The following is a 72,089-nucleotide window of genomic DNA, read 5'->3' on the forward strand; positions in this document are numbered from 1 at the left end:
AAAGTGGCTAATTTGTAGTAGGAGTAGTATTTGATATTAACAGACAAACAGCCCTTATTTGTTTTTTAAGTTATTTGCTTGAACATGCTAAAAACGCATCGGCGCGTCAGTCCGTGTCTCGCCGATTCGTATCTATGCCACTCAGCGGCCGACGTCCTTGCGAAGGTGTTCGGCAGTCTCCGTCAGACTTCGGCAGTGCTCGGATGCGGCGCCGACGCCTCTCGGCAGATTAGACGCCGACGCCATCTGTCCGCGCCAATTAACACGCCAACCGCTTCGGATGAAAGAGAGAGGTAGAATCTGATTGTTGTGATGCTGAAAACAGATTACTGCAACAATTCGTGATATTTAGAGATTGACAAGTGTGGCTGATGAGAAGATTAAAAAATATATATATTCATACGTTTTATGTGGATTGGAACATTTTCGTTTTTATTCGTATGTGAGGTCCGAATACTGGATTATATTGACATACTTGGGAAAGGCTTAAAAACATCATTTTTAAAATTTATTTCAGTTTATAATTTGACCAGTAAAATTATTTACAACAATTTTGTGTCTAAATACACAATTCTGGATTAGCTACAATTAGGACTTATTTTTTACATTATGTATTAAATGTTACATCAAACACTGATTTTTTAGTACTAAGTTGTATTTTGTTGTTGAAAAAACACATTAAAATAATTTTGTGACAATTGTTATGGCATTTTCAAACGAATGTGCTTTTTAACTTTTGTAACGAAGTTATTATTTACGTTATTTGTTGACATCTCAACATATATGAAAAAGAATTATTCATTCCTGTAAATGCCTAGACTTCGATATTCTACATATGTACTTCATCGATGTTGAGGTGTCTAAAATAATGTAGAAAATAACTCCTTATTGGAAATAATCCAGATTTGTGACTTACTCAAAATGTAAAAGTGGACGGATTTGTTTTAATTTTTTTCTTAATTGTGGTTGTCAACCATGGGTAGAATTGGTGAATGTAACACGTGAGTAAAGTGATCAATTTAACCAGCCTATAACGGTCGTAAGCCATTTAAATGCCCAGACTTCCAAATTCTTCTTCATCAATATTAAGATGTCAAAAAAATAATTTAATAATAACTCCTTATTGGAGATAATCCAGATTTATGAACAATTATTTGGACATACTTAAAATGTAAAGTACATACTATATTTATTTTCATTGATAAATAACGATTTTCGGTATTGAACTGAAATTAAATTATATGGCGACTTACATATGTGTAAAGGTAAGGTTCAACACTATATTTAAATATAAAATTATTAGATAAAACATATTTTGCTACTCAAATAGATTTGTAATAATCCAAAAAAATCAATTTCCATTAGTTTTATTATACCTTCCATTTTGCTTTGCTATGTATTTCCTCTCTTAAGAAGGAAATACATATCAAATAACATCGGTTAATTCAATCCTCGATTTCGGAAATTGATTTGAATGTTTTTAATAAATCTTGTATCGCTTTTAAAGAAAAGTGTCATAGTATTGTACAAGTATTAATGAGTATTTGGACATACTTGAAATGTTGTCAATAACTAGTTTAATAAAAAATTTAACCAAGTAATTGACAGACATGGAACGAAGACATCAAAATTATGTTTTTATAAGTTTTATTTATTTTTATGCTGCCTTGGTGTGAATTAAATATTTGAAAAAATAAATTTCTCTTTAAAAATAAACGATAAAAGAATTTACAACATTTTGAGTGTGTCCAAATACTTGTTCACAAAATCTGGATTATCTCCAATTACAGGAGTTATTTTCATATTATTTTTTGACATTTCATCAAAGATGAAGAAGAATATGGAAGTCTGGGCATTTACGGGGCTTACGACCGTCATAGGCTGGTTTGAGTGATCACTTTACACACGTGTAACATTCACCAATTCTACCCATTATTGACAACCACACTACTCAAATTCTTCGAAGTTCTATATATATGAACCAATTTAGAAACTTTGTTCTTGAATCACTAGAACTTCACTAGAGACATCTATTGGTGAGATGTAAAGAAGCTTTTTTATTAAGCAGAAACTCTTATATTAGTATGTGAGATCCGAATCCCGGATTATAATCACACACATGAGAAACGCCAGAAAATACCATTTTCATTTTTATTATTAAGCTTATAATTTGACCAGATAATTTATTATTAAATTGGTATTTTCTGGCGTTTCTCATGTGTGTGATTATAATCCGGGATTCGGATCTCACATACTAATATAAGAGTTTCTGCTTAGTAAAAAAGCTTCTTTACATCTCACCAATAGATGTCTCTAGTGAAGTTCTAGTGATTCAAGAACAAAGTTTCTAAATTGGTTCATATATATATGTAGAACTTCGAAGAATTTGAGTAGTGTGGTTGTCAATAATGGGTAGAATTGGTGAATGTTACACGTGTGTAAAGTGATCACTCAAACCAGCCTATGACGGTCGTAAGCCCCGTAAATGCCCAGACTTCCATATTCTTCTTCATCTTTGATGAAATGTCAAAAAATAAGATAAAAGAATTTATTAGATTTCAAAATCGAAACCAATAAATTGGTATTGTGATAATATGTCGCAGACAACAAATGTGCACCGATAAACGTTCAGCTAGGGACATTGCATTGTCATTGTAAGAGTCACCTTGGAATCACACTTGATTCAGAACAACTTTGAACTTATTCAGAACAACCCCTACACTAGTCCAGACAGTAGGGGTGGGTATGCAGGCGAAGCTAGTTTAAACTTAGCGTTTATATGAGACTAACGAAACCATTAATAGTATCATTTAATACGCAAAGACGCATTTCAATATTGAAAAACCCAATAAATAAACAATACAACATTTCGAGTACTTTATTATTATTGTTTTTAACATTTATTTGTTAACTATGTATATAAATATAAATATGTACAAATACTGTATACATTCATTTAATTTTTTTTAAAACGTAATTGACAATTTTTTTTTGCAGAAAAATAACTACGAAAAATTAAAATGATTAATTAATTACGAAACATTTTTATTGATTACGAAAATTCGCTAGATAATAATATATTTTTAACCAACAGATATAAATAAAGTGTGATAATAACTATGTTTTGATGAATTGAATTTAATAAAATTAATTAAAATTTCATAATTAATCATTATAATCTTTTACACTCCCCTTATCATTCATCGTTCACTTTGTGAACAGTTCAAAGTTAACAATATTTTTAAAATGCAACAACAACATTTTGAGTGTGTCCGAATATTTATTCACAAATCTGGATCATCTCCAATTAGGAATTTTTTTGACATCTCAAGAAGAATGTGGAAGTCTGGGCATTTACGGGGCTTACGATCGTTAATAGCTGGTTTAAGTTATCACTTTACACACGAAACATTGTACTTCAATCACTAGAATTTCACTAGAAACATCTATTGGTGAAATTCTTGTGATACAAGTACAAGTTTTGAAATTGGATCATGTATATAGAACTTCCAAGAATTTGAGTATTGTGGTTGTCAATCATGAATCAGGTAGAAATGGTGAATGTGTGAATGGTGAAGGTGAATGTGAATGAATGAACGTATGTAAAGTGGTCACTTAAACCACCCTATCAGGGTCGTAAGCTCCGTTAATGCTCAGTCTTCCATTTTCTCCTTCATCTTTGTTGAGATGTAAAAAAAATTATACACGTTTTATTTGATAAAAATACCATAAAGATTCTCTGTATTGCGTTCGGGTTATAGAGATCCTTATGTCTTTTTATTTATTTATTTAAACTTCATGTACAGAAAAAAGTACATTGGCGGGCTTATTGCTAAAAAGCAATTACTTCCAAAAACAGACTAGTGATATTGGTCAAAACGTTTGAGACCATAATTAGCTGTTTGCAATTAGAGGTAGATAGTACAAGAACTAGTTCAAGTACTGTTCAAGAACATAAAAAAAACATAAATTACAAATTGATGATTATAAGGAAGGCAAAGGAAAAAGGGAGATAAAGAATGGAGGAAGAGGGAAAGACTAAGGCTAACTTTTTCATGTTATTCACAGGAAGGATTGGATCCGGGTGATGTACATGGACACCTGGGTAAATATTGTGGGGAATCTGGCCATAGCGCAGCCCACCGCGAAGGACTTGATACCGACGACCGTCCCGTTGTGTACCAGAGGACCACCCGAGTCCCCGTAGCAGGTTCCGACTTCACCGTCTCCCGCGCAGATCACGCGATGAAGGGGACCGATGGGGTGATGGCTGCCAGAATATGCGTCCACGCAGTCCTGTAGGTTCCTTATGGGAAGTAACGCCTTGTGCAGTTCTGTAGTGACATCGCCATCTCCCTAAGAGCAAATTATTATTTATGTATCAAATGTTAAATCAAACACTGATTTTTTTGAGTCTACTAAGTTGTAATTTCTTGTTTTAAAAAATATGTAAATATAAATTTTATGAGAGTTGTTTCTCCTAGTTATGGCATTTTCAAACGAATGTCACATTACCGACATCATTAGACTGGTGATGGCGGTTACGACGCTACCCAGTTGCTGGTCAAATAAAATTAACGTGGAAAAAACTACATATTTGATATTTTATTTTAAAATCATGGGTAGAATTTGTAAATGTTACACGTATGTAAAAGTTATCATGCAAAATTAGCGTATTACGGTCGTTAACCCTGTAAATGACCAGACTTCAATGTTCTTTTCATCTACGTTGAGATGTCAAAAATAATGCTAAATACATATTGTATACCGATGTTAGAATAAAAAGCTAAAACTGAATGCTTACGGAAAGCATCCCCCATCCGCTAGCCATGGCGAAGTATCCATCTTCAATAGCCTGCCCCTGAGCTGGTAGGCTGATTGGAGCCACGCTGGGTGACAGGACCAGAAGGTTGCCGAGGATTAGGATGGCAATATCGTTTGCAAGATCGGAAGGATTAAAGTCGAAGTATTCGAAGCTTTCAACGAAGACGGTCTGTGAATCCGGATCAGATGGAAGAATGTCGGAAGACCCGGCAAGAATTAAATAATGAGACGGAGAATTTCTGCACCGAGAGAAACCAAACAAATAAAAATAAAATAGGTTATTAAAATTGTAAGTGTAATCAATAGTGCTGAATTTTTTACTGAATGTTATTTTAGACATTTATCAGAATTAAGAGATAACATATTAATTTTACAGTACTCAGACAGGCATGGCAGGTCATATTGCATTTTTTGACAATCGTAAGGACATTCAATATTCGAATATACCTTCATGTCATCAGCGTACATGATATATTTAGAACTGAAAAAGCATTTCCCAATGTCATAAACGTAGATATTGAATAAAAGAGGCCCTAGGTGACTGCCTTGAGGGACACCTAATGGTATACGACATATATACGAGTATTACAAAACAAGTACTAGTATTGTTTCAATTACAAAACACCGAGAAGACTGTAAAAATATCGGGAAGAGGGACAGCAGGGAGGAAAGGGTGAAAGCTCGTGTCAAAGACAAATTGTACTAAACAAGGGACACACCACGACATAAATGTCGACTGACAGTGTTCAATGATCTTGGCACTGACAATATTGAGTTGAAGCAATTTTGATGAACGTTAAATAAACGAATTTTATTAAGAGTTTGTTCTACCCGTGGGAGGCGCTTAGGTGTTAGTTGCCCTCGTGATTTGACAGAGATTTTTAAAATGTATACGTTTCAGCAATTTTAGTGAGTCAGCGTGCGAATCTGTAAAATAAGACATCTGAGTGTGGTCTCAAAAACCTTTTGCCAAGGTACTTGAATCTAATCACCTGCTCTACTCTCGGCAAAAAACACAGCATCTTCAGCATACAAATTGATAATTTCAACTCCAATATTTAAAACATTAAATTCTTTCATGCAATTCTTCATGTATAAATTAAACAACAATGTGATATTACTAATTCCTGTTAAACACTTGTAGAGATGCCAAAACAATATAAAAATGAGCCACTAACCCTTGTGCGTGCAGTGCCATCCTCGCACAAGGCTGCAATACCTTGGATAAGTTTACTGATTACTCCAAACTCAGATAATACCTTCCCAAGATTCATTCTATCAACTCGATCATACTACTTTTGTAGGTATATCCACCAATGCGAAGCAAAGTATTTTTTTGACAAAAACTATTCTGCGTAGCTAAAGTTTTATCAGTATACCCTTTTCACATTGTATTTTATGTATTATGTCTTTAATGGTTAAATATTATTATTGTTGTAATTTTTTTTACCCGTAAATGCAGTGAGCAGCTGTGAGAACTGTTTTTGCGTTTAATATAGAGCCTCCGCATGTGTGAATGTGTATTTCAGGTTCTAAGTTGATCATCAAAGAAACCTGGTATGGAACTTCGGTAATGTTTGCTACACTTCCTCCTACGATTCTCCCATCCTGCATGGGGATCGGCGGGAGGACGAAAGCTGTAATATGAAAGTTAGTGGAATAATATAAATTTACAATTCACCTAGGTAACAAATTTCAGTGTAAAACAAGGAATTAAGGTAATATTCATATAATTAAAAAAAATACCATTGACAGATACCAGGAGAGCATAAAGTACTAGCAGAAACATGGTGATATACTCGTATATACTAAAGAAACATAGCATTTTTTTTGTTTGCTTACAAAAAAGTGATAATATTGTTAATAGATAAATACGTTTAAACAATTGATAACATGTCATCCATTATAATGACAAAAATCTCAATTTTTTGTTAAAAAGATAACGAAAAATGACTATCAAATCATACATCGACCATTTCCCAACAGAACATCGTATCGTGAGTATAAATCGGAAATAATTTTTATAATGTAACAAAATTGAACCATTAAATGAAATAATGGCATAACCTAATTCTCACTTAAAGTGGGTGGCACTAAATGAATCACCTTGTCGGAAGATGTTATAATTTTTGCAAATAGCTTCGTACGTCAATCATCTTTGACATATGTGAACTAGACAGCTACAGTTTACAAAAAGATTGATAAAACGGGCACAAACATTTATCAATACTTGCGGCAGCCACTTGATGGATATTATCTTTTTTACTGTAAAAAATGTTAGGATCCAAATAAAGATTTCCATTACGCTTCATAATTTTATTACTATTTAATAAAAAAAGTCATTAAAAAACAAAATTGGAAGATTTATTTTGCGTCATCATGAATATGTTTGTAAACTATAGATATCTAGTTCACAAATGTCAAATATGATTGACGTACGACCCCATTTGCAAAAAATATAATATTTGCCGATGGGGTGATTAATTTTGTACCACCCTGTACAAGCCGGTACTTGTGTTTTATTGTTTAAAAAAAGTTTTAATGCTATTATAATAACACAAATGTGTGAATGGAATATACTGCTTATAATCTCAGTTACAAATGAGTAACGATTTTGGTACATACGATGTTTTACTGAGAAGGACTGGATGTATTTTGGAGAAAATTATAAACGAATCGATAAAAAAAACTTCTTATTAATCTTAGTCTCTTCAGAATATATTACACTATGTTTCTACTAGTACTTTCTGCTCTCCTAGTATCGGCTAATAGTATGGGGCTTAGTATTTATATTTAAGTTTAGTAGTTATAGTATTTATATTTCCGTATTGTATTTAAGAAAAGAAAAAAGTTAAAGCGCTTTAGAAAAAATAAAACTCCGTTAATGGTGAAGTGAAAATGTATTTATTGACATTAAAATAATAAAAAAATGTATGCCGTGGAAGTTTTATTTGGAAAATAATGTTCTGCGAGATGTTGACCGGCATTGTCGATGCACTTTTCAACTCTGTCTTTGTGAAGTTCTAGCATATTCTATCGAATGTTTGCTGATCAGTCAGTTAGATCTCACGATGAATTGTATCTCTTATATTAATACCTACATCTGATTATAGAGGGAACGATTGAGGGAATAAACTCCAAATGACACACCGCACCGCGAAAATCTTCACGAGGAAATGGGCTGTTCAAGGTATGAGATGCTGAAGAGGGTGTCGCATTATAAACCGGAAAGGGAAGGATATGTCATTAGTTGCTGCAATCACAGGATTGATACCACAGAAGAATGTGCGAGGTTTATTCACATACGCGCGAGATTCAAGTAACTCTAGAGACATAAATATTTTTGTAAATGAAAGAAGAGAAGAGAAGAGTGTGGAACTTCAAGGCAGAGTGGAAAAGTGCAACGATGAAGACAGTTAATATTTTTTCCAACATAACTCAAATGGCATACACTAAACTACATTTTTATGTCATTAATTTTTGTAGCGTTCTAGTTCTAGCCATAAAAGTAATGTAATTATTACCTATATGGCTAGTACTAGAATAGATGTGTAACCTCGAATCATTGCTTCTTAATCTTCATGTCAAATCTCATGGGTTACAGCTTTAGTCCTCCCACCGATCCCCAGGCAGGATGGGAAGATCATCGGAGGAAGTCCTGTAGACATCACCGACGTACCTTACCAGGTGCTTCTATTGCAGTATGATGGATCAGGGTTTAACCATCTTTTGTGTGGAGGATCTCTTATCAGATCAGATTATGTCATTACAGCAGCTCAGTGTCTTTACGGGTAAGAATAATGCTAGTTTCTGCTTAATACACGAGGGTCATTCGTAAAATAAGGTTCTCATATTGTTAAAAAATACATAAAAAATAAGCTTTATTGTTTTCTTTAGTATTATACATCATTTTTAAGCTTAAAACCTTCTCTATTTTCCTATATAATCGCCGTTTCTGACACATTTGCAGTTCATGCTCCAACTTTTGTATCTTTATATGTATAAGTCATATTATTCTGCCGCCATTCCAATTCAGAATTTTTTAACTGAAAAAATAGGGTTTCGAAAGGTGCGTAATGCTCACAGAAAACCACAAGCAGAAACATGTTGAGTGTGCCCAGCAGTTTCTTCAACAATGTGAAGACAGACAACAACACAGTGAAGCACCCTTGAGGTATTATTTTACGAAAACGGCGCTATATAAGTTATCCAAATTTCTTATTATTAACAAGGAAGAATTCTTGGATTCTTTCGTTACAGGCGACGAAACATGGGTGTTTCACTTCACCACTAAAACCAAGTAGCGTCACGTGAATGGCGTCATTCAATTTCACCGAAGCCGAAGAAGTTTAAACAAAAATGGAGTCTGTTGGGAAAACCATGGCAATCGTCTTTCCATACTGAAGTCAAGGAAGAGGTCATTCGACTTCTCAGAGGAATGGCGGCAGGATATTATGACTTAGAGATACAACAGTTGGAACATCGTCTGCAAAAGTGTTTGGAGAGCAACGGCAATGATGTAGAAAAATATGATTGGCTTTAAGCTTTAAAATGATGTATAATGCTAAACAAAACAATAAAGCTGTATATTAAAAAATATATATATGTGGGAACCTTATTTTACGAATGACCATAGTACATATAATACTCGATGTATACCACACGAGCCTTAATATCAGCCAAAAGTGATAAGGACACATGGTTTAATAACTCAGTGTAACACTCCCTTTATCATTTGTCGTTCACTTTGTGTAATACCACTTAAAAACTGTACTTCACGACTGCTGGTTCCGATTACCAATTCATCATCAGATCAACTGTAGTCCGCAGATGATGAAATGATTATTCTGAAGCTGGTAGTTGTGCAGTTTTTAAGTGGTTTTACACAATGTAAACGATGAATGGTAAAGAGTGCAATATTACCATACCACAATGATAACAATGCTTTTAAAAGCGTCTGGTGAGTAGACGCTAGACTGCGAAATTGGCGTCGCGGGTTCGATTCCCGCCAACTGAAAAATAGATTCAAGAAAGGTTTACTTTCAATTGGTTTGGGTGTTTGTGATGAATTTTTCACATTTACCTTCCCTATCCTTACTATCCTACCTGCAGAACACTAAGCATCTTGAATGGTCGGAAGAATATAATAAATTAAATATTTTTACTATTTAAAATTAATATAAAAAACGATACTATAATGAACTATCAATTTCACAACAAGATAGTATGAAAATAAAAATATTAAAAAGTATATGGATATAGGAGTTTCTGCTCAATACAAAAGCTTATTCATTTCACCAATATATGCCTCTAGTGAAAATTCTAGTAATACTTGTACAATGTTTCGAAATTGGATTATATTTATATATATATATATATATATATATATATATATATATATATATATATATATATATATACATATATATATATATATATATATATATATATATATATATATATAAATATACATATATATATATACATATATATATATATATATATATATATATATATATATATATATATATATATATATATATATATATATATATATATATATATATATATATATATATATATATATATATATATATATATATATAACTTCCAAGAATTTGTACAAGTAGTGTGGTTGTCATCATGGGTAGAATTCGTGAATGTTATGAATGTGATCATTACCATCCTATGGCGGTCTATAACCGTCGTAAGCTCCGTTCTATGACGGTCTATGACGTAACCAGTCTATGATAAACCAGCCTATGACGGTCGTAAACTCCGTTCATTAGCTAGATCTACACTAGATCTTTTGTACTAATCTTTTTGTGCTTCTGTTGTGAACTATGATTGGCTTTATTTTATGTATATTCTTTTAATGTTTTGTTTTATATGTTTTGCTGTTGTTTACACAAATAAATAAATAAAAATAATCCTTATTTATTAATCTGTGATTTTAGACAAGAAATTTTAAATTATCTCGCTGTTGCCGGATCTCCAGCTGCCAACGGTGCCGGTGGGCAAAAGAGCTTGCTGAAAAAGAATACGTTTCACCCCCAATATAGGCCCACGTCATATAACCACGACATTGCCCTCGCCAGACTCGAAAGCCCATTCAACCTCTCCAACAGCGTGACTCTCATCGCGCTGCCGAAGCAGGGACAGGTTTTCGAAGACGGATCCTTGGCCATGGCCACAGGATGGGGACCTATGGTAAGCATTTTGTTGTTTGAAAGGTTCTATATCCTGAAAGGACTTGGAAATATACGCAAACCATACAGTTTGCATAAATTAGTACAAGCAATTATAGCCATTGGTGATTTCGACGTGCCCTACGTAAAGTGCTCTTACTACATTTTTGTCAATTTTGAGAAATTTGGTGTACTTTATCAACTGACCGTTACCTACAAATATAAACAAACAATTAAAAAAAAATTACGCCTAGTTTTCAGCCGTAGGGTCCACCTTGTGGGGTCTTATCTTGCAACAAGTCCCGCCCATTGCCTTTTGAGTCTTGCTACGCGATCCACGATATCCGCTATTCTGGTTCTGTTTATAATTTATTTATTGTTTCTTCGAGCACAGGAAGGAAATGACACTCCTCCTCAGCTGCGCAAGGTAGTTCTCCCAATTTACAACCAACAAGAGTGCATCAACATCTATGTGGAAATCGATCGCGCTGTCACACCCAACATGATCTGCGCTGGGTACAAAGATTCTGGAGCTGGCGCTTGCAAGGCAGATACGGGAGGACCTCTGGCTGTTGACGACGTTACACCCATCCTGGCCGGTATCACCTCTTGGGGATATCCAAATGAATGCGGCGTAGTTGGATACCCCGGAGTTTTTACTAGAGTGTCCGTGTATGCCGATTGGATTATCGCAACAATTCAACAGTCACACCGTCGCGACGGTTCTCATGTGCTAACTAATGTTATGTAAAAATCAATTATATGGCTTTAACTAAATAAAAAATGTGCAGATTTGGGCTAGAAAAATATATTTATATATGTTTATATGTATATAAATATCATAAATATTTCATAAATATACATTTACATATATTATTTTTTGACATCTCATCAAAGATGAAGAAGAATATGGAAGTCTGGGCATTTACGGGGCTTACGACCGTCATAGGCTGGTTTGAGTGATCACTTTACACACGTGATCCAGATTTTGTGAACAAGTATTTGGACACACTCAAAATGTTGTACATTTACATATAATTTATCTGCATTTTGTCTCTTTAGGTACAGCTTGTGTTGAGCCAAAACACTAACATGCTTAAGTACAACAAAAAGTAAAGTTCAGTTAACAATTTAATACAATATATTATTAGATTAAAACCAATATTTTTAGCTTTTCCACTTTTTTTATTTGACCAGCGACCGGGTTTCGTCGTTACCGACATCATCAGACTGGTGGGAGGCTATACAAATTGTTATATTATATATAAAACAAGGCAGGAGTTGATAACTTGTTTTATATATAACATAACAATTTGTATAGCCTCCCACCAGTCTGATGATGTCGGTAACGACGAAACCCGGTCGCTGGTCAAATAAAAAAAGTGGAAAAGCTAAAAATATTGGTTTTAATCTAATAATATATTAAAAATGCAATTCCATCACGAAGTGTCAGTGGATAATATAAATTTAATACAATAAGATATATATATATATATATATATATATATATATATATATATATATATATATATATATATATATATATATATATATATATATATATATATATATATATATATATATATATATATATATATATATATATATATATATATATATATATATATATATATATATATACACAAACGTTTGCAGAAGTTTTGTATTATTGAGGAGATGCATGAATGTGGAAGACACGAATAAAGTTTCCAAAGACCGTAGGGGTAGACTCTCTGTCTACCCCTCCGGGAAGCGGCGTGATGGTTAGTTTGTTAGTTATTATTGAAGTAACAAAATAACGTGTGGGTAGTTCGCGATAAAAGTCACCTACGCGATACCTTAAAACCAAACGACCACTTGCAATTTTTTATCTGATTATTATCTTGTTATTTTATCTACAAAACTTCAAATATTTAGGAATTAAATATTTCAATAAACCCTCTAAAGAAATTTAAAAAAAAGATAGAAATTCTTCAGAAAAAAATTAATGCCCATTACATATACATCTTGAAAAAAAAAATATTATACCATTCATTATATAAAACATTAAACTTGTAAGTCCCTCTCCAAGCACAAGAGCTCAGTCTCTTTTTTGGTGAGGCACAGCGAATCTAAAACCATAAGTTTGCCAAATGTGTAAATGTTTAGAAATTGTATTATGTTGTCCTTAAAAATGTAACTATATTAAATAAATATAAATAAATTAATAAAATAAATGTACTTGTCCATACACAGGCATGTATGTATATATATACGTATGTGTGTATGTATATGCATGTGTATGTGTCTGTGTATATAATAACTTATAATATATACGTTTAATGTAATATATGATGTTAATTGACTTTTATTGTCACAATAAACCGCCACAGATGGACTAAACCAAACAATATTTTTTTCAGCAAATCAGTGTATTATTTTATTTATTCTTGGGGAATGTAAAAAATAAATTTAGCGAGTAAATAAAAGTGCATATCAGCGAGAATGTGGGTGAAGAGATCTCCTGAAAAAATAATAAATCAACCACAGAACAAATTTTTAATATTATTTTTCAACATTTTGAGTGTGTCCAAAATGTGTGTGATTATAATCCAGGATTCGGACCCCACATACTAATATGTATAAGAGTTTCTGCTTAATAAAAAGCTTCTTTACATCTCACCAATAGATGTCTCTAGTGAAGTTCTAGTGATTCAAGAACAAGGTTTCTAAATTGGTTTATATATATAGAACTTCCAAGAATTTGAGTAGTGTGGTTGTCAATAATGGGTAGAATTGGTGAATGTTACACGTGTGTAAAGTGATCACTTAAACCAGCCTATGACGGTCGTCAGCCCCGTAAATGCCCAGACTTCCATTTTCTTCTTCATCTTTGATGAGATGTCAAAAAATAATATTATTTTTCTTCAAATTTTCTCAAGCTCTAGGATTATGAGCATTCAATTACGGTATTCAGAAAACCATTTATTATGTTCCTTGTATTCACTTTTCTTCAAAGAGGAATATCAACTGTATATCACGTGTGTACGCTTCAAGTTAATATTAAAAATAGGTTATTAATTGAATGTCAGAATTTATCCAAAGTATATAAAATTCTCAAAGACAGCGCACATCCGATAAAACAGAAATCTGCAGGCGTAGTTATTTCATAAATGTTTAACAAATATACTTCCTTGGCATACGCACAGATGGCGCATAGTGCTTCTTCTATACTTCTATAGTTTAAGGTTCACCCCTTCAATGCATACCACCTACAATAACCTACAGTTCACGAGCAAAATATGGGATTGATATTATTTATATAATAATATCAATCCGATATTCTTCGACGCGCCAAATGGATGGGTCACTTGGCGAGACTGGAGGGTTTCCTGCACCTGATAATAGAAGGAACGATCGAGAGAACAAATGCCAGAGGACGTCCATGTAGGTCCTGGGACAGCGCACCTACCAAGCCGTCAAGTTTACAACAGTGACCAAGCGAGAATAGTAGAGACTGTAAAAGCCCTAAAAGGCTTGACTCTGGCCAATGTCTGTACCCGATGGATTCTCCAGTTCTTTGGACACGTTGTGCGTGGCAACGAGGATAGCCTGGATTGACTAGTTGTGATCGGTTGCATGGAGGGAAAGAGAGGGAGAGGAAGATCCCCACACGATAGACCGATCAAATTAAGGCAGCAGCGGGCACCTCAGTGGTTGGAGCGCTACGTGCAGCACAGTCAAGGGATAACTGGAGAAGAGTCATTGCTTTCTGCAAGGGTCACAACCCTCGGCAATGAGGAATAATACGGAGAAGAAGTAAAAGCCCTTAAACACTGGCAACCACCGTCTTTTTTCACCTGCCCACTCGACCAACTGCATCCAGAACCAAGACCTTTGAGCAGCAAGGATTATTGTTAACTTATTTCAATTAGTTTTATTTTTTAAGTTAGTTTTAGAGTCCTTAGCTTTAAATTACATTTGAAAATCAAAATAAATAAACAGTGTTCTTTAAACAAGTATGTACGACTTTCATTCTTAAGCAATCTTCTGATGAGTACAAAGGGTGAGGTATTCACACATCGTCATACAACACCCTCGCCTCGTCTTGTGACACCGAATACTCCCCATCAATGGCGATTTTTTCAATCTTTGGCGTGTTTAATTGTCTGTGCTCTGTATGTTTAATACAGAAGGTTTTCATCTAGGTGAAATTGCATTATTAATACCAAACAATTCATAATAAAAACACGACAGATTTTATTTTTTTTATAAATTTATTTATTTATATTTATCACTGGATTAAAAAAAAACACAGGATTTTGAGGTATCGCCACCATTTAAGCGTTGGTGTTGATCCAGTTGACGTACATTGGCACCCTGGTCCAGACTCCGGGGTAACCAGCCTGAGCGCATCCTCTTCCCCATGAGGTGATACCGATGAGGGTTCCACCGACCGTCAGTGGGCCGCCGGAGTCTCCCTGGCAAGCGTCCTGTCCACCGGAAACGATGTTTCCAGCGCAGATCATGTTGGTGGTGACAACGTTGAATCCGGCGTAGGCATTCACGCACTGTTGCTGGTTGATAGTAGGAATTGTCACCTTGTATAGTTGGGTAGGATAAGAACCACCTTGCTGTTCGCAAAAAAGAAAAATGTTAGTTGGAATGAATGATTAAAAAAATTGGATAGTTTCAAAACAACAAACTCAAATAAATGTTGTAATCAAACGTACATTTTAAATTCTGATTGATTAAAAAACAAAACGCTTACCGAAAGGGCACCCCATCCAGTGACGAAAGCGCTGGATCCATCGGCGACAGTCTGTCCTTGAGATGGCAGTCTGACGGTAGCCACGCTGGTTGAAAGAACGAGCGAAGCGGAGAGAGTCATGAGGGAGATGTCGTTGTTCAAAGCGCTGTTGAAACTGGAGTGGTTGACAATGCGGGAAACGGCGATTACCTGTCCGCCGGAGTTATGAATGGCAGACCCTGCACGAATCCTCCACTGAGCCGCGGTGGTTCTTTAAAAATAAGTTATTTGTTGTTAATTTTTATACGTCCGTTCCTGGTGAAAATGGTGAACTGATTTTTCATTTAATTTTAAGACTTCTCACCCGCTAGTGCAGTGGGCAGCTGTGACGATGACGGTTCTGGTGACGATGGAGCCTCCACAGACCTGGCCGAAGGTTCCTGATCCACTGTTCATCAGCAGAGCCACCTGGTAAGGGGCCTCCGTGATGGCGGCAGGACTTCCTCCAACGATCTTCCCATCGAGCATGGGGACCGATGGGAGGACGAAGGCTACACGAAGTATGAAATTATAATTTTATAGATTTCATCATATAAAACTGATAGATTCAATTATTGAAATTAATTAATAATATATTTTTTTGAATATTTAATAAAATAATTATTATACATAATATTTGAATAATAATACATTAAAAAAAAGTTCTTACCATTGGCCGAGACCAGCAAAGCAGCAAGTACTAGCAAAAACATGATGGCGTTACTTAGGACGACTTTTTTCTTGTCTTCTCTTTTATAGAGTCTGGATATTTTTTATCAGAAGCGTTATCACGAAATACTCTTTATCTCTGATTTTTGATAATCATATAATTATGATAAAATATTAAATTTTAATATTTTAAATAATTAATATCGAATAGTGCGTTGCTGGAGATTAAATAACACTGTTGCATTGCTTATGTATGTCTGTACTGCTGATCATGAATAGGAATCTTTTTACAATGAAGAATTCAAAATCTCTTGCGAACACTATAATATTCTGAATGATTTCTGAACATCTGGTTCCCTCATGAATGGAGGTTTGAAGGAAGGATGAATCTCTTACAGTCCTGTATATGTTTATATATCCTCATACGTTATATATCCTTAGTCAGTCCTGTATATGTTTATATATCCTTAGCTATGTATCGCGAACGGTCTATGGATAAAATTGATCGCCTTGTAATTTCCCTGTATTCATTAGATCCATTATATTTTCGTTAATGAGTTTGTCAGTTCATTTGTGGTCAAATATTTCCATTTTAAATTGAAAATTTCTACGTTATTTACTACTATTTCTTGAAATCTATTGAGCCACGTTCGATGAATTCAACATTTTGATGTTTAACACCCTTATTATCATTCATCGTTCACTTTGTGTATTACCACTTTTATAAACACTTATTCGTGACAACTGAATTCGGAATAATTATTATACCATCATGTCATTGAAATAAAATTATTACGGTCTGTCATTTGTTCAAAAATAATTTTCTTGTATTTTCCCCTCTGTCGGCAACAAAAAATTCTCGGAACTACATATATCACAGATTGAAGTGTTCTTCTCCTATAATTATTGTTTCCTTTTGGGACCATCATCCTTTTGTTGTGTGTAAAGCGGGTGTCATAGCTCGGCTGTCCAAACTCAAAACACAGTAAGGAACATTTTTTTGTAGAACATTTTTTTTGCATTTTTGGACTAAGTAGAATCTACTTAGTCCAAAAATGCAATAAAAACGTACTACAAAAAATGTCCCTTACTGTGTTTTAAGTTTGGACAGCCGAGCTGTGTCCTAGAGGGTTTCCATACTTTTTGCTAGTTTTTTGGTTTACTATGATATTCATCCACAACAATATTCACGTAGGTACTGTAGTGGTAAAAATACAAGTGTTTTTCATCAAAAAGTTACCTTATTTTGTTATTTGTTTATTTTTTTGTTATTTTCTTTTTCCACAAAAATTAAAATTAAGCCAAAAAAAGATAAATATTTCAGGGAATCGATATGATTGGATTCAGAGATATTTGTGAAAAAATAATTGATTACTTTAATTATGTTTTTTTAAAATCTTATCTAAATTCCATTTATTAATTATTTTAGTCGTGTTATCAATAAATTTTGGGAAAAACGTTTAAATTATTCATCATGGCTGATTACAGCGATTTCCTTCTGTTTATGTTTTAATTTTTTTAAATTTTATTTATTTAATATGGTTACAATGTTCTTACAATTTTGATTAATTTTCTACACATTTCCAACAATCTTAAAATAAAGAAAGCAGTTCTTTCCAAAAAAGAGACAGAGCTCTTGTGCTTGGAGAGGGACTAACACTCGTTTTACAATTTACAATTCATTTTTATTGAAATTATTATTATTATTATATTTAAATTTTAATTAATATTTTTTTTTAATAAACCCTTATCTGCACCCAATGGTGCATAGGGCACTGCGTCATATAACGCAGTGTTATCTTGATTGTTTACACATGAAGGAAAGGTGATCAGTCCTCCGCTTCAGGAACCAGTTTAGGGTAATATTAAATAAATATTACAGTGAAAAAATCACAAATATTTATTGGAACCCCCCTAGGAATCGAACCCGGGACCTCCAGAATGGTAGCCGAGCGTGCTGACCATTACACTACGGAGGCAGACAAATATGAATTAAGTAATATAAAATATAAACAAGCGACATCCCCCCTCAGCGGTAAAATGATCAAACGTTGACCGGTTCAAGGTGATAAAAATATTGAGTACCACTGGTTTAGGGGAGTAACATTAACATTTTAAGAAGATAAGTAAAAAAGAAAAATTTTGATTGTGTAAAAATAATTCACAAAACTAGACTATCTTAACTAAGGATTAATTTTTTACATTTTGCGGACATCTCAACATAGATGAAGAAGAATATGGAAGTCTGGGTGTTTACAGGGTTTACGACCGTCACATAGTCTTGGACCGTCATAAATGGAAAGAGTCTCTGCTTAATAAAATCTTTCCTCATTCCAATATAGATGACTGTTGCGAACTCGGACATACTGTATCACGAGATTGATCAATGTATATAGAAGTTCCAAAAATTTATTAAAAAAAATTATTAAATGTTTTTTTTTAATCTATGAAAAATATAGAGTCTGGTACTGGTTCCGTGGTTAGTGTCGTGGGCTCTTGAGTCAGAGATTCTGGGTTCGAACCCACTCTACCACAATTTGATACCTATTTATAATCATGAGACACTGAGGCTCACAGAAATAGTATGAAATTGAAGTATGTTTGTAAATAATAAAAACACAAATATTTTTCTTTAAAATTGTATATATATATATATATATATATATATATATATATATATATATATATATATATATATATATATATATATATATATATATATATATATATATATATATATATATATATATATATATATATATATATATATATATATATATATATATATATATATATATATATATATATATATATATATATATATATATATATATATTTATATATATATATATATATATATATATATATATATATATATATATATATATATATATATATATATATATATATATATATATATATATTTATATATATATATATATATATATATATATATATATATACATATATATATATATATATATATATATATATATATATATATATATATATATATATATATATATATATATATATATATATATATATATATATATATATATATTTATATATCCATTTATATTTATACATACATATACACAGTCGAGCTCGGTTATAACGAGGAAGAAGGGACCGAATTTGCTCGTTTTGACCATTACTCGTTATTTATTGACTTGGCGTTTAATTTGTAGAACTCCATTTTAATTTATGTATTAATTTTAAATCAAACACAGATTTTTTGAGTCTACTAAGTTGTATTTTATTAACAAAAAACACATAAAAAATTATATTGTGACAATTGTTTCGCCTTGTTAGGGCATTATCACGCGAATGTGCGAATGTGCCATTCGTTTGATAATGCCCTAACAAGGCGAAACTATTGTCACAATATAATTTTTTATGTGTTTTTTGTTAATAAAATACAACTTAGTAGACTCAAAAAATCTGTGTTTGATTTAAAATTAATACATAAGTTACTCTTTATATCTGATTTTGTAACACGGTGTAATAAATTTTTTACATTTTATTTATTTATTTATTTTAAAACATATTACAAACGTAAGTCATATATACATATAGTATTCCCGATGAGTAATGTATATTTCTCATTTTGGGACATGGGATTAAGATTAATAAGACTGGAACACAAATAATAAAGTTATATATATTTTTTCTAAATAACCAAAACAAATACTAATACATGGCAAAATATAAAAAAAAATAAACAGGTATAATAAATAGGCATAAGAAGTATATTTAAAAGAAATAAATGACAAAAACATAAGTGCAGAAAGTAAACCAAAAGCAAAGTTTACAAAAATCGTAATATCGGATAGATTTCTTCTATAGAGTACGTAGTATATTACGTATCTGATCACTTACGACCTTTTGCCGTCTCATTTTTTCATGTAAGGATAATAGAGTGCGTTTATACGTCATACACGTTATAAAAAAATACTTGCCTCTACCGCACCTATCAAAGAATCATGAAGTGTAAAAAGAAAATGGTTATAATTTAAGAATTACTAGTTTCAACTTAAGGAAATTATTTAACTAGAAATCACCTTTTCGTGTCCAAGAGTGTGTCAGTACGTGAAATAAACGATGGCCTATCGTATCTTTTTGTAGATATGTGCATAGTTCGTAACGTTTTGAAGCGTCGGCACAAAATACTCGTAGGAGTAAAAGGAAGAACTACCCGTCCCGCAGATAAGTACTAGTCTGGCACGCTGGTAGAAATACCCTTCCCGCACATAGTGTGTTTTCAGTTCTCCCTTAGCTTTTTGACTGTATTACCAAGCAACACTGACTGAATGACAACACTGACTAGCAGACTTGTCACCGTCTCATCGGTCATGCCATTTTAAACAACCACTGCTCAGCTAACCTCAACCACAATGACGTCTAATTTAACAAGGAGAGTTTCTCTCAGCCACTTTGAAGAAATTTGTTACTACCTACTGTGGATGTCAATCATGGGTAGAATTAGTGATTTTTACACTTGTGTAAAGTGTTCACTTTAACCAGCCTATGACGGTTGTAAGCCACGTAAATGACCAGACTTCCATATTCTTCTGCACCTATGTTGACATGTCAAAAAAAAATAGTTTGAGTTTTATCCAAAAATATATAGATAATGCCACAAAATGACTGCCGAATCAATTAATGAATGAAAAACACATATTTCAAAAGGTTAAAATCTGTTTATTACACAATTCTCGTATTACTAGAATATGTGTATTCGATTTAAACATTGACGTTAATCCAGTTGACGAACATGGGCACCCTGGTCCAGACTCCGGGGTAACCAGCCTGAGCGCATCCCCTTCCCCAGGAGGTGATGCCGATGAGGGTTCCGCTGACGGTCAGTGGGCCGCCGGAGTCTCCCTGGCAAGCATCAGCCCCCCCGGTGGCCATGCGTCCAGCGCAGATCATGTTAGCAGTAACGGTGTTGAAGCCAGCATAAGCATTCACGCACTGCTGTTGGTTGACGATCGGAATGGTCACCTTATACAGTTGGGTGGGAGAAGAGCCACCTTCCTGTGAAAAATAGAGCGAGCAATGTTGAATTTACATAAAACATGACCCTAGACTTTGTAATCTTTTAAAATTAAAGTTGTTATAACAAATTAAAAGACATCCAACACAATGATTGAAGAAAACACTCGTTTTTATACCAATTGAGTTTTATTAAAGACTGCTAGTTTCAGAAGCTAAACTACTATCATTCAGGTCTGAATAATAACTCAGATATTATTCAGACCTGAATAATAACTGAATGATGGAAGTTTAGCTTCTGAAATTAGTAAACTTTAATAAAACTCAAGTGGTATAAAAACAATTGTTTTCTTTAATCATTGTAACATGTCTTACCACAAAGTTAATGCCGAAACAATTAATAAAAACATCCAACACAATCCTTAAAATGATAGTATATATTTTATTTATTGTTTCGGCATTAACTTTGTGGTAAGACATGTTACAATGATTAAGGAAACACTTGTTTTTATACCACTATTTATTATTTATTTATTTCATTTTGTTTATTTATTTTATTATTTTTTTTATTATCTATTTATTTCAGACCTGACGATGGGATTTTAGCTAAAACTCAAATGGTATAAAAACAAGTGTTTCCTTAATCATGATAATATATCATAATCTGTTTTTCATTTAATTTTCTCTTGCACGATAAAACCATTATCACTCGTCACCAAAATGCTCTATTTCTTATAATTTCTTATCTTTCTATCTGGGTTATTTTAGAATACTTAAATTACCCTGAGAATAACTGAAGAATGGTCATCATACTCCGAACACCAAAAGCCTAAGAGTTGGTAGAAGAGAAAACTTATGAATAAAAAATTGAATAGGATGGTATCAGGCAGTTCAAGATCTCAAGCCATGTCACCATATTTAAGAATTCTGGATATAAAATATTGTTTGGTTTTCTCATATATAGCTCACTCCTTTCAAGAACGTCATAAATCAAAAATCGTCAATTTTCAGTTGTGCATGTTTTCGGAATGCCAAGAAAATGTACTATATCCCAGCAAAAGCGGCATAGTTTTAACCTAATATTTACCCGCTACAGGGCAGAAAGTATTGTTGTTGCATTTTGAAGAAAACGTATTGTGTAATTATTTAAAAAAAAGACTTAATATTTTTCTAATGGAGAAAAATTATTCAGGTTTTACCTTCAAAGATCTGATCCACAGTAAAAAGTTCATTAAGTGGCTTGGTATTTATTTTTAATACATTGTATAATATTTTTAAACTTTAAAAACGTTCTCCTGATTTTTTTTTGATTTATGACGTTCTTGAAAGGTGTGAGCGATATAGGTGCAATTTATTTAATGAAATCAAACTACCTCATTCATATGAGTTATTTTCAAAGTGCAAAGATATAAAATTATAATTAATATATTCGTGTTTTACTCACAGTAAGGGTTCCCCATCCAGTGACGAAAGCATTAGCACCATCGGCGACTGTCTGTCCCTGAGTTGGCAGTCTGACAACTGCAACACTGGTCGAAAGTGTCAGAGCAGTGGAGAGGGTCATCAAGGAGATATCATTATCCAGAGCGTTGTTAAATCCAGAGTGTTGAACAATGCGGGAAATGGCGATAACTTGGCCTCCAGAATTGTGAAGAGCAGATCCGGCACGAATTCTCCATTGGGCGGCTGTGGATCTGCCAATTTAACAAAATCAAAACATCAATATTTATTCGTCTTGTGTAGTAATATGTTGATCAGCAACATTTTATATTCTTCTTGAGGCAAGGAGCAAATGATGGATTCGATTTTTTTTCTTACCCGCTAGTGCAATGAGCAGCGGTGACGACGACAGTCCTGGTGATGATGGAGCCTCCACAGACCTGGCTGAAAACTCCTGATCCTCCGTTTCTCAACAGAGCCACCTGGTAAGGAGCTTCTGTGATTGCAGCGATACTTCCTCCAACGATCTTCCCATCCAGCATGGGGACCGATGGGAGGACGAAGGCTGCAAACAATATTTACCATAATTACAGACCACAAGTGATATTTTTTATCTATTTTGTGTTTGTGACAAAAACTCTATGATTTTTTACTGTTCACCAATGCGCTATTGCTTTCTGATTATGATAAATTTTATATTTACTCATTTTTGGTAAGACTTGTGTTAAGAAAAATGGAAAAGTCATCCAGAAATGCCATCCAGAAAATCCACTTGCATAGCTCAAATATAAAAGGTTTGCCTCGAGTTGAACTTAGATCTTGATGTTATTTGGATATTGTGGCTGAGTGGTGCTCGAACTAAGAAACTATGATTTAGAGTCCAAGATACTGAAATAACATCCTATTCAAGTTTAATATTGATAAAGAACTAAAAAAATCGTTAATTACTCGCTCTTAAGTCTTGTAATATTTCAATAAAAATATGTCTAATCCTAACTTATTATTTTAGATTTTGGGAAAATATCGTTCTTTTTTAAAATCTTCGGCTCTCAAGACGATGAATTTTCTGGTGATTTTGACTGTCAAAAACTAGGACATGTTGATGCATACGCGATTAGGCATTACCTAATAAACGGTAGGTCGAGAATTTCCAAATGTTTAAATAATTACAGGTTTAATTTGAAATTGGGTTTATAAGCATCCAATAAAGAGTATTCAATAATTTTACTAATTAAAATTGTTAGCCACTTTTGAGAACTGCGGATTTTCTCATCAAAAGGCAAAAATACAAAGTTTGTATTTTCACCTATTGATGAGAAAAATTGTGATTTTCGAAACTAGTCGCCTTAAGATTACTAAACTCAAAAGTCATCTTATATTTAGATTGAAATCAACATGTTATTCCACAAAGTTAATGCTAAATAAATGAATAATCGAATTATCTTACCATTGGCGGAGACCAAGAAGGCGGCTAGTACTAGTAGAAACATCTTGAGGTTTGCACTTGAAGTGTTTTCTATCTCAGGCCTTTTATAGTCGAACTATGCTAGAAAATAGATAACATTATAATCTTTTGTTATTTAATCTTAATACAATTTTTAGAAGATTACTATCTAAGTGCTCATAGTTTAACTAGAAACGATATTCATGTAGAATACTAAGTATAAATTAAGAACCCACAGAAGAGTTCGACGAATGTTACATAATATTTAAATAAATGTATATATATATATATATATACATATAAATATATATATATATATATATATATATATATATATATATATATATATATATATGTCGGTTGCCCCAATGGGTACCCATTCCAGTATATTACGAATATTAAACGCTTTACAAGTCCTTAATATTTTGAAATCATGTGGGGCTGATTCTCTGTTCTGTTTATAATATATTAGGTAATCATTAAAATACGTAGATTTCTAAATCGTGGTAAATGAATAAAATCGCAGCCATGGGGCTAATTCTCTGGTCTATTTATAATATATAAGTAATCATTAAATTAGGTTAATTTTAAATCTTGATTGATTAATAAAATCACAATCATAGTCCTGATCCACTGTTATTTTTATAATGTTTTAAGTGTTCATTAAAGTAGGTAGATTTTTAAATCTTGGTAGTAAAATAAATTCGTTCTCAGGGCTCAAGTTCCGCCGAGCAAAGCCGTGAATGGTATTCAGCGGTCTTACGGGGTGCCGGAATCCTCGGGGTTGGAAGAAGAGACATGAGGGGTTAATGCTCTCAGGTGGCATTCTAAGAACTTGTCACAACCATGTCCATCTTCTTTTCTTCAGGACTTCCAGTATGAGAGGCTGTTGGGTTCTTCTCCTCACGTCCTCATTTTTAACGAAGTTATACCACTTTACATCCAATATTCGCCTCAGGCATCTATTTTAAATTTGTATAGTTTCTCGCTTGGGGTTTTGATAAGGTGCCACGACTAACATCCCTACAGCAGCACTGTTAGCAGGATGCAGGCGTTAAAGAGGTGACATTTAATTTTTGTCGGGTAAAGCGGTGAGTTTTCAAATAAAACAAATATGAATAAAAGAGGTACATATTTTTATTTGGCGTTTTGTATTTTAAATTCTAAAAAAGGCGACATTTCATATTATTTATTGATTAGGGATTAACATTGTGGAATGACTATTGATTATTTACAAAATTAAACACTTGCATAATAGCAATAATCTAAGCATTGACGTTAATCCAGTTGATGAAGTTAGGTACCCTGGTCCAGACTCCAGGGTAACCAGGCTGAGCGCATCCCCTTCCCCAGGAGGTGATGCCGATGAGGGTTCCGCTGACCGTCAGTGGGCCGCCAGAGTCTCCCTGGCAAGCGTCCTGTCCACCGGATACGATGTTTCCAGCGCAGATCATGTTGGCCGTAACGACGTTGAATCCGGCGTAGGCATCCACGCATCGCTGTTGGTTGACAATGGGGATGATCACCTTATACAGCTGAAGGGGTGAAGAGCCACCCTCCTATTAAATAAAACGTCATTATTCTTCTGTTTGATTGTTGTGAAATAACATCTTGCTACTTTTCAAAGTACCAATTTTAGCATGATTGATCAAATTAAGCCTTTGCATATTTTGGGGCTTTTGGTCAGTTCTTTGAGTTTTATGCTATAAGTATGTTTTTTTTTTATATACATTGACAATAAGTCCATCACCATCACTCATGATTAATAATAATAACAAAAAAGTTTTAATGTTTTTTATTTGATGGTTTAATTCCCTTAATTTGATTAGAGAATATGTTAACTTATCTATTTTTGACAGTTATAAATGCATTCTCCTTGTTTTAAAGTTGATGAATACGATTTTTTTACTTTAAAACTTGGATATTTCTTTTTAAACTTTGAAAATGATTTTACATTAAAGTATATCAAAGATATTTGTTTTTTAACACCTAACGGCACTTTTAGTATTTCTATTTAAAAAAAAACATGATATCTTTATGGATTTTATCTTTCTTGTTCCGTCTTGATTGGAAGTCAGAAGTGGAGATTGTTTATATTAATCATTCTTCGGAAGAGTTTTGTTGATAACAGCATAATCTTTTTGCCTAGTTTTAAACTTTCTGTAAACATCCAGTTTTTATTTAGCGTTTACATGTTTTGTTAACTCATGTTTTACTCGTACTTACGCTAAGGGTTCCCCATCCTGTAACGAAAGCACTGACGCCATCAGAGACAAGCTGTCCTTGGGATGGGAGAGTGACTGTTGCAACGGAGTTGGATAAAGTCAGAGAATAGGAGAGGGTCACCAGGGCAATGTCATTATCGAGAGCATTGTTGAATCCAGAGTGTTGTACGATGCGAATAACGTTAGTAACCTGACCACCGTTGTTGTGGGTAGTGGAACCAGCTCGGACTCGCCACTGGGTCGTTGAAGTCCTAAGAATAATAAAAAATGTGTTCAACTGATTTGGTTAGGCCTTTGTGCTACCTTTAGACCTTTATGGTCTTGGCTTGGTGAAAATTGAGCTAGTTGAGTGAGGTCTAGTTTAAGGATTCAATATCATAAGCTTTTAACCATACAAAATAGTGTGAAAACACTTCAGATTGTCACTACCAAATCATATTAGATGATCTTCTTCCTTCATCTTATTACTTTTTTAAGATTCAAGGATCTCTCTGTATCATTATCCGTCTTTTGCGACGTGGACTGTCAGCTGATAGGAGGTCTTCCTAGTGGTCTTCTTCCATATAGGATCTCTTGAAGAGCAACTCGGGTCGGTCTATTTTCTTGCATTCTATTAACATGGGGATTCCAGAATCGTCTTTGCTGTCTTCCCCATCCGACTATATCTTCCGTACTACACATTTTGCCAATTTATGTGTTTTTAATTTGTTCTCTTTATGTGTAACTGCTAAACTAATTCACGAGACTTCAATATTTTACCTGTCAACGCAGTGGGCTGCAGTTACTACAACAGTCCTAGAGATTATAGAGCCTCCACAGTAATGGCCAAAAGTACCTGTTCCTGGGTCCATCATTAGAGACACCTGGTAAGGTGCTTCGGTAATATCAGCAGGACTTCCTCCAACTATCTTCCCATCCAGCGTGAATTCCGATGGGAAGACGAACGCTGCTATAATAATTAATATTTATTACTTTTTTAGTCAAATCCTAATCATAAATTTGAAAGGAGATCACTACATTTAATCATATGAACTTTTGATCGGCGTCTACCGAATGGCTTGCATTTAAATCTTGAATTATACCACATTTTGAGTGTGTCTAAATACTTGATCAAAAATCTGTGTTTTCTCCACTCAGGAGTTATTTTGTAAATTTTTTTACATCTCAAAATAGATGAAGACAAATGTGGAAGTCTTAGTATTTACAGTGTTTATGACCTTATGTAAATTATACTTATCCTGTGAAACATAGCACCTTACAATAGTCCAAAAAGTCTACTTAGCTTTGAGCATAGACGTTTAAGACGAGTTTTGGTTATTTAATGGTTTGATTTCATGAGGAACCTAGGAATAAGCCATAGGATCGTGTCTTTCTTTATGTTCATAAATATATGCTTAAAACACTTACCATTTCCGGCACATAAGATGGCGGCAAATATAAATAAGAACATCTTGAAGGTTTGCTAATCGATATTGAATAAAAAATATTTTATAAAACCATTGTCTTTTATCAAAATTATATTGATAAAATATTCGGCAACTCACGCGTGTACATAGTTTTTGAATAAAGTAGTACAAAAAGGCTTAATCAAAAAATTAATACTTATGTTGCAGTGATGTTTGTAATGATAAACAAATAATCTATTTAATCCGTGAATGTTAATACGTTATGTTACTCACATATTTTTTGTTTAAGTAACTACAAATCAAAGTTAATTTGTATGATGGAGACCTTGGGAGAACAAAGAGGTGTCGGAAGACTCCAAAAGAGATGGTCCGACGACATATGGTCGCTATGGGGGGGTAGAAACTATCTGCAAGCAGATCTGGAAATGGAAAGAAGGGGAAGAGGTCCATATCCAGCAGTGGAGGTCAGAACGCTCTTGGAGAAGAAGAAGAAGATAATAGATTGAAGGATTGGTGCATCGTTTTTTATGATTCCCTAAATGCATATAACATATTATTATTATTGAAAATAACAAATAAATTAAATAATAAAATCTCCAAAACATTCAAATACCTCTCTTTAAGTAAGGTTATATATTTATATATGTATATATATACATATATATATATATATATATATATATATATATATATATATATATATATATATATATATATATATATATATATATATATATTGTATATATATAAATATATATATATATATATATATATATATATATATATATATATATATATATATATATATATATATATATATATATACATATATATATATATATATATATATATATATATATATATATATATATATATATATATATATATATACATAAATATATATATATATATATATATATATATATATATATATATATATATATATATATATATATATATATTTACATATTTGACACGTCCATTCATATGTGAGTTCTTGACAGCCTCTATGGTTAAGCTTTTTACTATCAGAGACCCTTATTTTAAATGTATGTTAGATTCTACCCAAATTATTTTACATATGCATAAGGAGACGCCTGAATGCATGATTTATTTTTTTATGAAGCTTATACAGGACTCTTGTACAGCTTATTAGGACCTCTATAATCCGAACACCTCTGTAACCCGAACGTCTACTCATACCTCCCGCGCTTCTTTAAAACGGAAATCCGTTCTACCACCAATATATTCCTGTGCCAGAGAAGATGCTTCTATGGAAGTTACGAGACAAAGCTTTTTACTTGTAATCATAAAAAAATCTCGATACAACTTAAATATTAAATTTCTTTTAAAAAAAAATTGATATATATTTATAATTTCACAATACGTATTTATTTTATTTGATAAAAATGTACTACAGATTCTCTGTACCGTAATTGGAACGCTTCACTAGTCCGAACGGAGGGTAAATTTGAAATCAAACACAGATTTTTTGAGTCTACTATTTTATTAACAAAAACACATTAAAAAAAATATTTTGACAATTGTTTCGCCAAGTTAGGGCATTATCATGTCTGCTGTAATTTGACCACTCATTTTATTGATATCATTTTGTGTGTGTGTCTAAAGGCATATTGTTTGTGAACACAAATTTGAATTTTTCTACTTTAAGGAGCTATTTTTGCATTGAAATCTCACTATAAATAAAGGAGAAAACGATTATTCAAACCCCGTTTATAATTGTAAGCGTTGTTAATACTTAAACTTCCATAATCTTCTTCATCTATGTTAACATGCCAATATGTCAATATCAATAACTCCCTAGTGGAGAAACTTCGATTCGTGAACAAGGATTTGGACACATTTTAAATATTGTTGCACAAACAACAACAACAACAACAACTATAACAACAACAACAACAACAACAATAACAACAACAACAACAACAACAACAACAACAATAACAACAACAACAACAACAACAACGCAACAACAACAATAACAACAACAACAACAATAACAACAACAACACAACAACAACGCAACAACAACACAACAACAACAACAACAAAAAATGCTGGGAACAAAGTTAATGGTGCACTGAAATCAGTTATAGCAAATAAAAACCTATCAGCGGAAGCTAAACTGGCAGTGCACTACGGAGTCCTGGTTCCAACTCTAATGTATGGAAGTGAAACATGTAGTTAGCAAAAGAAGGATGAAGGTAAACTGAATGCAGTCGAAATGCGATCTCTCAGAAGAATGTGAGACAAAACGATGTATGATAGATGTACGAATAGTGAAATAAGGAAGGAATGCAAAGCTGAGATAAGCATTATCGATAAGATTAAGAAAGGTGTGTTGAGATGGTTTGGACATGTAGAACGAATGAGTGAGGAAAGAACGGTAAAACAAATTTATGAGGCGAATGTTAGCGGGAAAAGAAGCAGAGGAAGACCGAGAAAACCATGGCACGATCAGGTATGCCAAATACTTGAAAGTGGTCAGGTTAGGAGTCGTAACCATCGGCGGGTATGTATGAGGAGATGCATGAACGTGGAAGAGGCGAAGAATGTCTGCAAGGACAGAGTGGTGTGGCGCTCTATTCTCTCTGCCTATCCCTGCAGGGAAGCGGCGTGATGGTTAGTTAGTTAGTTAGTTTTTAAATATTGTAATGTTTTTTTTATTTGCAAGTGTGGCCTAACGAGAATTCCAGACCTTTTTTTTATCAGATCCATGAATATAGCCACCAGAAATGATAATTTTTATTGTTTGATAATTCGATTCCACGTACTGATTGTTATTATTAAGAAGGTATAAATTTTCTGGTAATTCCCACATATTATCTCTTACATATTAAAAAAAAAACTGATTAACTAGTGAAATCATTTTAAATCGATGTTTATCGTTATCATTTAAAAACAATAAACGTATGATTTTTTATGACGAATTATGTATTATATATTTTATAAAATCAATTATTATTGAACTTTGTTATTTTTTAATCTTTTTATTTCCATAAAACCGTCTAGACATGAGCGATCGAATTAAAACACTAAATTTAATAATGAATTTAGTTTATATGTCTTTACTTTATTCGGTTTTTTAATTCGATTTTTTAAATCCTTTCAGTCCAAAGATTTGGTTGCGTACCTACTGCATGTTTATAGCCTATATTGCTCACTCTTTTCAAGAACGTCGTAAATCAAAAATCGTCAATTTTCAGTTGTGCATGTTTTCGGAATGCCTAGAATGTACAATATCCCAGCAAAAGTGGCATATTTTAAACTTAATATTTACCCTTTTTTTTAAATTTATTATTAGATTAAAACCAATATTTTTAGCTTTTCCACTTTTTTTATTTGACCAGCGACCGGGTTTCGTCGTTACCGACATCATCAGACTGGTCTGATGATGTCGGTAACGACGAAACCCGGTCGCTGGTCAAATAAAAAAAGTGGAAAAGCTAAAAATATTGGTTTTAATCTAATAATAAATTAAAAATGCAATTCCATCACGAAGTGTCAGTGGATAATATAAATCAAATATTTACCCGCTACAGAACAGAAAGTGTTGTTTTTGCATTTTGAAGAAAAAGTATTGTTTAATTATTTTTTTAAATAAACTAAATATTTTACAAATAGAGAAAAAACCTTCAGGTTTTGCCTAAAAAGATTTGTTTCACAGTAAAAAGTTCAGTAAGTGGCTTGATATTTATTTTTAATACATTATATTATATTTTTAAACTTTAAAAACGTTCTCCTGAAAAATCAAGTTTTTTTGATTTATGACGTTCTTGAAAGGAGTGAGCGATATATGTATATTTGACAATTTGACATCAAAATTTGAAGCTGGAAAGAAATACTCATATAAACTACAAAAAAACGAATACCATCATATTCGCTAACCGAAAACCGTCTATAAGATTTTTCATTGATAAATTTTTCTAATGAAATTATGTTTAAAAAAAAAGACTTGGTTAACAACATTTTGAGTGTGTCCAAATACTTATTCATCTGGATTATCTCCAATTAAAAGAATTATTTTTTATATTATTTAAATTAGAATTGGTGACTGTTACACATGTGTAAAGTGATCACTTAAAGCTGCCAATGACGGTCGTAAGCCCCGTAAATGCCCAGACTTATATTATGCCCGTATTCTTCTTCATATATGTATGTTAAGACGTCAAAAGATAATATGAAAATATTGGTTGTTTAAGAAAATTCTTCTTGCGTATTATGTACAAGGATTTATAGCATAATCACCTTATACTCATACATTAAAATGATTGTGAATACGTATAGTAAATAATAAATTAATAAGGTTGAAATCATGTTTAAAATTTATTTCAAGTCATGAGATTTATGATACATATATCGTATGTATGACTTAAAAAAAACGTGAGTTGTGTAGTTGTTAATCATGGATGGAATGGTGAATGTTACATGTATGTGAAGTGATCACTTAACTAGCCTATCACAGGTCATAAACCCTGTAAATACCCAGACTTCCATATCTTTCTTCATTTTTGTTGAGACGTCAATATATATATATATATATATATATATACAGTATCTACTCAATGAATTAGGGCCACGCAGAATTTCGCGCAATTTCTCAATTCAAACAGGAATAACTCAGAGAAAACCTTGAATAAAACAACATTGAATTTTATTTACACATGAACACTTTATTACGCTTAAATTATGCATATATTTTCATATAAATAAAGTTAGTATTTAGTATTTCCACCTTTGGCAGAAATAACTGCCTCAATTCTTTTTGGCATACTTAAAATGCACTGTTTTATCATATTTTTTATTTCTTCGTCTTCTGACCAAATTTTTTGAATATTTTTTTTTAGACAGTCTACTGTCGGATTTGGAAATGAGTATACCTTATTTTTTAACATGCTCCATACGTTTTCTATAGGATTAAGGTCCGGAGAATTTCCAGGCCAGGGGAGCAAAGGCAGATTTTTGTTAGACAAAAATTTTATTATTGATTTAGCCCGGTGGCAAGGTGCCCCATCCTGCATGAAGGTGTATGAACCTTCTGTTGGGTCGAGTGTATGGTAGAAGGGCAATAAAATTCGTTCGAGGACCTGCTTATAGGAATTTTGGTTCATTGTTCCTTCCACGAAAAACAACGGCCCAGGTAAATTGTTAATAATACATGACCATATCATTGTTGCAGGGGGGTGTTTGATAACTTTTACCACACAGGCCTCATTGTAACGTTCCATTGGTGTTCTCCTGACGAATCGACGGCTCTCTGTCACGGCTTCTAACCGGCACTCATCACTAAAGATGACCTGAAAAATAATGAAAATTTAAGTTTAATTCAAATATATAAGTTTATTTACTAAAATAATATGTTGAAAATTCAATTTAAATACATACCTTTTTCCAATCATCTACCGAGTAATTTCGATGTAGCCTGGCCCATTTTAATCGATCCGCTTTCATTCGTGGTGTCAATTTTGGTACTTTTACAGGGCGCCTGCATTTCAGATTTACTTCGTAAAGACGTCGCCTCAGTGTTGATACCGATATATTTATACCCTCTTCTTCCAATTTTATTTTTAATGTTTTTGCTGATGCACTACGGTTTTCTAAGGCACTTTGAACGATTTTTCGATCAGTCCTCGGTGTTGTTTTTCTAATCCTACGACAGTTCTTTCGCCGATTGCTGGTGGCGGGTGACTGATTTTTTATTGATTTTGAAATTCTGTCCACTGTTTGACGAGAAACGTTTTCTTTTTTTGAAATTTCTCTATTAGATAGTATTCCTAATTTCAGTAGCACTATAACACTAGACTTTTTTTCCTCAGAAATGTCTTTACTTTTTCCCATTTTGTCCTTTTCAAAAAAAACACGTGTGTTTACAAAAAAAAATTATACTTTATGAACTAAAATTAAAAATTAAGTTTTTTTCACAAGACACGATAACTATATAACCTTTCTGAACAAAACAACAACCAGAACTCAAGAAACTTCACTAATAAATGAGATAGGACTATTTTTTGAACTTTCAACTATCTGTCTACCTGTGATAATTAGGGACCTTTCTCAGAAAAAGGGTTTGAAATTTTGTAAAGGCTTAAATAATCCAGGTATATTTTACATATTATTGAAGGTAATATACATGATATTAGATGTCAATAGAAAACTTAAAGTATTTATGTAAAATAAATATAATAATCCAAAAGATTTCAGAGTATTCAAAAAAATAATGGGTGGCCCTAATTCATTGAGTAGATACTGTATATATATATATATATATATATATATATATATATATATATATATATATATATATATATATATATATATATATATATATATATATATATATATATATATATATATATATATATATATATATATATATATATATATATATATATATATATACATATATATATATACATATATATATATATATATATATATATTTATATCAGTGGCGTGCCTAGGGTTTACCAGTAAGGCAAACCCATTATTTTTCACATTCGTGAATATATGATGTACCTATAATTTCTTCACCTCATAACATTCCCAGTATAGTAAGCATCCAGAAAGTATTATAAATATAAACAATGTATTGTAATCATTGTAAAAATATGCATACATGTAGCTTTTGTAAGGTATAGCCATCGCCTTTAAATAAAGAAAATGTTCACTTTAATAGAATATCTTCCTCAGATATCAACCATTACCAATAAGTACCATCACCATATAATGGCATGCATAGTGTTTAATAATCAAATAAACGCGCGATAATTTAAAAATTGTCACACATTAATTATGTATTTTTAATAATTTGGTCTAGATTTATTCATTTTTATTTGGAGTTTTTAGGCAAGCCGGACTTTTGGGCTTCTAGGGAAGTACCGCCACTGATATATATATATATATATATATATATATATATATATATATATATATATATATATATATATATATATATATATATATATATATATATATATATATATATATATATATATATATATATATATATATATATATATATATATATATATATATATATATATATATTTATATATATATATATATATATATATACTAACTAACTAACTAACCATCACGCCGCTTCCCCGCAGGGGTAGGCAGAGAGAATAGAGCGCCACACCACTCTGTCCTTGCAAACATTCTTCGCCTCTTCCACGTTCATGCATCTCCTCATACATACCCGCCGATTGTTACGACTCCTAACCTGACCACTTTCAAGTATTTGGCATACCTGATCGTGCCATGTTTTTCTCGGTCTTCCTCTGCTTCTTTTCCCGCTAACATTCGCCTCATAAATTTGTTTTACCGTTCTTTCCTCACTCATTCGTTCTACATGTCCAAACCATCTCAACACACCTTTCTTAATTTTATCGATAATGCTTATCTCAGCTTTGCATTCTTTCCTTATTTCACTATTCGCACATCTATCATACATCGTTTTGTTACACATTCTTCTGAGAGATCGCATTTCGACTGCATTCAGTCTACTTTCATCCTTCTTTTGCCAACTCCATGTTTCACTTCCATACATTAGAGTTGGAACCAGGACTCCGTTGTGCACTGCCAGTTTAGCTTCCGCTGATAGGTTTTTATTTGCTATAACTGATTTCAGTGCACCGTTCACTTTGTTCCCAGCATTCACTCTCCTTTCTATATCTTTATCAATCTTTCCATCCCTAGAAAACATACTACCTAAATACACGAAATCATCTACCTGTTCCAGAATCTCTCCGTTTACCAATATTTCACATTCAGATCTGCATTCTTCTCTTTCAAAAACCATAATCTTAGATTTGCTAACATTCATCAATAAGTCACTTTCCTTGCACACATTATACACTTTTGTCACCAACGCCTGCAGGTCTTCTCTGCTATCGGCAAGAAGAACAGCATCGTCAGCATACAAAAGGCAACAGACAGTCAAATTATTCATTCTGGCTCCAACATTTAAATCTTTCAGTTCTTTCATGCAATTATCCATGTATAGGTTAAACAGCCACGGTGACATTACACATCCCTGCTTAACACCTTTAGAGATGCTAAGCCAGGATGAAAATGAACCACTTACCCTTATGCATGCAGTGCTATCCTCGTACAAGGATGCTATGCCTTGGATAAGTTTACTGCTTACCCCATACTCAGATAACACCTTCCATAGCTTCGTTCTATCAACTCGGTCATACGCTTTCTGCAAATCCACAAAAGCACAGAAAAGCTTTTGGTTTTTGGCCAAAAACTTTTCAGTGATGTTGCGCAAGGCAAAAATTTGATCCGTACATCCTCTCCCATTCATAAATCCACTCTGGACATCCCACACTTTGTCCTTTGTTATGGTTCTCACTCTTTCAATAAGGATTCGACCATACATCTTGCCAACAGCACTCAATAGACTGATTGCTCTATAGTTCCCACATTCCACCCTAGAACCTTTACCCTTGTAGAGAGGCATTATAACTGCCCTTCTCCAATCCACCGGAGTATAACTCTCCTCCAGACAACGGTTAAAGAGCCTATGCAACCATGTGAGAACTATTTCGCCACCATTCTTGACGTATTCTGCGGCAAAATTGTCGAATCCTAGAGCCTTTCCATTTTTCAAAGACTTAGTGGCATTCTTAATTTCTTCCATACTTATCTCTCTTGAAACATCATTCACACGTATTCGGGGAAATGTACTTACGTCACTAACGTTATTAATCGTATGTGTTTCATACACCTCCTCGAAATACTCTTTCCATCTCTCTTTTATATCTTTTTCATTCGTCACCATTTTTCCGTCTTTCGCTGCAATCGATTTCGTACATACATTCAAGCTTAGACTTCGGGAGTTTTTGACTTCTTTCCAGAAAATTTTTATATTTTCTTGGAAATTTTTTGTCATTTTTACTCCTTCATCCTTCCTCAACAAACGTTTTCGTTCACTCACCCCTTGCTTAACTTTCATTTTACAATCCTTGTATACTTTTTTAACCGATTCATACTCAGCGGAGCTTTTATTCCTCACTGCCAAACACTTTAACCACGCATTCTTCTTCTCTTTCACTAAATCTTTAACATCATCATCCCACCACGCATCGCCTTTTTTCCTTCCTTGTACCGCTGTACCACACACTACCTTTGCGGATTCACACACACTACCTTTCAGATGTTCCCACATTTCATTTATACTAAGTTCATTTACATCTTCCGCAATCAACCTGTTGCATACGTCTGTTTCAAACTTAACTCTTATGTCATCATTCTGTAGCTTTTCTACTTTGACTCTAGAAGGAGCCGCCACCTTGTTCGTTTTGGCCCTCCACCCTTGGAACAGAATCACTCTTGAAACTACCAAAAAGTGATCTGTTTCCATTTCGGCCCCCCTGAACACTCTTGTGTCTACTGTGGCGGATCTCAATCTAGAGTCAATGACGACATAATCGATAATAGACCTTTCATCACATCTCTCCCAAGTATATTGATGGATTCCCTTGTGTGCAAAAAAAGTATTTGACACAAAGAGATTCCATTCCAGACATACCTCTAGCAATCTCTTCCCATTATCGTTCACTCTCGCATCTCCATACAAACCGAGCGCTGATTCAAAACCGTCTCTCCTTGTACCAACCCAGTCATTCAAATCACCGGCCAGAATTACCTTTTCATTATTCATTTTTCCATTCATCACACTCATTACATTCAACCAAAACTCATCCTTCTCAGACTCGCTGTCGGAGTTGACGGGGGCATATCCTATTAAAACAAGTAGCTTTGTTAACCCGACTTTGAATCTGACAAACATGAGTCTTGCGTTGACGAACACATACTCTTTCATACATTCTACCATCCTGGGTGATAGAAACGCGGCGACGCCCCGACAAGCTCTATCTGACTCCGGGAGTCCGGACCAGAGAATCAAAGTGCCGTCACGTTCCATCGATCCACTACCTTTTTTCCAGCTTTCAGTCACACATAACAAATCCAAACACTTACTTTCCATTACATCACACAGTTCATTCATTTTTTCATCCATACGTCCTCTTACATTCCACGTCGCAATCCTGCATTCATGCGCTATCCTCTTCTTTGCGCCTCCACGGGAAAAGCGGCCAGCTGGGTGGCGAACCTCAACGTGGCCATTTATGGGCATTTTCCCACATTCCACAACTTACTAACTATTATATACTACATACTAATTGAGTCACAGCACACACACAAACACCACTGGGTAATACCCTGTCACTAAAACCGAAAACATATATATATATATATATATATATATATATATATATATATATATATATATATATATATATATATATATATATATATATATTTATATATATATAAATATATATATATATATATATATATATATATATATATATATATATATATATATATATATATATATGTATATATATATATATATAAATTATATAATTAGTAATTACAAGTCGTAGAGTAATTTTAAACGAAGATATAATATTTACATAATCGTCATCTCAGTGACGCATCAACAAAATATTTTTTTTTCACCTTAAAATTATATTATCTTTTTATTAATATGATTGATCATATCTTTTAAATGTTTATTCAATTTGATGATAACAACACGAGATAAAAAATATATTTCCAAGGTTACTAAAGTAATTAAGAATAAACAAGAAATATCGATTTCTATCGCCTTGAAATAAATTTAACAAAATTTCGGTATTTTTCCAAAAAATTATCTAAGGCCTTGTATTCGTTGAGTCGTAACTTAATTTTCTTCAAAATCCAGATAACATTTTAAGTAATTGTTTTTTTTTTTCTTAAAACACCGTTTTCGCATTGAAAAAATGTTTTTAAAGAACAATTTTTAATTTATTATTAGATTAAAACCAATATTTTTAGCTTTTCCACTTTTTTATTTGACCAGCGACCGGGTTTCGTCGTTACCGACATCATCAGACTGGTCGGTAACGACGAAACCCGGTCGCTGGTCAAATAAAAAAGTGGAAAAGCTAAAAATATTGGTTTTAATCTAATAATAAATTAAAAATGCAATTCCATCACGAAGTGTCAGTGGATAATATAAATCTATTAAAGAACAATTGAAAAGTAAGGAGTTTAAAAATCTGTATGTATTCTAAAAAACAAAAAAAAAATGCAATAAACATTCTTGGATGTCACATGTCTGTTCACATGTGCGTGAACAGACATGTGACCTCTCCGGTACTCTCCTGTGGAATGAATTCTGTGTTATCGAATATCCCCTTAAATGCAAGTTTTTCTCTTGCGTGAAAAGAAAAAGAAAATAATGGAAAACTTAAATTTCAACATGATGAAGAAATTCATTCAACTAACTGCAGTATACATGGAGTTTTATAATTATTAGCAACATGCTTATTTAATATGTTTTTTACACTTTATTCTGATTACACTGGCCAACAATTCATTTATTCATATAATAAATTTACATTTTTATTTATAACATAATACATTTGAATCATTTATACATATGGATAACTTTTATATTTCGATTCGCTGTGCCTCTCCATAAAAGAGTCTGTGCTCTTGTGCTTGGAAAGGGACTTATACTCGTGGTTTAATGTTATATAATAAAAGATATAACAGTTTTTTTATATATATACTTTTATATTTTATTTTTTATTTTTTTATTTCTTTTTTTTTATTTTTTTTTTATTTTAATTTTTTTTTTTACTTTATTTGTTTTTTATTTTTATTATTTTATTATTATTTTTATTATTTTTATTTTTTGATTTTTAATTTTTTTTGATTTTGTAACTGAAATTATGATGACTGATTTGGACTTACTTAATCGTTCTTATTCAAAGTCTATATGGTGACAAGCTTGTATCACGTCAAATTGGATGTTACAGTCATGGATCCCATACGTTGAAACCTTAATAGGTTGGTATCTAGACATGCTTCAGTCTAAGGTCTAAGGGATTAAAAAAATATTGATAATTATGGAGTTACAATGAAAATATGTTAACTTATTTATATTGAATATTTATATTTATAATATAGATAAATAATAAGATAAACTTTATTTTTGACATCTCATCAAAGATGAAGAAGAATATGGAAGTCTGGGCATTTACGGGGCTGACGACCGTCATAGGCTGGTTTAAGTGATCACTTGATTCAAGAAGTAGATGGTTTAATTAAGAAAATGGTTGTTTTTGACACACATCTTTCTTAGTTAAATCTTTCTTTCATTCATTGTTCACCGAGTGAAAAGATGTTTCTGCCAGTGTCTAGTATTATTGTTTTTCACAAACAAAATAAAAATAGAAAATAATAACAACAATAAGTATATACAAAATTTCATAGTTTAAATACGTTAAGCTTTATCATTTTATAAATTATGACCGCAATTCTAGAATAAGGTTCACAAAGAATGGCGGATACTTGGGTGGGGAGTTGGATTCCTGTGTTAAGCTATATATAATAGAAAGTTCTATCGTATATTATTTTGAGAAATAAAAAGATTTCGTTTTTTGATCTACTCACATTTTTATTAACCAACTACTTTCGGCAACAACCTGTTGCCCTCTTCAGGGTTTAATTTAATTAAACCCTGAAGAGGGCAACAGGTTGTTGCCGAAACTAGTTGGTTAATAAAAATGTGAGTGGATCAAAAAACAAAGTTGTTTTATTTCTCAAAATAATATATCAATATGATCCACAAGGATAATGCTTTCAATATTCAAAACAGTTCTATCTTAGTTCTCAGAAGTCATTTTGGAATTAGCATCTATCCAATCCCTCGCGCTTGAAACTTTCATCCAAACGCCAGGATAATCAGGTCGCGCACATCCTTTTCCCCATGACGTAATTCCGATCAGGGTGTCATCCACTACCAGAGGACCTCCGGAGTCGCCATTGCACGCATCCTGTCCGCCAATACCGAGCCTGCCAGCGCATATCATGTGCTCTGTGATCTTCATGTATATGGTACTGTAGGCGGCGTCGCATAGTTTGTGGTTTATGATCGGAATTGTGACTTTTTGTAAAACGTTAGTAGCAGATCCACCCTCCTACAATAAGAATAAGAGAGATTTAATGTCAGAGATAGAGAAAGACAGAGAGAAAAAGAGAGAGACAGAGAGAGAGAGAGAGAGAGCATCTCAAAAGACAAACAATACAAAATTTGAATGAAAAATAAACTGTTTCTTTAATATTAAAGCTGTCATTGATTGGTGGTTCAATAAATGGTGGTGGCACTGACATAAGTGGTTTGCGATTACCACAATTAAGATTTTAAGAAAAAGCGGTATTTACTAAATAAAACTTAAATTGAATATATATTGATATGACCAAAAAGTGACTGCCGAATCAATTGATAAAATAAAGATAGTCAGAAATAAGACTCTAAGGAGCATATATGGCAAGAGTCAACGAGATAATGAACACCAGGATAAGGGAAATATGCGAGATCGAAGATGTCGTTAGGTGGGGAGGGCAACGAAGAAGAAAATGGTATGCGCACGAGAGGAGAATGGAACCATCCAGACTCCCCCACATTGCACTGCACAGTGAACCCCAAGGTAGACAACTCCCGGGCATACCACCAAAGAGATGGATTGATAGGGAATCGTCATTACAGGAGGCTATTCCCTCTAAAAACAGGCCACAAGGCTACACCAAGAAGAAGAAGAAGAAAACAAAAAAAAAAAGACGACGGAAATATGAGATATATGTCCGTGATACGATATTTTTGAGGTAACGAGAAAAAATTGCATAGTCGAACACCTCACTCATATCATGTAATGTACATTTTTAGATGAAAAATTACCTTTAAGACTCCCCATCCACTAGTGTCAGCACTAATTCCATCAGGTATTGACAGTCCTTGGGTCGGAAGAGAGATGTTGGTGACATTTTCATCAAACATTAGAGGATCCTTTAATTTGATGATGGCGATGTCGTTATCAAAGTACCTCCTGTCGAAATCTTCGTGTTGAATAGTCTTCTCAACCTCCACTAACTGTCCTCCGATATTATTATACGTGGAACCAGCGCGAACTCGAAACTTCGACGGCAGAACCCTGTGTATAATATAACCAAAAAACAAAAACATAAAATTTATATTACACATACGAAATAAACATTAAAAACAAAAAAAAATATTTCTTGAATGTTTTTCGCAGATACTTTGTAGCACATTTTATAAACTTCATAAAATAAAATAAAAACTTTGTTTTAACCACTTTTATTATATTCTCAATATTATTAATATTTAAAGCATTTACTTTGTGGTTAGTCATTTTTACTTATTTATTTTTTTACAAAAATGTTAATAAAATTAGTATATAACCACTCACCGAGATTTTTACGTCTACCGGTTTCGAGACGTACCCGTCTCTTCGTCAGGACAATCACTAAAATTGTTTGCATGCTGTGTTAGTGATTATCCTGACGAAGAGACGGGTACGTCTCGAAACCGGTAGACGTAAAAATCTCGGTGAGTGGTTATTTACTAATTTTATTAACATTTTTGTAAAAAAATAAATAAGTACTTTTATTATCATTATTTTTATTCACAACGTGACGGTCGTCAGCCCCGTAAGTGCCCAGACTTCCATATTCTTCTTCATCTTTGATGAGATGTCAAAAATAATATTATTTTTATTATGAAGGGTAATTATCTATAGCCTAACTATAAGTATTTCCATTGATTAAAGAATGATTAAAGAAAACACTTCGCTATTTACCACTTGAGTTTTATTAAAGACTACATGTTTCAGAAGTTAAACTTCCTTCATTCAGGTCTGTATAATAACTAAAACATAAAATATAAAATTGTTCTATAAATAAGGAGAGGGGAAAGTAAGGGGAAGGGGTTAGTCAAGGGATGGAGTTTGAAAACAAAGGAAAAATGGAAAGCAATGGTGAAGAATTTTGAAACAATATATTATTTAATAAATTATTATTAGAATTCAGGTTTTTTTGGATTTCCATGTTTAAGTATTTCCATGTTTAAGAATTAGTATATATACCCTGATGATGACAAGGTTCTTGTTGAAACCGGTTGAAAAAAGTGTGCCAATGAAAAGTGGTTAAAACAAAGTTGTTTTATTTTATAAAGTTTAAACATAGTTTAGCTAGTTTTGATCTAGTTTAGAAAGTTTTTCTTGTCTGGCTAGATAGTTAGTTTAGCTAACTTGGCTAGTTTGGCTAATTTGGATTGTTTGTCTCATTTGACTTGTTTGGCCAGTTTTATTATTTTAGCTAGTTTGGATAGTTTAGTCAGTTTAGTAAAGAGTGGTTCGACTGCAGCGCTGCGTCATTATTTAGTTTATGAAACAGGCACTTGTAATAGAATATCAAAAATGGTTCGATCCAAAGGTAAAAAATTGATTTCATATATTAAAAGCATTGTTTACTTTGTGGTATGGTAATATTACACTCTCCTTATCATTCATCGTTCACTTTGTGTAATACCACATACAAAGTGAACAATGAATGATAAGGAGAGTGTTGTAAATAAGTTGATATTACCCATCAACGCAGTGGGCAGCTGTGACAATGAGACTCTCGCTGATGATGGATCCTCCACACCAGTGTACGTAGTATCCTGTGCCATAGTTATCCAAAAGTAAGGCTACAGTATAAGGTGCTTCCGCTATGTCAATCGGAAATCCACCGATAATCCGTTCTTGCTGAATATTTGGTAAGCGCAGCAATGGATGACCTAGACAAATCATTAGCTTTAAGGGTTTTAGTATATACAACATGTTGAGTGTGTCTAAATACTTGCACACATATCTGGATTATCTCCAATCAGAAGTTATGGACCATGACAACCTATTAGGGTCGTAAGCCCTAAAAATGTCCAGCCTTCCATTCATGTGGTGGAGAAAATACAGATATGCGAACAAGTATTTGGACACGTTCAAAATGTTGTGAATAAAATGACTGGTAAAATTATTAGCTGTATAAAATTTTAAATCACATTTTCAAGCGTTCCCAAGTGTATAAAAAGTAATACAAATAATTTAATTGCATGTGTGTAATTAAAATTAATTAATTTATAAAACCCTCTAGTTGACCTTGTTGATAATAAAGCTCTTCTATAATAAAGCCTTGTTGATATTCAAACCCTTATCCGCACCTCAATGGTGCATAGGAAACTGCATCATATAAACGCAGTGTTATCTTGATCGTTAACACATGATGGAAAGGTTCATCAGCCCTCCGCTTTCAAGATTATCAAGATAACACTGCGTTTATATAATACAGTGCCCAACGCACCCTTGGGGTGCGGATAAGGGTTTGAAGAAAAAGTATGTACAATTCATAATACGTGGCCTGTTCAAATTATACGTAGACTGATAAAACAAGCCAAAATGTACTTTTAACAATGTTTTGAAATGAATGAAAAACCAAATACAGTACCTTTAGTTGAAACCACTAGGAACAGAATAACCGTTAATAACAACATTTTACAATTTTTAAACTAACTATTGTATAAGGAAATCGTTCTTTATATATTGTAGAATGCAGACATGTTTATTTAATCGATAAATGTAATTTCTCAAAACGATTGTGCAAAAGTAATTAAAACTATCACCTTTTATTGAATTCAATCTATCGTTCAAATATTAGCTTTGTCATATTGTATACTTTTCCAGGAAGAATTGACAATAATTTGCAATACAAGTAAACATATATTGTATTAATTACTATAATAATTACTGCAATAATTTTCTTATAAGTTCTTTTTTAAAAAGGAATATCCTCGCAAAGCCTCCACTTTTAGAGGCTTGTCTGCAGGTAGGATGGTAAGGGTAGGTAAGATAAGTGTAGAAAATACATCACAAACACCCAAACCTATTGAAAATAAATCGTTCAACAATTTATTTTGCAACTGTAAGGAATCGAACCCACAAAGTCAGTTTCGCTGTTCAGAGTCCAGTATGTAAATAAATTCAGTAAGGATCTCGCATACATTTAAAAGGTTACTTAATAAAAAGGTTACTGAAAATCAATCGTCGATGGTGCCGAGAACTCGCACATAAAACGACGTGTGAATTATATGATATAAATACTGGTATGAGTTGTAAAACTTTGAGAATTGTGATTGTCAATCATGGATAGAATTGTAAATGTTACTCGTGTATAAAGTCATCACTTACACCAGCTTACGATGGGTCGTAAGTCCTGTATAGCCAGACTTCCATATTCTTCTTCATCTACATATGTTGAGATGAGAAAATGTAAAAATAGGGATATTTGGCACTAATGTTGTAACATTAAAATATTAAATAATAAATAAAGAAAACGGTGTAATATTTAGAGTGAATTTATTTATAATAATTTACTTACAGTTAGAACAATACAACTTAATAAATAAAATGTAATTATTTTTTCGTTTATTGTAAAAACAAAAAAAAATGCGACATGTTTTATTTTAGTAGGATTATTTTAAATTTTCGAGAAATAATTCGGTCAGGAGTCGAGAAATAATCTACGGGTATGTATGAGGAGGTGCATAAACGTGGAAGGGGCGAAGAATGTTTGCAAAGGCATAGTGGTGTGGCGTTCTATTCTCTCTGCCTACCCCTGCGGAGAAGCTGCGTAATGGTCAGTTAGTTTAGTAAGTTAGACAAATAGTTGAGGAAGGCATGTGCGAATGCACAAACTGCAGAGGACGACACGCTTGGCTTACATGGACCAAATTATCTTCGACATGTTCGAAGCTGATATGACGAGTTGAAGAGACTGACCATGAAAGAAGCTAACCAATCATCTTTATGTTTTCTTACCACAAAGAAGAAAAGAAGTGGTATTACAAAAAGCGAACGACTAATGATAAGGGGAATGTTATATTACCATGCCACAATGTTAACAATGATTTTAATATCCAAAATAGAAAAAAAAGTGGTTTAAAAAATCATAATGTATCTGACATGAAAAAACAAAAGAAAAGAGAGAATACTAATATACATTCAGAATATATACTGAAGGGAGAGAAATGCAAAATAAAATACTCAATGTTGTTAAAAACCAAGAAAAATGGAATGTGGACTCAAGACATCCCTACCTCTTAACAGTGGGACCTCAATTAGCAGTACACAAGTCCTGGTAGCAGTCATAGTGTACAGAAGTGAGACATAAATTTGTCAAAAAACGTATGAAAGTAGAAAGAGCCACGAATATATGAATGATGTTCGAATGATGGAATGAGAAAACAATGCAAAGCTGAGATAAGTATTATCGATAAAATTATGTATGTGTGTATATTTGGTTCGAAGATATGGCCTAGGTGACGTTGTCCATGACAAAAAGACCTACAACCTGATGACGAGGAGAGCTGACCCCATAAGTCTAAAAAGAAGATAAGTTGGGATGTAGCCAGGAAGAATACATGATTGGAAATTTGTGACTATATATTTGTGTTGATCCAATTTCTATAACTAGCAACCCTGGTCCACACTCCAGGAAAACTGGCCTGCGCACACCCTCTTCCCCATGAAGTTATACCAACAAGGACCTTATTGACTACCAAGGGGCCCCCCGAGTCACCCTGACACGCGTCCTGACCCCCGACGCCGATTCTGCCGGCGCAAATCATGTTGGTCGTCACAGGGTTGTAAGCGGCGTAAGCCTTGACGCACTGCTTTTGAGGGATGATCGGAATATTGATCTTGTAGAGATTGATCGGCGCAGTACCGTGTTCCTAAACAAACAAAAAATTCTTTAATATTTCTTCCGGATACTATGTGGCACATTTCATAAAACTTTGTTTTAGATCACTTATATTTTTGATACTTTTCTCAATATACAAGCTCCTTGGCATACTCAGGGATGGATACTCTTTAAACCGTAAATACTCATAGTTAGGTGAGTAGGCAAAATAAAGGAGTTGGTAATTAAGTGATTCCTTTACTCCGCCTACTGACCTTACTATGAATATTTCACAGTTTCAGGTTTAGTACATAACCATCCCTGAAGATGGTAAGGTTCTTGTCGAAACCGATAGGAGAGAAGAACTAAAAAAAATGTTGTTTTAAATATTTTTTTAGTTTCAAAACGTAAAGTTATTTTTTTTATAATTTACCACATTTTTTCTTAGTTACACTGCACGTTACAGAACGGAATCTTACTCATGAAGACTTTACATCCAAAACGTCGTCAAATTGGTTAGGTTAAAATATTTACATTTTGACATCTCAACAAAGATGAAGAAGAATATAGAAATCAGGGTATTAACAGGAATTATGATCTGTATACGCTGGGTGATCACTTTATACACGTGTAAGATTCACCATTCTGCCCATGATCGACAACTCCACTGCTCAAATTATTGGAAGCCATACATTTAAAATCAATCTCTTGTCGCTTCATGTTTGAACTCGCGCCAGCATTTACGGTTGATTTGAGAAAGCTTTTATTTAGCAGAAACCCTTTATTGTTGAATTGACATTGAATTGAAACAAGATGGATGCCGCTATTTTATTTAATAATTTTTGTGTCACATGATTGGTCCTGCGTTGTCGCCATTAAACTAAAAATTAACATAAAAAAAAGGTATTTTCAATACAGTTTAGTAATGCCGTCAAGGCAAAAAAGCTGCCACTAAACCAAATTTAGAAGAATAATACGACGTATTTAAAAAAAATAAATATTCCAAAAATATTGTTTGAAAACTGCTAAATTTAATCTTTTGAGCCAAAAATCCTTGTTTTTATTATCAATACGAAAAAAAAACAAATTCGTCAAGTACCTACCTGGCCTAGTTAGGTACCTACAGATAACGAAAAATTAATCTGTTGACGAGACAGTAATGAAGCATAGTAACAGATAAATCAAAAAGTGTTAAAAAAACTCCAAAGTGGAGAAAACCCTGATTTGTGAGTATTTGGACACATTCAAAATATTGTAAAAATAACTGGTCAAATTACAAGGTGCATAGAATTGAAAATCATGCGTTTCCTAGTGTGTAAAAATAATCCGGGTTACGCATATTGAATACATAAAAAAAAGGATCTCTGCTAAATAAAAGATTTCTCTATCTAACATAGATGGCTCTTGTGAACGTGTATGTACTGTGTAATGAGATTAATGACACAAGTCCAAATTTTTTAGTAGTGTGGTCGTCTATCATGGGTGAATGTTGCACGTGCGTAAAGTGATCACTTGACCAGCCTATGGTAGGCCATAAGCCTTGTAAATACCCAGACTTACATATTATTCTCTATCTATGTTGAAATATTTAAAAAATGTTAAAAAGAACTCGCAAGTGGAGAAAACTTAGCTTGGTGAACTAGCATTTTGACATACTCAGATTGTTGAAAATTGATGTATTGATGAGATCAAAAGCTCACTCTGGGTAGCATAGTGACAGATAAACAAAAAAAATCAGTTAGTAAAGTTACTCAAGCTTACTTTTAGCATTCCCCATCCAGTAACAAATGCGTTGGCATAGTCGGCAACTGCCTGTCCTTGGACTGGCAGCGCGATTGGAGCCACGTTTGGTCCTAATACCAGCGGAGAGACGAGGTGGAGTACGGAGATGTCATTATTCATGTTGCCGGAGTATCCAGTGTGTTGTATGATGCGAGCAATACCAACAACCTGCCCGCCTGAATTATGGAAAGAGGACCCTGCTCGCACTCTCCATACAGCTTCTATGGTCCTAAAATATAATAAATTAAAATAAAGAAAAAATAAGTAAAAAAGATGAATTGACAGCTTGGTATCAACATCGCAGGAGGCTGATCCCTATTAAAAATAAACCACAAGGCCTACACCAAGCTGAAGAAGAAGAAAAATATAAGCCATAATGACAAAAGAGACTTATTAATTTCATAAACGAGGCCCTAAATTTAGTAATAAATTTGAAGTAAAAAATCGTTTAGGCATATTTGATAACAGTGTCTTTTTTAAGGTATCCAAAAGTGTAATAAATACATAAGATACATATTAAAAAAATATTGAAGTGACCATTTCAAGAGGGGATGTTATTTAAAAATTATAGTTACCCGTCAGTGCAGTGCGCAGCTGTGAGGACGATGGTGGTACTGATGATGGAACCACCGCAGGCTTGCACAAAATTTCCATTATCCCAGTAGTCCTGAAGGAGAGCCACTTGATATGGGGCTTCCTTAATATTTGCTGGAGTTCCGCCAACTATCTTTCCATCCATCATGGGTACTCGAGGAAGTCGTAAAATTGCGCCTATAAATAAATGAATTCAAGTTTAGGAGACAAAAACGATAGTTGAACACTCAGGTAATAAATAGTTTTCTTTCAAATAGTTAAATACTATTTTATTTTGAGTAGGGTCTATCCGCCTCCGTACTGTAATGGTCAGCACGCTCGGCTACCGTACTGGAGGTCTCGTATTCTATTCCCAGAGGGGGAGTCAAGAAAATATAAGTGATTTTTTCAATCTAATATTTATTCAATATTACCCTGCTGTTTATATGATGCCCTGTGCACCATCGGGTGTAGATGAGGGTTTAAAGAATTTGAATACAAGGAATAGAGTTTATAGTGCTTTAAATAGAGTAATAAATAATAAATATTGTGTGCAAATAAAAATATGGCTATGGAAGCCAAACTAGCAGTTTATAACAGAGTGCTAATACCAACACTGATGTATGGAAGTGATACATGGAGTTGGTAAAAGAAGAATGAACGATGGCAGAGTGAACAGCGTTACCTCAGACGAATGTGTGAAAATGATGACAAAAGGAAGGAATGACTCTATGAAACAAATATAATGAACATACATGTGTGACGTTCTGGTATCATAAAAAATGAATAAAATTAAATTTGATTTGTGAATTTCGTAAAAAAATATGGAATAAAAACGAAAATAAAGGAAGCAACAATATAAATTAAAATCTAAGTAATAAAATACATAATATAAAGCCATAGAATGGATGTAATGGATCTAAAAAGAATTTTCAATTTAAAAATACAGGGAAGCATTAAAAAATAAAGGTGATTAGTTATTACAAAATTTAAAAAAAAATCAAAATTAAAATAAAAAACTAAAAATTATAATTAAAAAATAAACTTACCATTGGCGCACAGCAAAAGGGACGCAATCACGACCAGGAGCTGCATTTTGGACGTTGGATAGAAGACAGATACTTGTGGCCACTTCCGTTAGGCTTAAATACCAAATAGTGCATCCAATAATTGGATCACAAATCGACATTATCAGTGATATCGATGAACTCAAAAAAAGACAATCCATACTCCACTTATGCGAATCGTATCTAGTTCGAAATAAGTTCTCAAGAGCTCAAATAATTGTGTAAAATGCTCTGATTTTAACAAAATGCTGCGACATTGACACAGTTCTTGAAAATAACCCAATTTCTAACATCAAAAACGAGTCGTCGAGATAGATTAAAAATATTAATAAGAATTATCTATCGATTTCCAAATACTTCTTACTTTTATAAACTGGTTTATTTAACAAAATTGTTATAGAAGTATTGATGTTTTTCAGTGATTGAAATGTAGATAACTATTGAGATATTGAAAATATCTCGAATGATCTGAACCACCGTAAAGAAGTACTGAGAAGAGTCAGTAAAGATCTTTTACTGTGGATCCTATACAGCAAACCCAATCAAAGGAACTCTTAGTACCTGGGACAAGTCAGGAGACATTATACCAGTATTAAGATTTCACGTTCATGTTTTGACTTTATAATGAAAAATCAATAGAAAATATATTTTGACATCTATACATAGATAAATTATGAAAAAGAAAGAATGCAAGACATTATTGATAAAGGAACAGGACACGTGGAACGAATGAGTGAGGAAAAACGGTAAAACACTTTATTGAGTCATATGTTGTTGAGAATAAGGGCAGGAATAACCGGGAAGGAGACCGAGGAAAACTTGGCATGTGTCAAATACTGTATGTATTATATGTGTGTGAAAACTTGGCGTGTGTCAAATATGAAGTGTGTCAAATACTTGATAGCGGTCAGGTCAGGAGTCGGAATGATTGGGCGGGTTGGTATGAAGAAATGGATGATTATGAAACAGGCGAAGATTGTTGCAAAGACAAAGTGGTGTTGCGTTTTATTTTCTCTGTCTACCCCTGCAGGAAAGTGGCCTGATTAGTTAGTTAGTTAGCTGTGATATTGAACAATTTTGCATGGCGCTGTTTTCGTGAAAAATCACCTCAAGTCCTCTTTACAATAAACAATTTAAGTATTTTACATTTTTCAATTAGGTATTTCAGCATGGATAGTTACGCAATGCAATCATGTATGTGGGTGAAAGTGAAAGTTAAATATATATTCAATCCTGTTACTATGGATAAGAGATCCCGAAAAGGTGGGTCTTGTGTTTAGACCGGAACTCATCAGAATTCTGGATAGATCTCAGATTCGGGGGTAGGTTGTTCCACACTGCGAGACTAGCAAAGGCTTTATCAACGAACGACTTTTAGGCTCCGATAGTCTGCCTTGGTAGTGTTGGTTAGTAATCGGTATCCTGGAGGGGTAGAGAGGGAGAAGAAGATCCCCATACGATGGACCGGTGATTGGAGCACTACGTGCAGCGCAGTCAAGGGAAAACTGGAGAAGAGTGATTGCTTCCACAGGGGTCATAACCCTCAGTAATGAGGACTAAGACGGAGAAGAAGAGTCTGCCGTTAGCTGATGTCCTTGCTGCTCAATGGGTTGTCTATCTTCCCGTTAATAGTATCGGGATAACAAAGCTAGCTGTGAGATGAACGAAAGTGCCTTTTCTTGGATTGCTTTAAGGGTGTGCTCTCAAATATATAAATTCGTTACTCGACCGGCTGCACGAGAAGCCCGTCTTGCCAAAAAACACATCTTGCCCGCGCTCATTTTTTTAGAATATGTATTAGAATAAGATTTTTTTATTACATGACGTATTGAAAAAATCTTTTTAATTTTTTTTTTGTTAACTCTTTACCTTTCAATAATTCATTTATTTATCAACCCTTTTATTTATTTCGAAAAAAAATATTTTTTCTTTCCAAAGTAGTGTTTGAAGCGAAAAATTCTATAGAGTTAAATGTTACCAGGGTTTAAAGAAAGTAAAATTAAGTTGCGGGTTATTGATTATACCGCATTAAACGCGTGCAGTTTTGGTAGATTTTTTTCCTTGTATATATATATATATATATATATATATATATATATATATACCATGACAAGTACTTACGTACTCATGTGTGAGTGCTTACGTTGCTTTATTATTGGGTTATGTAATTATTAATCAGTTTGATACAATTGTTCGTATTTTGTAATATCAAAGAGCAAATAAATACTTAAGTACTATCTACACAATCTGACTCGACACATTACTACACATGACTTCGGTAGCATTTATGTAACATAATGTACGTACCAGTAAGCACTCAAGGAAATATTGGCATTATTATCATTATCTTTAGGAATTTACTCAATATACCCATAAATATTTGATTTCAATTGAATGATTATCGGTTTATTCTTCAACATGATTTGTAGGTCGATTCGTATTTGTCTTTTACCTTTTATTATTCTATGATATTACTACGGATTCTCAGACACTGGTTGGTAATTTTTACTTTTCTTATGTACGTAATCATTAACCCTTTGGTTACCAAAATCTCATATATCGGCTTTCGGTACTCTATCGAGAAATAGCAGATCCGTCATGAGATATACAAGCATCAGATATATTTTGGACAGTATGTTAGGGACTGCTTCAGGGTTATGGAATTTAAAAAGAAATCATATATTGGTAAAAATAATTGGTTTTTTAAATTCATATATTGGTACAAAATAAATCGAAGTTTTAATTTGATTTTTCAAAATTTATTAAATGAAGTTACATTTATTTATACAATTGAACAGTTTCTGTATATGTATACATACGGCAAACTTATAATTATAGTTTTGCTGTGCCTTTCTACAAAGAGATTGAGCTCATGTGCTTTGTGAGGGACTTACACAAGTTTTATTGTTTTATTTGATTAATGGTAAAATAGTGTTTTTATTCGTTTATTAAAAAAAGCTAATTTTTTTGACAATTTAATACAAGTTGTATACATTTCTGCTTAATACAATCTTATAATTTTAGTTACGCTGACCCTCTCAAGTGTTTTATTCGTGAGATCGAGTATTAGACTCAAGTGAGTCTAATATAAGTGTTTCAGATTTAATAATCAATTCCACAAAGTTAATGCCACATCAATAAATAACATCTTTTTATGTTTAAAGAAATTGTTTGATCCAATCAACAAAGTAAGGGACCCTCGACCAAACCCCTGGATACTGCACCAAAACGCAATCCATCATCCAGGATGTGACTCGGATTAAAAGTCCATCAATTACAAATGGACCACCGGTATCTCCAAGGCAAATATCCTTGCCATGTTCTCCGACAAGAGTAGCGCAGATCATCCTGTCGGTAATGTTATCGTAGTCTTGATAAATATTGGCACAAGTGTTCTGGTCAAAAACGGGAATCGTTATCTTACGTAAGTCAACGAAAGAAGCTCCGACACCACCGGTCTGTTGAAAAATAAAATGAATTTAACTAAATATCACGCCGCAGAGGTAGGCAGAGGGAATAGAACACCACACCAATCTGTATTTTCAAACAACCTTCACCTCTTCCATATTCATGCTCTCCTCATACATACACGCTGATTATTCCGATTGCTGACCTGACCACTTTCAAGTATTTAAAATACCCGATCACGTCAGTTTCCCTCGGTCCTCCTTTTATTTTATCAACTACATTCGCTTCATAAATTTGTTTTCCTATCTTCTCTCTTCACTCATTTGATTAATATGCCCAAACTCTCTCAATACACCTTTCTAATTTTTTTCGAAAATGCTTATCTCAGCATTGCAATATTTCCTTATTCCATTCCATTCTTTCATCTATCACACAATGTTTTGTCACACATTGGTTTAAGAGGGCGCATTTCGACTGCATTAAGTCTACTTTCATCCTTCTTTTGGTAACGCCATGCTTTACTTTCATAGATTAGGATTAGAGCCGGGACTCTGCTTTTATATATTTTTTTTTATTAATAAGAATTTAACAGTAGTATTTCGGTAAATTGATATTTCAGTTATTGAGGCGTGGTGAAAAGCATCGTACGCCAAAATAAGAACTGCAGTATGTTTAATAAATACTGATGAAGGTCTTACCAGTATAGACCCCCACCCTGAAACGAGAGCTAATGATCCTAGAGCTATATCTTGTCCTTGTGCTGGAAGAGCAACTATTCGAGTCTGTATATTGTCAATTGGTATTGCTTCAGCTAAAATAACAAGACCAATGTCAAAATCACTTCCATGCGAGGTAAATTTGAAATTTTCATGAGTGATTACTCTTGAGACGGTAAACAGACTGCCACCGCTCAAAGGATAGGTAGCTCCAGCACGTATTCTCCAGTTGGTTAGATTACCAGGTCTAAAAAGGAAAGATGAACAAAAATAACAGGAGCTAAAAGGGAAGAAACTAATATTTATTTCGAAAATGAGAAACCTTTCATCCAATTATCAATCGTATATAATATAATTATTGAAACCAATGAATCAATAAATTATTTGACAAAACGTTAGTTATTTTGTGACATGACCAATTATAGAGATTTTCCCACCTCTTAGCTAGGTCAATCACAACAACGCTACTTTAAGAATATTTACACATTTAGACTTTCATCACATTTAAAAACCACATGCGTTATTCGAACTTGCTGCTGGTGTAGCGATTGTTAGATGAAGAGACGGGTACGTCTTGAATTCGGTAGACAATGTAGGTAATACGAGTATACTAACATTACATTTTCTTTAAATATTTGCCCAAAATGTAAATGCTGCAAATGTAACTGATTATTCAAATTGTCTAAACTTGAGATAAAATATCTAGTCATATTATAAGTCAAATAATTACCTGTATGTGCATTGCCCAGCTGTCAAGATAGTCGTTGGACTGATGATGGATCCACCACAAAATAATGTATATCTCCCTTCATTGCTCAAGTCATATTCAAGCGCAACCTGCCAGGGAACTTCAGTGATGTTAGCAGCGTCTCGTCCAGCAAGCGAAGATCTAGGAATCGAACCTGAAACTGAGGTAATCACACTGTCTCTTTGTTTGGTTTAAAGTTGTTGTACAATAGCGTTTTTTCAAAAATCGAGGATAACGTTTAAAGCATATGAAATTTAGAAGTTCGCTTTTTGATTCTAGTTTTTCTTTCTAGCTTCATCAGAATTTGTCGTCTATGTAGAGTATTTGAATCAGGTCTCCTGGTCCTAAGGTTGTTGGTTCTTCTGTCATGAACAACGTTACCTACATATGTCATAACTTCGAATCACGTTTTCTTTCTGCAGCATCAATGAATTCTTTGGTCTTCCTCTAGATGCGTTTCGAGAAAGATCCATGGTAATGGCTTGATTCACAATATGATCAGGTTCTCTGCAATATTTTTCGTAAGACATCTAGAGAAAGATCAATGAATTCATGGATGCTACAGAAACATAATATGATTTGAAGACATGGCCTAGGTGACGTTGTCAATGATAGAAGGACCTACATTTTGAGGACGAGGAGAGCTGACACTAACGGTGTACAAAGACGATAAGTTGGGATGAAGCCAGGAAGAAGAAGAAGAAGAACTCACACAATAATAAGAATTAAAGTTTATTTTCATAAAATCCTTAGTCTTAAATGCACGACACTAACTTCAACTAATTGGTTACTAAAGTTAATAGTACTTTCAAACATCTTTTGCGTTTTAGTTTAAAAATCTTCACGTAAATAATATAATTTTTTATATCTTCTTAATTCCTTTATTTATTTTTATAATTTGTGGTCTGGTTCTTTTATGCATAATTTCCAGAAAAAATCAACAACCATGACGTTGAAAAATATAAAATTTGATTCTCGTGATTCGTCATGAAAACTTGTTTTTGTAAATAATTTGATACATCCCTATGGAAAAAAATATTAAATAATTTCGTTACTGTAATTTGTACTGAATTACACTACATTGATCATTTTTGTACAAAAAATAAGATCTTACCCACTGCGTTAGCTATTATGTATCCAATGAGTAAAACACAGAACCGATACATAATGGAACAACAGATACACTAATTTATTTATTTATTACATATGGGTACATATAAGCAAATTATTAAAATAATATTGTAAACGTTGCATTATCTAAATTGTTTTTTTCAATTAATATCGATGTTTCAATCACGAATTCATATTTACATGATAAAGTCTCGTCATATTGTCAATTGAGGGTTTATTGTTATTTATATTTTAATAGATTTCTAAAAACCTATCAGCGAAAGCTAAACTGGTAGTACACAACCAAGTGCTGGTTGCAACCCTAATGTTTGGAAGTGAAGCATGGAGTTGGCAAAAGAAGGATGAAAGCAGACTGAGTGCAGTCGAAATGCGATCCTTCAGACGAATGTGCGGCAAAACGATGTATGTTTCGAATGGTGAAATAAGGAAATAATTCAAGGCTGAGATAAGCATCATCGATAAAATTATGAAAGGCGTGTTGAGGTGGTTTGGACATGTGGAACGTATGAGAAGGAAAGAACCATTGAAGACCGAGGAAAATTTGGCACGATCAGGTAACTCAAATACTAGAAAGCGGCCCAGTTAGGAGTCGGAATAATCGGCGAGTGTGTACCATATGTGGAGATACATGAATGTGGTAGAGTCGAAGAATGTTTGCAAAGGCTTAGTGGTGCGGCGTTCTATTCTCTCTGCCGACCCCTGCGGGAAAACGGTGCGATGGTAGAAGTAGCAGTAGTAGTAGTAGAATGCAAACTGTTTGTATTTTCAAATGCTGATGAAAATACCTGTAGCTCCCCAAACTAGTCGTAATTACATAAATACACTTGGTCGTGTACAAGTTTAATTTAAAAAAAAAAATTGTTTAAAAAAATTAGAAATTTAACGCCTTTTTATTTACTGCACCGGAAATGATTTTAAGTTCTTATGATCATACCATATACATATGTATACAAACATATATTATTTTACGAGTTTGGATTATTTTCTGCTCGTTAAAGAATTACGCCATCTGACGAAAAGTCATTGAATCTTTTTCAAATCATTTTGATTAAATTATGACATGTTTTAATAAGTTTGTTTAATTATAAGTTAACAAAGTTCCAGTGAAAGATTCATTTTAAAATATTTCATGATAAAGAAAAAAATTATGTGCGAAACTTTGATGATATATCAAACGTTTATTATTTTTATATTCAAAACTCCTTATCAAATATGCCATTTAAAAAAATACATAGCCTCCTCACAGGACTAGGCAGAGAGGATAGAAGGCCAATCTGTCTTTGCTAACATTCTTCACCTCTTCCACAATTCAGCTTCTCTCAGCATACCTCTTTATTATTCTGACTCTTTACCTGACCACGCATAAGTGTCTCATTACTTGATATTGTCAGGTTTTTCTCGATCTTTCTCTCATTCTTTTTCCAAATAAATTCGTCACTCATTCATTCCAAATGTCCCATCTCACCACGTCCAAATGAACCATCTCACCACGTCTTTTTTTTAATTTTAGAAAAATTGTTATTTCATCACTTAAACCGAAGTCACATCCTAAGAGGACCACTACTAGACTTCGAGAAGGTGAAGCTCTTACCACCAAGCCAGGTCGTGAGCTACATGACTAACGTAGGTCTTGAGAGTGAGCTATGATACAGAGATAGGTCACAAAAGACCTAATATGGTTGCAGTGACATAAGGGATGCAAGATCCCTTGACCTCAAAACAAGAAGAAAAAACAATTTGGAATTTAAAGAATAGTTTACCTTAGAAGATGCTTCTGGATATCAAATAAAATGCGGAAATAAAAGTTATATTCCTTCCAAAACATCCTTACTTTTTTATGAAAATTTCTTAAAAAAACAAATTGATTTTAAGTGAATAATAATAATAATAAAACCCTTACCGCACCCCAATGGTGAATAGGGCACTTCTTCATATAAACGCAGTGTTATCTCGATCGTTTAAACATGAAGGAAAGGTGATCAGCCCTCCATTTCAGGTACCAGTCCAGTATAATATTGAATAAATATTAGAGTGAAAAAATCACTTATATTTATTAAACCCCCCTGGGAATCGAACCCGGGACCTCCAGAACGGTAGACGAGCATGCTGACCATTACACTACGGAAGCGGACAGTTTCAAGACAGATTTTAAGTGATCAATTGGAAAACGATTCTGTTTTTATATTTTATGCGAAAGGTTATAATTTTCTGCCCTGAAGATTACTTCTGTTGACCTATTAAGATCTTATTAGATTATTTTAATATATATCAATAGATTTTAAATAGATTATGATACCGAGCAGCACAATTGCTTATTGTATTTTGTTAATTAATGATCGTTAAAGAATGATCATTTTAGGCATTTTGGCATTATCGTAAAGATAGCATTATATTTTCTAAAAAGTCATCGTTAGAAATATGATGAAAGTAATTGAGAAATTAAATCATTATAATAAAAAAAATCGCCTCGACTTTTATTATGTATGTCAATTTAAAATTAGGCATTTCGTTTTGTGCCTTTTTTCTTCTCTTGTCTAGTTTTTCAGAGACCATATTTACTTATGACTAAAGCCTCTCCCCTATTGTATATGTTCAGGCTGATAAAAAATAAAAAAATAAAAAAATAAAAATAAGAACTACAAAAACAACAGAATCGCCATGTTAATAAATTCTTCCTTTCCCAGAAAATAAATATAAGGATACATACCTACATCCCCCATTACCTAATGAACAAACCAACCTTATGTCTTCACCACTGCTAAACATATTTAAATAGACTATTATTGTACATCATCTCTCTCTATGTAAACGCTTGCATGATGCGTTATTGATAAACTAATAATTACATCTACATATATAAATTCTTAAAAATAATACAACCAACAATTGTATTTAGCTTTAAAATATTTATTCTCTAAAAAAAATGCCATGTCAATAAACTCTTCCTTTCCCAGAAAATAAATATAAGGGTACATACCTACATCCCCCATTAGCTACTGTTGTCTCCCATAAATTATTGCTGCACGTGTTAAAACTGTCACATAGAATTGTATGGCTACATGAGGACCGTAGTCTATTTGATCTTCACATTCGTTTGATAATGCCCTAACAAGGCGAAACAATTGTCGCAATATAATTTTTTATGTGTTTTTGTTAATAAAATACAACTTAGTAGACTCAAAAAATCTGTGTTCGATTTAAAAATTAACATCCTAACTTGTTCAATATGCGCGTGTGAAGAGGAGAATGAGACTGCTGATGGAATAATATATAACTGCCACTTACTCCCTAACCTTGAGTTCCTTCAGGACATTCGATCGGAGGGTTTGTCCTTCCCGCTGAATGTCCAGCACCTCTTATCAATGAACTCCCAAAATGTCAATAGTGCGGTCATAAAGCACTTTAAAAAGTATGGCAAAAACGTTTAATTAACTTGCAGTAATCATCATTATGTATCGTTATAATGAAATGAAAGGTGGCATGTATCACTCAATTTGAGGTGCTTTGCCAATTTAAAAAAAACTACCCCCTCTTCAACCTTCAACGTCCTAATGGTACAACTTAGACTTAGCTTCACGTACGGTACGATTTTGAGAAAAAGTGATATCTACCTATATTTAAAAAAAATATAAATATATATATTTTCTGCCTATCATGCATATGATCTATGAACACATAATTTTGAAATCTCTTAGCATCCATACCATGAACAACTGCGTTACGACAATTGTTTCACTGCTTCCCTTGATATAAATATATTTGATGTATTTTGAGATATTTATTGGAATAAATTTTCTTGAATGTTTTACGCAGATACTTTGTGGCACATTTTATAAACTTATAAAATTAAATAACTTTGTTTTAACCACTTCAAAATTCAATTAACAGTCCTATTTTTGATATTTTACCAATTTCTGTTCCTAAAATTTCTGCACAGTAGGTTTTCGCGTGTATTCTCCACTTTGCGTATGCGTGCGCAGCGTCATATTGTTTTGGGTGATTCCATTAGTTGTTATTTGGGGTTGCTATACAATGAATAATAAGAATAACATTTAAGATTTTTACGGAGTGTGTGGGAGTTTTTGGTGAGAGTATTTTAATGTTTTTGAATTAAAAATAAATCCTGATGATGACAAGGTTCTTGTCGAAACCGGTATTGTATTAGTAAAAAAGTGGTGAAAACTAAGTTATTTAATTTTATAAAGAATAAGTTTTGATGACTTCAGGTATGGTGCTTCTTTTTCATATCTCGTCGAAGAATTGAGACTCTCTTATCAAAACTACCTGATTCTTAATTTTTTCATTCATCTACGCGAGAGATCACGTTATCATCATCTATAATGTGGTTTGTGGAAGTGTCTTTTATTATCTTTTCGTTTCTGAGTTTATCTAAATAACATAATTTATCTTCGCATGATGAAGATCTAGAATATTCTAGCTTCGTTTATGATGTAGGTGAATATAATAATGTCAAACTCGTACACATATCAACATGATACATCACTCAATAAGTTCGTGGTATGGCTGATAAAAATTCTTTATTTTGGGTCATTTTTTGCAAATTTCTCCATCAGATTCACGAATATTCCCATATAATGATTTTTATTAAAAATTCTTTACAACATTTTGAGTGTGTCCTAATACTTTTTCACAAAATCTGGATTATCTCCAATTACAGGAGTTATTTTCATATTATTTTTTGACATCTCATCAAAGATGAAGAAGAATATGGAAGTTTGGGCATTTACCGTCATAGGCTGGTTTAAGTGATCACTTTACACACGTGTAACATTCACCAATTCTACCCATTATTGACAACCACACAATTAAAATTCTTGGAAGTTCTATATATATAAACCAATTTTTGAAAAATTATTCTTGAATCACTAGAACTTCACTAGAGACATCTATTGGTGAGATAAAAAGAAGCTTTTTATTGAGCAGAAACTCTTTTATTAGTATGTGAGGTACGAATCCCGGATTATAATCACACACATGATTGGATTAATGGATTATCCTGGATTACAATCCTGTAATTGGAGATAATCCAGATTTTGTTAACAAGTATTTGGACACACTCAAAATGTTACCAATAAATACTAAAATACTACTACTTCCATTAAACTGTTTCTGTGCTGGGGTAGTGAGAGAGGATAGAACGCCGCACTAATCTGTCTTGAGATACACTCCTAGCTTCTTTCACACCCGTACACCTAGTCATACATGCGCTCCGGTTACTTCCCTCCGGTCCCTCCGGACCAGATCTTAGGCTCTGATTAACAAAACAAATTGTATTTTTCATATTCTTGTACAACATATTTTCATGTTTTACTTATTTTTAAAACCAATTAATCAGATTAAACTGTAGGTACTCAATTAAAATTCTATAAATAAATATGTCGATTTGTTGTATTCAATCATACGAGTGTGGTGATCAATTTTATCTTTTTCACTGTCTTAGGACGTGTGTTTCGGTATAATCAGAGTAATTAGGTTTCATAATCGATATAAAAAGTACTTGTTTACTATTTTTTATGCGTATTTCGGAGATTGAATAATTTGATACTGAAAGAAAAAATATATATCTCGTATCTCACATCATAATTGTTGAATATTGATTAAAATATTGGGTTAGTTACAATTTGACTATCCTTAAAATAAACAAAATGCATCAAATGTTCTCTTATAGAAAAGCATTGGGCGCAAAAGAAAAAATTGGGCCCAAAAGAGAAAATTGGCTCCAATAGAGGATTACTGATAGTAGTCAAATTTATTAGTATTTTTCAATTATCATAAATTTTGGTAAAAATTTCGTTGAAGAAATATAATTCACGATCTTTAGAGTATACGTTTGTTTTCCAGAGATGAAAAGATTGATGAAGATATAGAGAAAGGAGAGTGAATGGTGCGCTGAAATAAGCTTTAACAAATAAAAGCCTATCAGCGAAAGCTGAATTGATAGAATACAACAGAGTTCTGGCACCTACGCAAATGTATGGAAGTGACCATAGAGTTGGCAAAAAAAGAAATGAATACAAGGCTGAGACAATTATTTAAATAAAATTAAGGAAATTGTATATGAATGACATATATAACGAATGAAAACGATAAATCAAATGTATGAAGCGAATGTAGTTGGAAATAGGAGAGAAAGGCCGAGGAAATCTTGGCTTGAACGAGTATGGTTGGACGAGTCGGGTTGAGGTCTGTGATGTGTGGTAACGAGTCGGGTTGTGGTCCTGTGGTTAGTGTCGCGGACTCGTCAGTCAGAGTTTCTCGGTTCGAACCAACTATATCACAATTTGATACCAATTTCTAATAATGAGCCGCTAAGACTCACAGAAATAGTATGAAATTGAAATATTTGTGTAAATAATAAAAACACAAATATTTTTCTTTGTCAAAAAAGTATTTAAAATACTTATGTGGTCAGGTCAAGAGTCGGAATAATCGGTCAGTATATATATGTATATGGAGATGCATGAATGTGGAAGTGGTGAAGATTGTTTGCAAAGACGAAGTAGCTTGATATATTTTCTTTCATTAGTTAGCGTGTTGGTCAAAATCAGCATTAGTGATTTTTTGATCTGAACTGTTACCTGAAGAGCCGGAATAATTAATCACTTTACCTTCATATAATTAACGATCAACATAACACTCTACCAATATGATACAGTGCACTATGAACTATTGAGTGTGAATAAGGGTTGGAAGAAAATGTATAATGCTTTAAACATTTACTTTTAAATCTATCCCTATTTTCAAAATCAACACAGCAAATTAAAATAAAAAAACAAATTTTAAGAATATTTCTTGTTTATTATTATATTAATATAAAAATATTTATTTTATAATTAAAGCTAGAATTTTTTATAATAAATATGTACAATTAAGTGACTATTTTTACTTATTTTAAAATGCTTAATACTATTCAATAGATCTTACTACAATAAATGGACAATTTTGAATGACAATTTTTCACATAAATATACACAACCTTGAACAATCGTTTTTTTTTTGTATTAGAAAGCTTTTTGAAAGTAAAATTGAAAAACAACTTGTTTAATGATTTAACTGTGGCCTCTCGTGAATATTTCCGTTAGAGAAAGAGATTAAAATAAGAAATTTTTGAAATCACTTGAAGATTGGTAGGAAGAGTTTACAAAATGAAGTAATATTTATAGTCAGATATCCCTGTATACCCGAACTAAAAATTGTGAATGACACGTTTTGAAAGAATATCGTTAACCTATTTTTTACTACACTTTTAAAATACCAATTTTGACCCATAGAAGGATAGCACCCAAAGAAGTAGAATAAAGATTTTATGTTTTTTTTTGTCTAAATAAAATCATTTACACTTTAACTCCCTTATAATGATAACGGATGACATTCTCATTGGGCCGAATAGAAAATTGATAACAGCAGTAAAATCCCAAAATATTGCAGCCGAATATTTGCCTTTACTACCCTATCAAGTATTTCTGGAGTGATATATACGAAAGACTTGACATTGACGAATCCCAATACACAAAAACGTGAGATTGGAAAATGTCAATGATCTTGACATTTCGCAATTCATTGAAATTGTTGTTATCAACGTTCGAACGAAAAAAACATTTAAATCACGTTGACAAAAATTATGTATAAATAATGCAAATAATGAAAAGTAACCCCAGGAATTCAGACTTCCATATTCTTTTATAAAAAGGGAAGAATAAAACGTTACATATCAAGTTGATACACCTTAAAATTATCAAATTTCCATTAAATTACTATATTTTTCCTTCGCAATATTTTGTTTTTTATCATTTTCAAAAATCTACCATTTCTTGATGTGGTTCAACCTAATTTTAAGATTCAGTCTATTTGGCTGTTGATCCAGTCAACGAAGAATGGAACACGTGTATTTACTCCCGGGTAGTTGGGCAAGGCGCAAGATCTGGACCAGGATATGATTCCCACCAGAATTCCGTCCACGGTAAGTGGGCCACCTGCATCTCCGTTGCAAGAGTCTGTGCCACCCTCTCCGTACAAACCAGCGCAGATCATCCTGTCGGTCACAGGGTTGTAGGACTGGAAAGCGCTGATGCAGGTCTCTTGGTCGACCACGGGAATGACCGCCTTACGCAGCAGAGTGGACACTGCGCCACCAGACTGTGAAAAAAGAAATCCAATTAAATTTTTGGTGACTGACACCAGAGCACTGTAAATTCAATTTGATCTATTTCTTCTTCTTTTGCTTGGTGTAGGCCTTGTGGCCTATTTTTAAAAGGGATTAGCCCCCTGCGATATTGATTTCCAGAGGTCAATTCATCTCTTTGAGGGTCTGCCTTGAGGTTGGCCATGCTGTGTAATGTGGGGGAGTCTGGATGGTTCCATTCTTCTCACATACGCATGCCATTGTCTTCTTTGTTGTCTCCCATTTAAATTTAATCTGTCTATATGTATTAATGGGAATTTTTTTGGATTTTGTTTCTGACACTAATTTTTTCAAATAAGAACCTTGATATAAAGAAAAGTCAGCTTGAAAAATTGTACTTATCAACAATGCGTTTAAATATTTAAATTTGTTAACAATGAAAAATGCAGTAAGCACAATAATTCAACTCAATAGAAAAACAAATTCTCTAAAGCTGATTGGTACTGATACTAAAATGTTGAGTTTTAGAAAGAACTGGGGTTATATGGGTTAACTTCATCCAAAGGTCTACTTTCACGTTAGATTCTATCTAAATAAATTTATCTTCAGTAATAAGAATTTAAGATGAGATTCCCTTCCATCTTAGTCAATTGTAATGAAATGAAAAATATCGATTTTGGAGTGGTTTAAAATTTACATATCGATAATGTGAAGCCTCTACATCTTCGTCATGTCTGTTTTGTTATGCATGATGTCCTTTTGGGACGGTAACTTTTTTGTCTTTTTTTTTATGTAATAAGAAATCAAATAACGCGCTCTATGAACCAAAGTGTTCGGTAAAAGGAGTGGAGAATAAAGAATAACGTAACACTTACAACAATAGATCCCCACCCGGAGATAGTAGCTAAAGAATTATCCTCGATTTCCATATCTTGCTCAGGAAGTACAGCGACTTTGGTGTTAATACCATTGATGTCTATCGCAAGAGTCAGGGTGATGATGGCGATGTCATAATCCAAGATGATTGGCTGGAAGCTTTCGTGAGTAATCACTTTCAAGGCGTTGTAGACGGTTCCTCCACTGGAATGGGTACTTGATCCGACACGCACTCTCCAACGAGTTGCAGATGATCTAGAACAAAACCAAAGAATTTTTAATCATTTGGTCTTCAACAAGCGACAAGTAATACTAGTATTATGATGACAGTATGATCGGAAAAAAAGTGATCGAGAAAGCCCCAGAATCGCAAGAAATAGCAAGCATTAGGAGACCGAACAGTGAGTGAATGCAGGTAGAGACAGATAATAACAAAAATAAAACGAAAATTATGGAATAAAAAATACTGTAACAAATTTGTAAAAAAAGATGACTAAATCTACAACTTAAACGATTAATACGTGAAGATATACGTCAATGAAAATTATAAGGTTATTAATAAAGAAGAATAGGTAATTATAAAAACATTGCAACGCATTTCTTTAGAAAAACTATAAGTCTTTTATTGACGTTTATGCACTATCAATACAGATAGAAATGCATGACAACAGCAATTGCATTGATCAGTTCATTAAACTTGTTTTAAGGTTAGATTAAGATGATAATTTTATCTATTTTGTACTTAAAAGTGATTGAACTTTTTCTGAGTGCCTTCTCTTAAAATTACAACAAAGTAAATAAGCAACATCTACAACCCAATATTGATCAAACATATTTGATAAGCTTTGATTTTTCCCCCTAAATTTTACATAGGTGTACATTTTTGTTCAAATAACTACAATTAATATACTCACGTAATAGATGTACAATGTCCAGCTGTAAGTATAGCATTAGGGCTAATTATGGTACCGCCACATCGGATGCTGAATGACCCTAATCCGCTGGAATCGTACAGAAGGGCTACTTGCCACGGTATATCGTTGATACTGGCTAGTTCACCTCCAACGATACGGCTCTCGGGAACTCGTTTTGGTCCAATGGAAGCTCCTGTAAGTTTTTTTTTAAATATTATCCTTAGGACAAAACCCCTGACGTTTATGATATTATAATAATTATTGTTCAACAGCCCACTTCTCTTAAGATTTGTGAATTTATTCGTAAAGCTATTTAACAATGATACTCTGAATACCTCAAATGCCATACGTACCAAAAAATCCATCATCAGACTGGTTTTAAAGAACTTCAATTTTTCTTATTTAGTGCTTTCTACAATTTTTGGTCATGTTTTAAGAAGCTTCACAACATAACGATTTATGGTAACAAGTACAGAGAAGCTGTATACTAGGCTTTGAGAATAGGCGTCTGAGAAGAATTTTAGGCGTGCTGTGGTTTGACTTTGTGAGGAATAAAGAGATAAGGTGTAGGACGCAGCAAATCTCGGTCACAACTGTCGTCAAGAAAATTCGATTCAGTTGGCTAGGCCATGTACTCCGCATGCCTCCCGAGAGCCGCCATCAATCTTGCCTCTTTTACAATGCATCAGATTCGCGTCGCCCAGGACGACCACTGCTGGCAATTCATCGGCAGTTGTCGTCTGAACTTCGGGACGATGACCCGACTTGGGAAGATGCAAAAGAGCTGGCGGCCAACAAAAAGCCTGGAGATAGTTTGTGAACTCCATCTGCTCCACATGGGAGCGGATATGGTAAAAGAAGAGGAAGTACGATGGAATTAAAATAAATACGTGAATGAGCCCCGATGGAGTGATGGGACCAATACGTACTGTACTCTGTTTTTCAGAATACTTGGAGATGGCACAATATATTTCCAGATGAACACAAACGATCCATCGTGCTTGCAAGGATATATTGTATAAAGTTCTGCATTTCCAGTTTTTAAGACCAGAGTTCAATAATTAGATGCAAAGTTAAACAACCAAACGAAGAGACAAGTGTGAAGGTCCTCAACAAAATGTTACATTTCCCTTTTAAATGATATTAAGTAATCAGGAATTCTAGCTTGTAACACTGTTACATTTTGGTGCGATTTAATGATTTCATGTTGGTTCAACACAGGATTGGTAACGTTTTACAGTAAACGGAACAGATGTGCATTTTTGTGCAATATTGGAAATGTAACTTTTTGGTTGGGACTTCCACAAGAACTAGTAGATGGCATACAATACAAGAGAAAAGATAATGACATTGTTTAAATAGATGAATGATTTGATATTTAATTCATTTAGAGCAGAATTAGTGATCTTACCAGAGGCCAAAGCCAGGAGACACGTCAGTACCGTGAGTCTCAACATCGTTAATGATAACTCAAAGTATCCGTCTTGCTAAGTAATTTATACTATTCTTTAAAATTTTAATCATTGATCAATTCGATAAAATTGAAGCAATCAGAGTTTTGAATCTCACACTCGGAAATGTATTGAGATATTATCTGTTTTATTCATGAGACCGGTGAATGTCAAGGTATTTCCAAACAGTGGAAGATGTTCGAATTTATATATACTTGTCTATTTAGGCTGGAAAAATTATCTATGTATTGAAGTTTCCTACCATTGTCTAACAATCAAAAACAGCTTCTGTAGTAAACATATCGTGGGTGTACTGGCAAAAAACGTTAGCTCAAAAATTCTCTCATCAATTGATTCGACAGTCACCTTGTAAACCCATAATTAACAATATAACAATGACGAAAGCCTCCCCCCTATTGTATGTTCCCAATGATAAGAAAAAAATTATAAAAAATAAAAATTAGAAACAGCCACTACCCCCTCTTCAACCTTTAACGTCCCAAGGACCCAACTCTAAAATTAGGAATTAGCTTCAAATACGGTGTTTGAAAATGATGCGGAATGCATCGAAACACGTGTAACAGTAGATTTTAAGAAATTGTGGTATTTACTTAGTAAAACATTAATTAAACATCAACAATTGTTGAATTTCCTTTTAAAACCACATAAACATGACATTTCAAACTACTAAATGTATTTTGTATACCAGTTTATAGAACGTTAAGAACATTGTAACATACATCAGTAAGTCAAAATTCGTCGGATTTTCCAGTTTTTTTTGACACGTTGCGCGGGGCAACGAGGATAGACTGGAACGACTGGTTGTGATCGGTAGCCTGGAGCGGAAGAGAGGGGAAGGAGTATCTCCACGCGATGGACCGATCAAGTTAAGGCAGCAGCACGGCTGTCCAAACTCAAAACACAGTAAGGGACATTTTTTAGTAGTACGTTTTATTTTTGCATTTTTGGACTAAGTAGATTCTACTTAATCCAAAAATGCAAAAAAATCTTACTACAAAAAATGTCCCTTACTGTGTTTTAAGTTTGGACAGCCGAGCAGGCACCACGGTGGTTGAAGCGCTACGTGCAGCGTAGTCAAGGGATAACTGGAGAAGAGTCATTGCAACTACAAGGGTCACAACCCTTAGTAATGAGGAATAGGACAGAGAAGAGAAAGAAGAAGTCAAAATCACATATTTTCGAGTTAACGTTTTTTGGTAGTATACCCACGATATTATACTCTGCATAACTAGCATAAATAAGATTGAATTCCTTAAAATTTTCAGTCTTCAAATAAAAGTGGTCAACATGTTTTTGGGAATTATCAATTTCTTGAAATTAAACTTGACTTAACTAACTAACCATGACGCTTCACCGCAGCAGTAGGCAGAGACAATAGACGTCACATTAATGCATCTCCCCGCATATAACCTCCGACTATTCCGATTCCCGATCTCACTTTCAAGTATTTGAAATATTCAATCATGTCAAGTTTTCTCGGCCTTTCTCTACTTCTAATACCAACCACATTCGTAAATTTGTTTCCCTTTTCTTTCTTCTTTCATTTCATTCACATAACCAAATCATCTTAACACACCTTTCTTAATTTTATAGATAATTAATTTAAATTATTTTAAAAACAAGAAAACATGGCACGATCAGGTATGCCAAATACTTGAAAATGGTCAGGTTAGGAGTCGTAATAATCGGCAGGTATGTATGAGGAGATGCATGAACGTGAAAGAGGCGAAGAATGTTTGCAAAGACAGAGTCGTGTGGCGTTCTATTCTCTGCGATGGTAAGTTAGTTAGTTATTTAGTTTTAAATTATTTTAACTTTTGTTTCATAATTTCAGTGATCTTTAAATGAATAAAATACTTTGAATTATTTTTTACACGATTTTTGTTGTTGTTGATATAACTTTTTATGTTAAAACTGATTTTAAGGAAAATTTCGAAAAATAAATAACTAAAAAAACAATTTCCAGTATCACCTCTTGCTTTTATCTGTGATTGCTTTGTTTACAGCTAAAATACGGAATTTTAAAGGTTTTTCTCTATCTGATTCATTAAAAAGTAAATAAGATTCAACAGAAGTTAAGAAATATAATAAATCAATCATTAAAATCCATTTTGATGATAGATAAAACATAAATATCACAATTCTTAGGTAACGTGAAGATAAAATAATCGCGATGAAACAGTGTTTTTTTTAATGTCTATAATGTCCTGATAAGAAATCATTTTAAAACACATCATTTTTAAAACACAGAATTTTTTCGATTCGAAAGTTTGAAATTTATGTTTTTACTTACTATCCTTTTTGTCTGCCTCCGTGGTGTAATGGTTAGCGTGTTTAGCTACCGTGCTGGAGGTCCCGGGTTCGATTCCCAGAGAGGGTTGAAAATAAATATTAGTCATAATATTTTTGAATATGAAGAAGAATATAGAAGTTTGTTATACATTATTAATACAGTTCAAGTAGGATTTATAATACAAATATATGAATAAAACCACTTGTTTAAGACCACTTTTTTATTATTTTTTGACGTCTCATCAAAGATGAAGAAGAATATGGAAATCTGGCCATTTACGGGGCTGACGACCGTGGTTTAAGTGATCACTTTACACACGTGTAACATTCACCAATTCTTCCCTTATTGACAACCACATCAATATATATATATATATATATATACATATATATATATATATATATATATATATATATATATATTTTTATATATATATATATATATATATATATATATATATATATATATATATATATATATATATATATATATATATATATATATATATATATATATATATATATATATATATATATATATATATATATATATATATATGTATATGTATATATATTTATGAATCGATTTCGAAACATTGTTCTCACTAGAAATTCACTAGAGACATCTATTGGTGAGATAAAAAGAAGGTTTTTTTTAGTTTATTTATATTTTTTTAGTTTATTCATATAGGCGACTCAACATACAAAACAAAACCTTCGTTTTGTTTCTTCACCTGTTGATGGGACCATGTGTAGTTTTCGAAACTAGTCGTGTTAATATTAATAAACTCACAAAGTGATCCTAAACAGGTGTTTTATTTTTTAATTGAAATCAAAATGGTATGTCACAAAGTCAATTCTAAATCAATAAATAATAAGATTTATAATGGTCGTTTATGAGGAACATATATTATATTTGATGTAGATTTGATAAAATTAACGAAGTTTTAAGGGAGGTGAGTAATTACATAGATTTATAATTTTATACCAAGTATTGAAAAGTAAAATAAAATGAAGAACTTTTAAAAAATCACTAAAGAAAATTAATCAGTCTGATGAAGTTGGTTACGACGAAACCCGGTTGCTGGTCAAATAAAATTTATGTGGAAAATACTACATGTTTTTTTATTATGTAAATACAATTAATTTAATAGTAAATAATGCAAAATTACAATGTAAGTGTAACAAATACTGATAAAAAAAATACGTTCAAAGTTACATACATTGATTCAACATTTTCCGTCAAGTTATAAAGAATTTTCTTTTGGAAATCACATCTTATGTCCTTTCATTTTGTAAGTTACCTACATGCTTAATAAACCTACAACAGGTATTTTCCTATACTATTATTGATCATAATCGTTTTATCCGTTGTTTAAAATTATCTCCACTTGACTTTGAATATACAAAAATATTCTCAAGTGGTTTTTTCCTGTTGCAGATATTGAACAAAAATCTAGGAATTTTTTTAATCTCTCTGTCAACAAGCGTAAGAGTCGTCAGCAAAGGCAGATAAATAAATCTACCGATATATTCTAGAATATGTGTATGTACTCTATTGGTTGTACTAGTTCGAATTCTAATTTCATCGATATCTGTTGTGAAAAATAATTTAATTAAAAAAATAATCATTTCATTCCTAAAATTTCCAAAATTTATAAACTTATTAACGCATTTTTCGTATATACACGTTTTTAATAGCTCACTCTTTTCAAGAACGTCATAAATCAAAAATCGTCAATTTTCAGTGTTTTCGGAATGCCCAGAAAATGTACTTTATCCCAGCAAAAGCGGCATATTTTTAACTTAATATTTACCCGCTACAGGGCAGAAAGTATTGTTTTTGCATTTTGAAGAAGAGGTATTGTTTAAGTATTTTTTTAAATATACTAAATATTTTTCAAATCGAGAAAGAACCTTCAGGTTTCACCTAAAAATATGTGTTGCACAGTAAAAAGTTCAATAAGTGGCTTGATATTTATTTTTAATACATTGTATTCTATTTTTAAACTTTAAAAACGTTCTCCTGAAAAATCAAGTTTTTTGATTTTTGACGTTCTTGAAAGAAACGTGCTGTAAGTATCTATAAAAATCATTAGTAATAGTATTGCGTCCAGTTATTTACTCAGACAACTTTGAACGAGTGAATTTGGAGTTAAGTGAGCAGTAATATGTATCTTTTATTAAGCTCTCATAAAACTTCAAATTTGAATCGAAGTTCCACCAAATGTGTGTAAAAATTGTAATTTATCAAACAAAAACCTTATTTTTTCAAATTAAAACAAGATTATGATTGACTTGTCATTTTGCAATAATATCTATCCATTTAAAAAAAAATTACT

The 72,089-nt window shown here is 33.0% G+C and overlaps 7 protein-coding genes across 7 annotated transcripts; 1 reads left to right on the plus strand and 6 right to left on the minus strand.

The window, feature by feature from the left end:
- Positions 1-4,062: 4,062 nt before the first annotated feature.
- LOC148308344 (trypsin-3-like) lies at positions 4,063-6,438 on the minus strand. Its single transcript, XM_088261936.1, has 3 exons — positions 6,275-6,438; positions 4,805-5,063; positions 4,063-4,356 (listed from the first exon to the last, which is right to left on the minus strand). The coding sequence occupies exons 1-3, from the start codon at positions 6,436-6,438 to the stop codon at positions 4,063-4,065; spliced, it is 717 nt and encodes a 238-aa protein (XP_088118062.1).
- Positions 6,439-6,611: 173 nt separating this feature from the next.
- LOC148308345 (trypsin-1-like) lies at positions 6,612-11,810 on the plus strand. The gene is made up of 5 exons (XM_088261937.1): positions 6,612-6,625; positions 7,119-7,145; positions 8,406-8,615; positions 10,782-11,034; positions 11,407-11,810. Exons 1-5 carry the CDS (start codon positions 6,612-6,614, stop codon positions 11,761-11,763), a joined length of 861 nt encoding a protein of 286 aa, XP_088118063.1. The 3' UTR covers positions 11,764-11,810.
- Positions 11,811-15,249: 3,439 nt separating this feature from the next.
- LOC148308346 (trypsin-1-like) lies at positions 15,250-16,500 on the minus strand. The gene is made up of 4 exons (XM_088261916.1): positions 16,451-16,500; positions 16,106-16,292; positions 15,763-16,012; positions 15,250-15,625 (listed from the first exon to the last, which is right to left on the minus strand). The coding sequence occupies exons 1-4, from the start codon at positions 16,491-16,493 to the stop codon at positions 15,332-15,334; spliced, it is 774 nt and encodes a 257-aa protein (XP_088118042.1). The 5' UTR covers positions 16,494-16,500; the 3' UTR covers positions 15,250-15,331.
- A 3,593-nt stretch (positions 16,501-20,093) lies between these two features.
- On the minus strand, positions 20,094-24,392 carry LOC148308347 (trypsin Blo t 3-like). The gene is made up of 4 exons (XM_088261917.1): positions 24,335-24,392; positions 23,266-23,452; positions 22,892-23,141; positions 20,094-21,489 (listed from the first exon to the last, which is right to left on the minus strand). Exons 1-4 carry the CDS (start codon positions 24,375-24,377, stop codon positions 21,196-21,198), a joined length of 774 nt encoding a protein of 257 aa, XP_088118043.1. The 5' UTR covers positions 24,378-24,392; the 3' UTR covers positions 20,094-21,195.
- A 1,204-nt stretch (positions 24,393-25,596) lies between these two features.
- On the minus strand, positions 25,597-44,452 carry LOC148308348 (transmembrane protease serine 9-like). The gene is made up of 8 exons (XM_088261938.1): positions 44,394-44,452; positions 43,497-43,689; positions 41,791-42,043; positions 40,723-41,032; positions 37,629-37,736; positions 27,316-27,502; positions 26,558-26,807; positions 25,597-25,890 (listed from the first exon to the last, which is right to left on the minus strand). Exons 1-8 carry the CDS (start codon positions 44,437-44,439, stop codon positions 25,597-25,599), a joined length of 1,641 nt encoding a protein of 546 aa, XP_088118064.1. The 5' UTR covers positions 44,440-44,452.
- Positions 44,453-46,383: 1,931 nt separating this feature from the next.
- Positions 46,384-50,080, minus strand: LOC148308349 (trypsin-1-like). Its single transcript, XM_088261918.1, has 4 exons — positions 50,030-50,080; positions 48,983-49,178; positions 48,387-48,636; positions 46,384-46,677 (listed from the first exon to the last, which is right to left on the minus strand). Exons 1-4 carry the CDS (start codon positions 50,073-50,075, stop codon positions 46,384-46,386), a joined length of 786 nt encoding a protein of 261 aa, XP_088118044.1. The 5' UTR covers positions 50,076-50,080.
- Positions 50,081-63,842: 13,762 nt separating this feature from the next.
- LOC148308350 (trypsin-3-like) lies at positions 63,843-67,440 on the minus strand. The gene is made up of 4 exons (XM_088261939.1): positions 67,395-67,440; positions 65,984-66,176; positions 65,069-65,324; positions 63,843-64,207 (listed from the first exon to the last, which is right to left on the minus strand). The coding sequence occupies exons 1-4, from the start codon at positions 67,438-67,440 to the stop codon at positions 63,911-63,913; spliced, it is 792 nt and encodes a 263-aa protein (XP_088118065.1). The 3' UTR covers positions 63,843-63,910.
- Between the last annotated feature and the right edge of the window lie 4,649 nt (positions 67,441-72,089).

Source organism: Brachycentrus maculatus, unplaced genomic scaffold, assembly GCF_059751285.1.
Source record: "Brachycentrus maculatus isolate JH-2025_06_01 unplaced genomic scaffold, ASM5975128v1 h1tg000169l, whole genome shotgun sequence".
In the NCBI taxonomy this organism is placed as follows: Eukaryota; Metazoa; Arthropoda; class Insecta; order Trichoptera; family Brachycentridae; genus Brachycentrus; species Brachycentrus maculatus.

Excerpts from the sequence above, each read along its gene's own strand:
- LOC148308344 (XM_088261936.1), bottom strand. The coding sequence starts at position 6,438 with ATGCAGGATGGGAGAATCGTAGGAGGAAGTGTAGCAAACATTACCGAA. Across the intron at positions 5,064-6,274 it reads GCTGCTCACTGCATTTACGG|AAATTCTCCGTCTCATTATT; the intron begins GTAAAAAAAATT and ends CTCTCGGTGCAG. Across the intron at positions 4,357-4,804 it reads GCGGATGGGGGATGCTTTCC|GGAGATGGCGATGTCACTAC; the intron begins GTAAGCATTCAG and ends ATTTGCTCTTAG.
- LOC148308345 (XM_088261937.1), top strand. Across the intron at positions 7,146-8,405 it reads TTACGCTTCATAATTTTATT|ATGTCAAATCTCATGGGTTA; the intron begins ACTATTTAATAA and ends TTCTTAATCTTC. Across the intron at positions 8,616-10,781 it reads GCAGCTCAGTGTCTTTACGG|ACAAGAAATTTTAAATTATC; the intron begins GTAAGAATAATG and ends CTGTGATTTTAG.
- LOC148308346 (XM_088261916.1), bottom strand. The coding sequence starts at position 16,493 with ATGTTTTTGCTAGTACTTGCTGCTTTGCTGGTCTCGGCCAATG. Across the intron at positions 16,293-16,450 it reads TTTGCTGGTCTCGGCCAATG|CCTTCGTCCTCCCATCGGTC; the intron begins GTAAGAACTTTT and ends TACTTCGTGTAG. Across the intron at positions 16,013-16,105 it reads GCTGCCCACTGCACTAGCGG|AACCACCGCGGCTCAGTGGA; the intron begins GTGAGAAGTCTT and ends TTATTTTTAAAG.
- LOC148308347 (XM_088261917.1), bottom strand. The coding sequence starts at position 24,377 with ATGTTTCTACTAGTACTAGCCGCCTTCTTGGTCTCCGCCAATG. Across the intron at positions 23,453-24,334 it reads CTTCTTGGTCTCCGCCAATG|CCTTCGTCCTCCCATCGGTC; the intron begins GTAAGATAATTC and ends TATTGTTTGCAG. Across the intron at positions 23,142-23,265 it reads GCTGCTCATTGCACTAGCGG|ATCCACAGCCGCCCAATGGA; the intron begins GTAAGAAAAAAA and ends TTAAATTGGCAG.
- LOC148308348 (XM_088261938.1), bottom strand. The coding sequence starts at position 44,439 with ATGTTGTTATTAACGGTTATTCTGTTCCTAGTGGTTTCAACTAAAG. Across the intron at positions 42,044-43,496 it reads GCTGCCCACTGCGTTGATGG|GGTTCTGCCGTCGAAGTTTC; the intron begins GTAATATCAACT and ends TATTATACACAG. Across the intron at positions 25,891-26,557 it reads CAGGATGGGGAACCCTTAGC|GAGGGTGGCTCTTCACCCCT; the intron begins GTAAGTACGAGT and ends TTTATTTAATAG.
- LOC148308349 (XM_088261918.1), bottom strand. The coding sequence starts at position 50,075 with ATGCAGCTCCTGGTCGTGATTGCGTCCCTTTTGCTGTGCGCCAATG. Across the intron at positions 48,637-48,982 it reads GCTGCGCACTGCACTGACGG|GACCATAGAAGCTGTATGGA; the intron begins GTAACTATAATT and ends ATTATATTTTAG. Across the intron at positions 46,678-48,386 it reads CTGGATGGGGAATGCTAAAA|GAACACGGTACTGCGCCGAT; the intron begins GTAAGCTTGAGT and ends TTGTTTGTTTAG.
- LOC148308350 (XM_088261939.1), bottom strand. The coding sequence starts at position 67,440 with ATGTTGAGACTCACGGTACTGACGTGTCTCCTGGCTTTGGCCTCTG. Across the intron at positions 66,177-67,394 it reads TCTCCTGGCTTTGGCCTCTG|GAGCTTCCATTGGACCAAAA; the intron begins GTAAGATCACTA and ends AAAAACTTACAG. Across the intron at positions 64,208-65,068 it reads CCGGGTGGGGATCTATTGTT|TCTGGTGGCGCAGTGTCCAC; the intron begins GTAAGTGTTACG and ends CTTTTTTCACAG.